The sequence below is a fragment of the Hibiscus syriacus genome, unplaced genomic scaffold, assembly GCF_006381635.1.
Source record: "Hibiscus syriacus cultivar Baekdansim isolate YM2019G1 unplaced genomic scaffold, ASM638163v2 tig00112738_pilon, whole genome shotgun sequence".
NCBI lineage: Eukaryota > Viridiplantae > Streptophyta > Magnoliopsida > Malvales > Malvaceae > Hibiscus > Hibiscus syriacus.
This window is the reverse complement of record NW_024063392.1, coordinates 6,577,957-6,643,901: the sequence shown is the minus strand read 5'-3', so window position 1 is coordinate 6,643,901 and position 65,945 is coordinate 6,577,957. Positions and strand designations below refer to the sequence as shown.

Sequence of the window (65,945 nt, the reverse complement as noted above, 5' to 3'; positions counted from 1 at the left end):
TCATCCCCAACGTTCAGAAGTAATTCAAGGTGTATTAAAGCAAGCTTAGAAGCCATTGATCAAAAACAAGAAACATCAAGCAATTAGAATCAAGATAGAATCAAAGAGAAAGCATCAAACCTCAAGTTTGAGCATTTCAAGCCTATTTTTCATTCAATATTATTTATATATTATTTTTGCTTAGGAGTCTTTAAATTTTGGTTTTAACCGAATTAACCAATCGAATTAACTGAAAATATTAAATATATAATATATATTATACATAATTTTTGGGTAACCAACTGATTAACCGAACTTTATTCGGTTCGATCAAAAATTTTCCAAAAAAAATTGGTTTGATTAACGGTTAAGAGAAAAAATCTATTACCGATTTTTTAATAGTTCAGTTCGATCGATTATCCGAACCGACCTATTGAACAACCCTAGTCATAATGGTCTTTTAGGTGACCAGGACCAAATATTAACTTAAAAGTAAATAGTTTATTTTTTTGGACTTCTATCAATTTTTTTAGATTGGGTAAAATTGGATATATATATATATATATATACTATTTTTTATTGGATCAATGTCTTACTAGAGATTTTCTTGAAATGATTTTAGAGTCGATTACGTATGGAAAAAGATGATCATCCCCACATCACTCTTTCAATAACAACACAATTAAGAAATGTCTCAATAGATAAAATTAAAATGTGACAAAAATTTAAATAAAATATCCAAATTATTTATCTTTAAGAATTGATCATTGTAAAACAAAATAAAATAGTGCTTCTAAAAATTTTAGAAAATAAAATAGTGCTTCTAAAAATTTTAGAAAATAAAACGTAAAATTAAATAAAATTAAAATTAAAATGAGATTTTGGTAATGTATAGAAATAAGTTTTCAAAATAATTAAAAGAGATGACGATGATTGTAATTATCTCCTAATCGTTTGAAAATACATGGATCTCAAAGAGATTCGAGTTGAGTTAATGGATCATTTAATTGAATACAAAAAATATCAATTCATTTTCTCTCTCACATTTTAAATTAAAAAAATAAAATATATTTTCATTTAAGATCTATCATCGATTTTCATCGAGAAACCATAAAGAAGGCTAAATCTACGAAGATACATTGAAAACCCATTTTCCTTATTCATCGAGGTTTTCTCTTCCGGTAGGGTTTTCAAATAAAACAAAACCAAGATTGATCAAAAAAATAAAATAAAATAGAAAAGGAATTATCTTTACATAAAAGTTCTTCTTTATTGCTCTTAATTTTTAAATTAAAACTCTTTAGGTGATTTCTCTTTTTTCATAACAATAGTGCTTATTTATAAGCCTCTGAAAAACCAATACTTTTTTTCATTAATGCCATCATAACCTAATTTTGTTCGGGTATTCAAATCGAATTGAAGACAATCGGAGACCAATTTGAATTTAAAGATTCAAATTGCACGTGCAAAGAATAGTTCGTGACGTGTGAGTAGGGAAAGCTTTTGAAAGGTCATTCATATTCTTCCATTAACCTCGCGTTGATTTGCAGTTTTGGGTTGTTTGCATTCATGCTTGCTTAGAAGAATTACAAATGGCAGTTGTGCGTGGCCAAAATTATAAATGGGAATTTAGATGGTTTCACTCGTGTAGCATTGTGAAGAAATGAAGGTCCAATTTCATTGAACTCAGACCCGTTGTAAACCCACGACCCAAATGTTAAACCTATAATCTGGCAGCCCATTTACAATTCATACAATTTTATTATTCAACTATGACCCATACACCTTAGATCCATTTACGTAAATCAGAAAGCAATAGATTCAATATGAAGCAAATAGATTCAATATGATCAAACAAAAATAGATATCACTACCCAGTTTAGGGATCCTCCTTCATATTCGATACACAGAAGCGTTGTAAACAAAAACCTTCGAAAGAAAATAAGAGAGAAAGGGGAGGAGTGTTCGTTTACCATCGCCAGGGAGTCCGTAGATCATCGGGAAGCAAGTAAACCAAGAATATTTTCTTAGATCTAGGGCGAGGAAGGCTTTTTTAGACTTATCGGAGGTCAAATCCGTGCTCAGGGAGTGGAAAGGCTTCGGTCGGTGTCTCTTTCATCTCCACCGTCGTCGGCGAATGATGGTCGACGACGGTCCACGGCGAAAATCACGGTGGGTGGCAGGCTAGGGGAAGGCTACGAGAAAGTTAAAAAAGGTTTGACAATAAATGAGGGTCTATATAGCCAAAGTGTTTTTAGGATAAATTACAAGTTGGGTAAACTTTATTTCATCTTTTATTCTATTTATTATACTATAAGTATTTTTAATTTTTTATGTAATTAATATACTAAGTTTTTTTTTTGTTACTAGCAACTTTTTCACTAATGATATTATAAATAAGTTTTTATATAGATGAAAAATAACTTCATTTTGATGTAAATTTCATTTTTTTAAGAATAATGTCTTTTTAATGTTGTTAATTATTTAATAGTAGAGTGATAAAAAAATTAATGTATTAAATTTATTGAAAAAATTAAAAACTTCTAAACTTCAATGAATAAAATAGGATAATGTAAAATTTAATGATGAAATTTATAATTTACCCATATAATTATAATAATTTTAGGTATAAAAGGAAGACAAAGGGCTCGTGACTATCAACAAATTCAAATTTTTTATGAATCAAATGACTTTGATGATAAAAGAATTATTGTTATTTTTTTGAAGTATTATGTTCAAACATTATGAATACCAATGGTATGAACGTTAAATGTCAAATAATTGAAAGTTACTTTTAAACATATATTATTTATTACTTGCCCTATATTAATATTATCATTAGACTCACATGAACCTTAAACTCTCAATCCCTAATTTAAATCAAAATTTGCATAAAAAAGAAAATAGGACAAAAACATGAACCAAAAAACAAAAGTAAAAAAATAATGAAAATAAAATCTAACCTTTTCCATTGAAGATGATTCTCAACGATGGAAACCTTTGTTTAGAAATCCCAATAGGGATAAGTAATAAAATCGAGAAAATAAAAAAATTGATTCAAATCGGATTATTTGGTTCAGTTTGGTTTGAATTTTTTAATTTGCTATTTGATTTCGGTTCGGTCTTAAAAAATAAATTTTCAATTCAGTTTCAATTTTTTCATTTGGAAACCATTTGAACATAATTAAAAACATGAAAGAAAATAAGTATTCAAAAAAACATTCATTTTGAATTTATTATAAAACAAATTTAAATAAATAAAATTATTAAAACTAATAATATTTTTTATAAATTTAAATTTATATACTTGTACTCAAATTAAGCTTTATTTTTTTTGAGGTTGAGTTTGAAAAACAGTAAACAGTCAAAAATCGTCGCATCGATACCGTGATTTTTATATCATTAGGTTTCGGTTCCCATTTCTAAAAACCCACAAAGTGTGGTTCAAAAATATTTTTATTGATAAATTGAATCGAACCTAATACACTCCTAGATCCAAACAATGAGAGATGATGAAATGAACAGGAGAGCAACATAATACAAAAGGAGTATAATCTAACGATATGTTTGAGATATCGGGGAAGATATGTTCGGTGATATTTTGTAGATCTACAGCAAATAACAATCGACATAATATTTGAAAATGTGTTCGATTAAGATTGAGTCAATTGTATGTTAATTAGTCAATAATGTTTATAGCAAGTGGTTACAAGCTCTCAGTTGATGCATTATTTCCTCTAAATTGTGGGTTCAATACTAATTAGGAGCAAAATTTCCCTTCTCCCTCCCCTTAGTAGAAATTGTTAAAAAAATTATGTTACGTATTAATTAAATTAGATTAATTTTTAATCAAACTATATACTATAGATAGAATGCAAATTTAACCCTAAACTTTAGATAAAATCTTATTTCGATCTCTAAATTTTTAATATTTATAAATTATAATATTATGTTCACTGTCGGTTGGAATCTCTTGTCGTCAACCGACACTCATCATTATCACTGTCGGCCACCATTGATCACTATCAACCGCCTTCGTCGATGACGGTTGGACTTTAAAATTTTTAGTTCAGTCATTCTAACATCTTGAATGTAAATTTGATATTTGTTTCACTGAAAATTTTCTCAAACTCAATAAATATAGCTTTAAACCATTTGATTTCTTTTAAAATTAAACCTTAATAATAAATTTGTTATTAACATTTTTATAAAATAACGATATCAAACTAGTAAATTTACATGATAGTCGAAGTCATAAAATTTTTGTTTATAATATTATCATGTTATAATATTTCATTATATTTATAATATTGATTTTAAATTTTTAATATTTATAAATTATAATATTATTTTCAATTTTTTAAACTAGCAATAACATTAATATTATTTTGTATATTTAAGTTATATATTTCGTTAGATTCTCTCAATCTTTGTTGTTCCTAAATGTTATAAGTTTGAGCACCAATAGCTACAGTAGGATTATTGACCGTTTATTATTAAATGATTAAGAATATTATTTTGTAATTATCTTAGTTTAATAAAAAAAATAGCTAGGCGGAGGGGGTCTTCTTTTTCATAATAATGCTTACATTTTAATTAATTAATTAATTAATTAAGAAGAAATCAGATTCATCTCAACAAGGTATTTTAGTTATTTCATTTTAATTTTTCACTTTTATAAATATTAAAAATTTATAATTAATATTGTAAAAGTAATACAATATTATAAAATTATGTATTTGATTATGATATATACTTTTTTTTTGATATATTTATTTTTAAAAGAATATTAATAATAAATTTGTTATTATGATTTAGTTTTAGATGAAGTATAAGCCTTTAATATTAGATTTGTTGAGTTCGAAGTATTTTGATGAAATAAATAGGCTTGTAAATGAACCGAACGAACTCAAACGAGAGAGTGTTTATGTTTCGTTTATTTAACTTTAGCCAAACAAATGAATGAACAAAAACAATTAAACGAACGGATTTTTTTGTTCATGTTCTTGTTTGTTCATTAAGGAATGTAGTTTGTTTATGTTCGTTTGTTAAAATGATAAATGAACACAAACGAATGAACATAAATGAACACAAATGAATGAACATAAACATGCATAAATGAACGAATATAAAATTATCGAATTTATATTTGAGAAGAGATTTTTCTTTTCAAATAATTTTAGGGTTTATATTTTCTTTAATTGATTTGAATATTTTTTATTCGAGTTTACAATTAATTAGATTTAAAAATATTAATGGGTTTAAGGTCAAAATTTGTTAGGTCTTAATATTTTAAACATGTTTGGAGATTGAGTTGAAAACAAATGAACAAACATAAACGAATAAATTATCGACGTTCACGAACGCAAATGAAAGAATGAGCCATTTATTTTTGTTCGCTCATTTTATTAAATGAACATTAAATCTTTTTCATTTTCGTTCGTTTAATAAATAAAAGATCATAAAAAAATTTATCGTCGAACGGTTAATTGAATGTTCGATTCGTTTACAAGCCTAGAAATAAACATTAGAGTCACTTTAAAAAGTCAAAAAGGAGTGAACTCAAAATTTTAAGATCCAACAATCATCACCGAGAATGATTGATGGCAACGATGGAGACCAATATGATGTGGTGAAAGACAACCGTTAAAGAGAGACTTTGGTTGAATTCAAATGTTAAATTTATATTTTATCTAATTTTAGAGGTCAAAATAAAATTTTATTTAAAATTCAAAGGTTATATCAATATTCTATCTACAATTTATGAGTTAAATTAAAAATTAATCTCTTTTAACCAATGTCACATCATCAAACTAACTGAAATTAACGATTCAGTGACCAAAATATAACAATTGATAATGTAAATGATCAAAATTTAATAAATCGATAGTATAAATAATCAAAATTTAACTTTTTAAATTTGATGAAGAAAAATGTATAAATATGAAAGAACAGTGATCAATCCAATAATTTATCATAGAAACTATAGCCAAGGAACCGGTTCATGGTTGTCCATAGAAGCCCTGTCAGTGACCTGGAATTGATCCGATCCCAATTCTTACAGTTGATTTTTGTTATGATACTCAAAACTGACCTTCGCGCTCGAAGAAACCCTAGATTTCCCCCCTTTAATCCTTTGAAGGTCTAATTTCCCGATACGAAGCCAACTTTTTCTTCAGAACTTGTCGAGTTTGAATGGATAGCAAAAACCCTAATTAAATTTCTTCGGAGAGTAATAAGAAAAATACAATGGACGCGAAGGACATCCTTGGTCTACCCAAAATTCCTTTGTCAATAACTCCGGAGAAAAAATCACGTTCCCAGAAAGACTCCCAGAGAAAACCCAATGGTATTTCACGCGAGGTAAGAAAAGGAAATTTGAATTGTTTGCTTTTCAAATTTTTTATCTTGCATTGAGTGAAAGAGGGCTACTTCCTTACTTGATTTTGCTTTTGGGTGGAATTTGTAGGTTTATGCCCTCACTGGAGGGGTGGCTCCGCTTATGCCTTCAATTGACGTCTCTCAACTGAAACGACGCCCACCATCCGACGATAAGGTTTTGCCTAGACTTCCATTGCTTGTTAGAGTGCAATTTTTTGTTTGCATTTTCTTTCGAAGAAAATAAGTTGAATTAGAGACATGTATATTTATATATGTGTCTTGATGAATAAAAAGATTAAAATTGAGTTTCATGGAAATAACTTTGTTTGCATCAAACTCTTGGGAAGTGTCTGCAAACAAGAAAAACTAGTGTAAGCAACTGTCAAATGGTGGTTTATGCTATGATTTAAGGCGTGTTTCTTAATGATTTTGAAATTCTCTACAGATCACATGGCAGTGGCTTCCTTTCACGAGCTCTGCCCGAAAAGATAACTTGCAACTTTACCACTGGGTAAGTATCTGTTTCTAGATATAGTTCCCCTTAACTAAGTGGGTATTTTTCAAGGTCTGAGTCTCTCTTATTCCTTTCAGGTGAGAGTCGTAAATTGTGTTCCACCGACAGGGGATTATTCCTTTGCTAAGTATAACAAGGTATGCACAAACCTTTTGTTTATTTATTTGCTCTTTCTATATTTACTGGAAACTAGTTCATGCTATATCTATTTTTCTTTATCGCTGTGTTTTTATGCATTTGTTTGTTCATGCAATTAAACATGTTTGTCTGGTATGGTGCAGTCTGTTGATGTTATCAGATACACAGATGAGGAGTATGAAAAACACTTAACTGATCCTGTACGTATTAACTTGAGGTTGCAGCACTTGTTTATATTTTTTCTGCCAATTGTTATTTCCATTTTTGTCTTTGAAAATTTGAAATTGTCGAAGTAGTTCGTAAAATTGAGGCATATATTTGTTTTTCCAACTTTCCATTAATTCAATTTGCCTGGTTAATTCCCCCCCCCCCCTTGATAATTAGAAATGGACTAAGGAAGAGACAGATCAATTGTTTGATCTGTGCGAACAGTTTGATCTCCTCTTCATCATTATAGCTGATAGGTTCCCAACAACCCGGACTGTTGAGGAACTGAAAGATCGTTATTACAGTGGTACTCTATCTAATTTCTGGACTTTCTATTGGCCATCATTCATATACTTTCTTGATATTCTATTTACAGTTTGGATTTGCATACAGTTTTGTTTTAATCAACCTTTGAGATGTTATATGGTTCTCATGGTGATTATGGCTTTTTCTTTATGTAGTGTCTCGAGCCATACTGGTTGCTAGGGCTCCATCACCTGGCGAAGTTACAGGGCATCCTCTTGTTAAGGTCTGGTATCAATATAAGTGAAACCTTTTAAACTATTTACCTTTTTGTTTTTGTTGCAGTTTCTAGGAAGTACGAACAAAAATAAGCTGTTATTGTATATAATGCTGCTCTGGGAAATTATTTAATTTCAATTGTTATACAGTATCTCTGATATTTTTCTCTGGTATAGGAACCCTACAAGGTTACTCAAGAGATTGAACGCAAGCGTGCTTTATCGATGGTCCTCTCTCAAACAAAGCACCAAGGGCGGAAAGATGCTGAGGTGCACATTTTTTTTCTATGGAACCTTTTTCTTCCATTTATTATGCGATTTTCCCTTCATTTATCTGTGTGTAGGCTTGTTGGTTGAATGTCTAGAGTTCTTCACTGCTCTATGGTTTTATCTGCAGGTTCTTGCTGAAGCAAAAAGAATAGCCGAGTCACGTATGGCTGCATGGGTATGTATAAGCCGAACAAGCTGCTATTGTGGTGGTTGCAATTGCCATTGCTGGACTTTAAATATGATGTCTATTAATGTCACTTGAGTTTTCAATTTAAAGTCAAAAGGCATAAGATTTTCAGCTTGATTTGATAGTCACATATGTTGTATGCGAGAGTTGGAATACAGTTAGGAATCTTATGGGTCTGTGTTTTTTTTGTGTGCTTGCACCTGGATTTATACAGTCTAGAATAATATAGCTTTCTATGTATATACTGTTCAGGCTGCCGAAGAACCTGATATGCCTGCCACTTCAGATATTGGTCCTGAAAGTGCTGTTGGTCCTGGAGAAACTATATCTCCCTCCAATGTTCAAGTTCCTGCTGCAGCTGCTGCACCATCTACCTCAGTAATTGCTGATAATTCCTGTACTCTTGCTTCCTTGCATTTGGTACGTTCAGCATGTGGTCTTCTGTTTTCTCTTCTATCTTTCTCTCTCCATCAAAGAACAAATAAATTCAGAATGGGAAATGGCTCCTCTTATCAGTAAAACATATTTAATTTGATTTGTACTAAATGTTCTCCCTTTTAATAATTCATTTCATTTTGCTTCCAATATTTTTATGGTCTGATTAGTACCTATGGCAATTACTTCTTGGAAGTTTGTATGGAAGAAAGTTTGTGTTTGTTTTCTAAAGTTTGTTATTGGATACCTTTTGGTATTCTAGAGTTCTCTAACTGCTTTGATATAATTTTCAGCTTAGGGTATACTTGAGAACTTATGCACTGGAGCAAATGGTCCAAGCTGCAAGCTCATCTGCTGGACTTCGGACTATCAAGCGAGTTGAGCAAACCTTACAAGATCTTGGGGTTTGTCTCTGATCCCTGAAATTTTAATTATGTGCAGATATGTTCTATCAGTTATGGGTGGATAATGTTGTGCTAAATGTATGATGACCAGACATGAAAACACTTTCTAATGGTTGCTTATTCTACTTGCAACTTCTATACATGAAGATTCCTATGTAGAGAGATAAAGAAAGGGTGTTTCTCACAGGATTTCATATTATGCACCTATTCAATCTTGATTTCGCAAATTGTAAGGTCTCTTTATGTTTTATTGGAGATGGTGTAGAGATTCAGTAAAACAGATACTTCTCTTCAATTCAAGTGTGCTAATCTGTTATTGTTGTCATTGTAAGATGACCCTGCTTTATTACTTTTAATAGTTATTGTCAATTTAGTCTGGAAATATATCCTTTGCTCCTTATTTCTAGCCATTCGATTAGTCATTCAATTCTAAATCTTATAAACATTCTTCATTATTTTAGTTTAATATCATCCTGAGATAAGTTTAAATTATATTAATCTTTTACAGGTTAACTTAAAGCCAAAGGTTCCAACAAAGGCTGTTTGTGCTGAACATCTTGAATTAAGAAAAGAAATTCTAACGCTGCTAAATCTCCAGAAACAGGTATTTTGTTTTCATATCTTAAAATTATTTGTAGAATGGTGGTCTTTTTTTTTTTTTGATAGGAATAGGATGCCTCATTAAAACCTCCCTCTAAGTAGTCCACTGCCCTAAGGCAAGAACCCTCTAGTGGAAGGAGGAAAAGAGTACATTTTATTAATGATAAAACAATTACATAAAATTTAAAAAAACTCCTACAAAAATACATAAGACTTGATACACTCCTGCATGACCTCCCCTCAAAGACATACAAACCAACTAAAAGCAGTACAATCAGCCAATTCCCTCCTTCGCTAGCTTGTCCGCCTCACAATTACAACACCTAGGAATCCACCTGATAATGAACTGATTTAAAGAAACATTAGATGCAATCTCCTTCACAAAATTTGACAGGTAAATAGGGACTGAACTTTGATCTATAATCCATTCCACTGCTGTCTTTGAATCACTTTCAATAATGAGCCTACCCTTCGAAGCCCATACAGATGAAACAAAGATGTCAATGCCTTTCTTGATAGCCTTCATTTCTGCTAGGATGGGAGTATTAGGACCTACATTTACTGAAAATGAAGTCAGTACCACCCGATTCCAGTCCCTTAGAATTCCCCCAATACCAGCCACCATCCCCACACTACTCACCGCCCCGTCCACATTCATCTTAAAGAAGTCCAGTGGAGGAGGAATCTAGCATAACACAATATTGTCTAGAGCCTTAGAGTCTGAAAGGTTGTCAGCCACAGAGGGGTCACCAATTAAGAAATCAACCTGAGTTGAAAATAGGGGATACTTAGCTACAAACCACTTAGCTACTCTGAATCGAACAATGAAAAATAAAGAGATTCTGTCCAACTTTCCTTTGTCGAAGATGATCTCGTTCCTAAACTTCCAAATGGACCCAAAAACTGCCCCTGGAATAAACTTCCATATAGTAGAATATGGCCTCAAATCAGCCCATGAACTGAGCAGTTTAGGAGGGTCTTGCAGAAGAGCAAGCCGAATACCCCAGTACCCTATAATTTTCATCCACAGTTCCCAAGATACTAGACAAGAAATAAATAGATGCTGAACTGATTCAACATCTTGATTACAAAACGGGCAGAGAATGTTCTCCCCTAAATCAACCCCTCTTCTCAACAACTCCACTCTCACAGCTACTTTTTGATGTGACGATTGCCAAAGGAAAGTCTCCACTCGGGAGGAACTAAACCCAGCCAAACAACTTTCTCCCACTGAACTGAGTCATCAAGAGAAACAGAAAGAGCTTTCCTACACGCTTTAACAGAAAATTGCCCATCGTCCGAACCATCCCACAACAAACAGTCCTCCAAAGGCTCCATCAATTTAATATTTTTTAGGCTGTCCAATAACTCAACGAACTGCTCAACTTCCCTATCACAAAGGTTCCTCCTGGTCTTAATATTCCAAACCCATCCAGACAAATCGAAACACCCAAAATCAGCTACCTTACCCAATTTATTTGAAGAAAGGGCATACATTCTAGGAAACATAAGTTTCAAAGGAAAATCCACATTCCACGTATCACTCCAAAAGGAAATAGATTAACCATTACCTATTTGAAGCTTAGCATGAGATCTAAGGCAACCTCCAAAGACATCATCCTTTAAATAGTTATTCACAATTCCCCTCCAAATCCAAGAGTCTTTATGAGAGAGAACTCTATTAATATCCATGGATTGACAGCTCACATTGTGTTTGCTACATAAAAGTTTCTTCCACATCGAATTCTTATCATTGGCAAACTTCCAAATCTACTTGCCCAACAACGCTCGATTTGTAACCTTCAAATCCGCCACTCCCAATCCTCCTCCACTCAACGGCCTACATATATAATCCCAGCGCACCCAGTGCACTCTTCTTGTCCCCCCTACTCCCCCATAAAAAATCCGACATCAATGAATTTAACCTCTGACAAATAGTAGAAGGCATCTTAAACATAGATAGGAAAAAAATAGGTAAGGATGATAATACCGACTTTATTAACACCAATCTACCCGCCATCAATAAAGAAGTAGCTTTCCAACCAGCCAATTTCTTATTAAACTTGGCAATAACCGGATCCCACAACTTCTCCGAATTCGTTCTCGCCCCCTAAAGGAAGGCCTAAGTACTCCGTGGGAAATGAACCAATAGAACAACCAATCTTCGTAGCCCAATCTTCAAGGATGTCACTCTCCACATTAATTTTGTAAAGTTTGCTTTTGGCTAAATTTAAATGGAGCCCCGTCATTAAGCTGAAGATCCTCAAAATTCTTCTAACATTCTTAATCTGCGAAATTGATGCTCGACAAAATATAATTAGGTCATCTGCAAACTGAAGATGGGACAAAGAGAATGAATTTTGATTTTTACCGAAAGAGAAACCTTGAAACAGACCCAAATCCACTGCTTTAGTCAACATCCTATGAAGTAATTCCCCGACCAAATTGAACAGAAGAGGAGAAAGGCTACAACCTTGCCTCAAGCCTTTAGCAATAGAAAACTCCTTAGTAGGAGACCCATTCACTAGAACCGAAATAGAAGCTGTGGAGATACATTGTGAGATCCAAGAACACCACCTCTCTCCAAAACCCATCTCCTTCATTAACCTTTGAAGAATCTGCCATTCTACTGTATCGTATGCTCTACTGAAATCCACCTTAAGAACAACCCCTTTAATTCCTTGCTTCCTCCAATGATCAATTCCTTCATTGGCTAAAAATGCACAGTCCAACAATTGTCTACCCGAAATAAAAGCGAACTGAGACGGGCTAATGATATCCTTGACACAAGAAATAAGTCTTTTTGAGAGAACTTTTGAGAGGATTTTATACAAGATGCCCACAAGACTAATGGGTCTATAATCTTCAATGCTCTTGGGAATACCTTTCTTAGGAATCAAGGTTATAAATGCATGATTAACTCCATGCTCACACATTTTACCTTGATAGAAATCAGAGAAAAACTGCATGATCTGCTCCTTTAGATTTTCACAGTATTTCTTATAGAAACCCATGGTAAAACCATCAGGGCCAGGGGCTTTTGCACTATCCGAAGAAGAGATTACTTGCCACACTTCTTGCTCAGAGAATTCCACCTCCAAAGAAGTACTCTGAATTGCTGATAGTTGCGCAAAATCCAAGTTTAGGCCCTCAACCTCCATTGCTGAATTGGTATTGTAAGCTGTCTTGAAGAAATTGAACAAACTACTTCTAATAATTCCTGAATCCGAGATAAATTCTCCCTTAATTTTCAATGAATGAATAGTGTTAACCCTGTTCCTCGTCAAAGCACTCAAGTGAAATAATCTCGTATTTCTGTCCCCATTCTTAATCCATCTACTCCTGGACTTCTGACACCAGATGCTCTCCTCGGTCCTTAACAACCTCCACAACTCCTTTTTACATTCTACCATCTGATCCCACTCCCCTTGGACAAGGATCCACCTTGCGACTTCCTTTCCCAATTATCTATCTTCCCTTGAAGAACCGAAATGGAGTCTGGCGACTCAAAATTGCTGTTTCCAGGCCAACTTCTGATATGCTTTTTAGCCATCTGTAACATTCTGAAAATTCCCCCATAATTCCTCTTATTCTTCTCAACTGCCACAAGATTTTCCACAAAATCATCAAAGCCTCGCTCCTGTAAAAGATAATTGAAGAATCTAAAAGGTTTTGGGGCCCAATTTATACAAACATCCTCCAGCAAAACCGGTTTATGATCTGACATAGAAATCGAAAGAAGGCTCTGTGAAATCTTAGGAAAACAATTGAGAAAACTGTCACTTATTAAGAACCGATCAAGCCTAACCCATGTTGCATCTTCTCTATTACAACACCATGTGAAAGTCCCTCCTGACATGGGAAGATTAATGAGCTTAGCTCGCTGCACAAATGTTCTAAAAATATTTATTGTATGCCAGTTCTGAGCTTTCCCTAGCTTTTCTTCCGGATCAATATACGCGTTAAAATCACCCCCTATACAAACCGGTAAATTCATCGAAACTACGAAACACAATAGCTCCCCAAAAAATCCTCCTTTTCATCTTCAATAGCAGGGCCGTAGACATTAATAAATACGAACTCCTTTTGATCGTTCAAAAAATTCCCCACCAGCGCCAAAAACCTGCTGTGCACATGCTGATTAGTGACTTTGAACATATTCTCATTCCACATACTAATCAAACCACCCTTAGACCCCTGTGCTGGAGACAACTTCACCCCCTTTAACAGATTCCCTCCTAATCTCCTTAAAATAGACTCCTTACAATGTTCGAGCTTGGATTCTTGAATAAAAACCATTACTGGTTTGACCTTCTTTACAAGCCTAGCGACAAAAGCGGTCTTCTCCCTCCTCCCTAAACCTCTAATGTTCCACGAAAGAATACTTAAATTCTGCATAAAAATGTATCACTCCCAAACACCCAAACCATACCCATCCAACCGCATAACCTAACCATCATATCCATCATCCTTTACAACCTCCGAACCATTCTCAAGGCATAAAATCTTTTCAATAAATGTCTCCTTCCCATCCTTGAAAGAGATGCCTAACATCAGGCATACTTCCCAAGTGGCCATAGCTTCCTCCAACAGCTTAGAAAAAAGAGGAGAGGAGGCAGTGTGAATATTAACCACCTCCAAGGCTTGATTAATTAAAACTCTTTTGTTCTTTCTGCAAACTTTTCTTAACTCTGAGGATGAAAAAGTATCAGTAGCCACACACTCCGAAACTTCTGACGAAGGCTGTTGTATGTTTCTGCGATCTGAACCCTTCTGTTCTTGAATCGTAATAGCCTCTGAACCAATAAAATCTGCTTCTTTACACGAATTCAACCATATTCTTCTGTTCCTCGTTCTTTTATAAACTCTAGCATAATGACTTATTTTCTTTCTTCCATCTTGCGCTGTTCGAAGAGTCATACAAGCAGAAACAGGAAATCCCCTTTTCCACCTTTTAACACTCTTCACACTTACCTCCTTGTTTTCCTCTTGCACCAATTGACTTACAACTTCCATGTCCAGTCTATTTTCTGCCACCACCTGGACACCCTCACCCTCTTGTCCTATTAAATCGCAACTATCCACCTCTATTAATTCATGGAGAGACTGAAACTTGTTATTCTCTCCTACGCCATCCCACCTCAACTTAACAGCCGGCCCAGCAGGAATAATTTTTGTAACTGGTGAAAAAGATTCCCAGTTTGAATCAGATTGGGTTGAGCAGCTCTGATCCACAACATCTCTCAGCCCAAGACCCGCATACTTCTTATTGAAAACTTGCTCCACTTCACATTCCAGATTCTCTGACAACCCATAACTATTGGATTTCGTGTGGGATATCTTTTCAGGAGAATGTTCCCCACCTTACTTATTCCCCCCACTTTCTACATTTTTTTGTCGCCACGTGTCCACCTCTGTCCCCACTACCTCTGCTGACTTTCCCCGAATGTCTACTTCCTTCCCTGAACTACCACCGTCATCTGAAAACTTCTGCAACTCTTCTCCGTTTTTAGCTGGGGATGTATAATAACTTCCTCCCAAAGTAATTTTAACCTTAAAAGATCTTCCATAAGACCCTACAATAATGGATTCTTGTGTGTCATAAGGACTTGCAACCCTCAACAATAGTCTCGCCGATGAGAGGTCCTCTTTATTTCTAGTCTCATCCAGTATACAAACAAGGTCTCCCCACCTTCCTGCTATTTTTTCCAGGAATGGTTCATTCCAACAAAGAAGTGGTAGCCCTACCAACGCTACCAAACCATACGCCATTGGAACACCTTCATCGCTCAACACCGGTGATAACCATTTTTTTTTATAGGAATAGGAGGTCTCATTAAAATCCTCCCTCATAGTTGGCTCTTGTGAAAGAGGCAATTAGCGGAAGGAGGAAAAGAGTACCTCATTATATTAAAACCATGTTTTCATAAGATTACAACTTACTAAATAAACCGTCCGAAATAAAATACAAATCAAAACAACCATAAAGCTCAAACATCAACCAATACCCTCTTTAGCTAGCTTATCAGCCTCCCAATTCCATGTCCTAGGAATCCATCTAACAATAATACCCCTAGCAGAAACTAAGGCCTCAATTTCCCCAACTAAAGTATTGAAAAAAGTAGGGGCAGAAAATGGCAGCAAAATCCAGTCAACTGCTGTTTTACAATCTGTCTCAAGGATTAGTCTTCCCTTCAGAGCCCATTCGGAAGAAATGAATAGATCAATCCCTTGTTTAATAGCTTTTAGCTCAGCTAACATAGGAGGACCAGGTCCCACCGCAAAAGAAAAGGTATATAAAGTAGAACAATCCGAATCTTTCAAGACTCCTCCAATACCTCCCTGCAGCCCATCACCTCTTACCGCACCATCAACATTGAATTTAAAGAAATTCGGAGGAGGCGGAGACCAGTTAAGAACCTTCTCCTTATTGTAGGATTTTATAGGCAAATTGTCTGCAAGCGATGGATCCCCTACTAGTAGGTCAACTTGAATATTAGCATGAGGAAATTTCGCTAAAAACCATTTAGCCAACCTAAACCTGGAAATGAAGAATAGGGATGAATTATCTAATGTCCAGTTTTCAAAAACCACTGCATTCCTAGCTTTCCAAATAGACCATAGAACAACACCTGGAATGAACTTCCAAATATTAGAACACTCCCTTAGATAAGACCAAGAGCAAAGAAAGGAAGGAGGATCTTGGGGCATGACCGAAGAGATGTCCCAAAACCTTAAAAATCTATACCACAACTCCTCTGCAACCGAGCATGAAAAAAACAGATGACGAATTGATTCCTCATATTTGTGGCAAAAAGGGCATAAAACATCTTCTAGATTGACCCCTATTTTCTTCAATTCCACTCTTACTGCCAATTTCTGATGAGTAAACTGCCATAGAAATGTTTCCACTCGAGGAGGAGTTAATCCGGACCACACCCATTTCTTCCATTGAAAATGACCTCCAGTTCTGCTTGAGATAGTCATTCTACAGGATTTTACCGAGAACAAACCATCCCCTTTCCCCGACCACCCCAGAAAATCATCCACTGATTCATTCGGTGTTATGTTGTCAATCAAAAGCATTAAGGAAAGCCACTGATCCAATTCCCAGTCACAAAGATTTCTCCTTTTGTTAGTCGACAGAGCATAGATTCTAGGAAATTGAATCTTAAGAGTAGATCCATTAACCCAAATATCATTCCAAAAATCAATTGACCTACCATTCCCCACTTGGATCTTCGAATTGGATCTCAAACAATCCCCAATCTCGTCCTTTTTCTCATAGTTACTCCGAATTCCTCTCCACACCCATGAATCTTGAAGAGAAACAACCTTGCCTATAGACAGAGAGTCCATACTGACATTATGAATACAACAAATCAGTTTTTTCCATTGAGAATCTTTGTCATTTGCATACTTCCAAACCCATTTCCCTAGCAAAACTCTATTAATCATACTTAAGTCCAATACTCCTAAGCCTCCTTCTTCCAATGGTTGACAAACCGTACTCCAATTCACCCAATTCACCCTCTTCTTGTCAGATTCTTCACCCCAAAGAAATCTTGCCAATACTGAGTTAATTTTCTGATTGACCTTAAACGGAATTTTGAAAATGGAGAGGTAAAAAATAGGTAAGGAGGACAATACCAATTTTATCAACACCAATCTTCTAGCCAACGATAAAGAAGCAGCTTTCCACCCTGCTAATCTGGTGAAAACTTTATGTAAAACTGGTTCCCACAATAACTCTGAATTTTTCTTTGTTCCTATCGGAAGACCTAGATAAGTCATAGGAAAAGATCCCAGTCCACAACCTGCTTCCAGTGCTAAATCTTTTAATCTGTCCTCTGCCACATTAACACCAAACAATTTACTCTTGGATAGATTAAGATGAAGCCCTGAAATTAAACTGAATACCCTCAATACTCTCTTTAAATTCAGAATTTGAGTTGAAGAATCTCTGCAAAATAAGATTAGGTCGTCTGCAAACTGCAGATGAGTCAACTTAAAAAGATTCTCTTCAATACCAATATTGTATCCTTCAAAAAGACCAAGGGTAGCAACCTTACTCAACATTAAGTTCAATAGCTCACCAACAATATTAAACAGAAGAGGAGATAGACTACAACCTTGTCTCAGCCCTTTGCCCATCTGAAATTCTTGAGTAGGGGAACCATTAATTAGGACTGAAATTGAAGCAGAAGAAATACAATAATCCATCCAAGAAATCCATTTGTCTCCAAAACCCATTATCTTCAATAACCTCAAAATAATTGGCCATTCCACTGAGTCAAAGGCTCTGCGAAAATCTACTTTAAAAACAACTCCTTTCCTACCTTTTTTCCTCCAGTAGTCTATAGATTCATTTGCCATAAAAGCGCAATCAATGAGCTGCCTACCCGGAATAAAGGCGAACTGTAATGGGCTGATCAAAACTTTAATAACAGAAACCAATCTCCTCGATAAGATTCTAGAGATAATTTTGTACAAACTTCCAACAAGACTAATTGGTCTGTAATCTTCAATAACTTCAGGGTTGAGTTTTTTAGGAATCAAAGTAATGAAAGCATGGTTGACCCCATGCTCCCAACTCATTCCTCTGTGAAAGTCATCCACAAACTTCATTAAATGATCCTTCAAAACAGGCCAGAATTTTTTAAAGAAACCCATCGTGAAGCCGTCTGGACCCGGGGCTTTGGAGCTGTCCGAGTGAAACACTGCTTCCCTAACTTCATGTTCTGAAAACCGTACCTCAAGTCCATTTTTCTGCTCCTCTGATAATGTCATGAAATTGAGATTAATGTCCTCTACCTCCAGCGTATTTTTAGAGCTGTAGTTCTCCTTAAAATACTCAAAGGCAAATTTTTTCAGCTTCTCCGGATCAGAAATTTCTTCATCAGCCACTCTCAGGGCCAAAATTGAATTCATTCTATTTCTATTTAAAGCTGTTAAATAGAAAAACTTTGTATTCCTATCCCCATCCTTGATCCACTTCAATCTTGATCTTTGTAACCAAATACTCTCTTCCCTCCTATGCAGCTTCCATAATTCATTCCTGGACAGAATCAACAAATCCCTTTCTTGAATGGAAATCCCTCCTTCTTGCAATTTGAATTCCATATCATTAATCAAGTTTTCTAGTTGAGAAATTTTTTCAGAAATCCCCTTTTGAGTCGAAAAAGGCCTATCCCTGATCTTCTGCTTTGTTCCTCGAAGTAGAGAAAATAGACCCCTTCGACCATTCGCCTTCACCGTAGACAATGAATTTTCAATCAACTCAACAAACCCGTCTTCCTCTAACAAATAGTTGTATAATCGAAAAGGTTTTGGTCCCCAATTGTTGCATTCTTCTACTAACACCACAGGATTATGATCCGAAAGGGATTTTGGGAACATTTTTTGGATCATATTAGGAAATTGATTTAGGAAAGAACCACTGATAATAAACCGATCAAGCCTTACCCAAGTAGGAGACTCTCTGTTGTTGCACCAAGTATATCTTCCTCCAACTAATGGTAAATCCATAAGATTAAAATGTTGAACAAAGGATCTAAACAAATCCATGGAATGCCAGTTTTGAGCTACACCGCATTTCTCCCTTGTATCCAAATAAGCATTAAAATCCCCTCCTATGCAGACTGGCAGGTTTAAACACTGCACAAAACACATCAGCTCCCTAAAGAATTCCTCTTTATCCGCTTCTACTGCTGGACCATATACATTTATTAAAACACAATCAAAATTATACAGCTTGAACTTTCCTGATAATGCTATGAATCTGCTATGTTTATGTTCGGCATTGACCACAAAAACACTCTCATTCCACAAACTTATCAGACCTCCTGCAGAACCCTCAACTGGAAGAAAGACATGACCTTTCAATAGATTACCTCCTAACCTCCTCCATAAATTGCTTTTACAAACATTCAGTTTTGACTCCTGTAAGAATAGGATAGACGGCTTCTCTCTAGTAACGAGTCTGGCCACTGCTCTTATTTTTTCTCTTCTCCCAAGACCTCTAATATTCCATGTGATTAATTTTAACTTAGACATAAAATTGACAATCATAAACTTCACATCAAACCAAAGAAACCATCAGGGTCATTGAGAACCCTTCAATTCCATCCTAAAAATCTCCTCCTCTAGTAATTGCTGCCCCCCTTTAAAGGTGATCCCCAACATTTCACAGACCTCCCTAGTAGCAGCAGCTTCAATCCTAGCTTTAACAGAAGATTGGGAAGACTGAGATGCCTCCCTGACTTGCTCCACTGACTCCCTGACCTTACTTCTAAGAACCTTTCTATAAACTCTATCATAGAAGCTGATAGACACTTTAGTATCCGAGCCTGATCGACGAGGGGCTATTCTCAACTTTCGCTTATTAGTAAGGCTTTTAGACCGAGGAATACACTGATCCTGCTGATTAATAGGAACTAGATGACTTTCCTTTGCTTTAAACTGGTCATCTTTCTTGTGGCATGGAGTACTTCCCTCTTGAATCTCATTATTTCTATTCTTTGTACTCGAACTTGAGAAGATTTCCTCATTAGAGTTACATAAATTATCATTCATAACCTTCTCCATCTGCTTACCACCTTCCGATTTATCAACTGTACATTTAAACCCCTCTACATCATTATCAATCTGCAAACTAATAATGTGGTCCCCCTCCAGGCTTTTTGAACCAATGTAGTTATGCTTTCTTATAACATCTCCCTGTTCACTTGGATTCACTTCCTTTCCCCCCTGAAAATTGACTTTCGCCCCCCTATCCTCCCCCTCATCAGCAGCACTCAAGTGAATTGCAGGACTAGCATTGGGCAGTAAGACAAACTTGTCCCCAACCCATTTAAGATTAAATGCTGGCCCACTGGGAATCCATTTTTTATTTCGAAATAATGCAGCCTCATTTTCCTCAGATTGCACTGAGTCTACCGGATCAATTGTATCTCTCAATCCCAAGCCCAAGTGTTTGTCATTCTGACTTGTCTTAATTCCCAAGAAACCTGATAGCCCACAATCAGAATTATCTACTGTTGACTTACTCGATTGGACATGTCCCCCACTGACTCCATTCACTCCACTGTTCTGCCCACAATTTAGCCAAGAAATGAATTTAAGCCTAGCATCCTCTACAGACTCATCCCTGTCTTCAGCCAGAGTAGGATGTCTGCCAGATCCCACCTCTGACACGACATAACCACTGTTCCTCTTTTTTGAAAATTTCTCCATCTTCTTCCTTCCCGCTTCTTCCTCTGGTTTAATCAAAACAGATCCCAGAGTGATCGTAACTTTGAACGATCTACCATACGAACCAATCGTCACTTTATCAGGAATATCATAAGGACTTTCCACCCTGAGCAGGACTTTCCACTTCCTTATAAGCTTTCTTAAGAATGCCTCATTCCAACACAGTAAAGGCAATCCAAATAACTCAATCTGGCAAAGTGCCGACGGAACTCCATCCTCGTTCAAAACTGGGGCTAACCAATCAAAGCATAAGAACAACTTTTCCTTTTTATTCATCCATACCTGTGAGGCCTCCTCCACCGAGTTGAAAGTAATTATGCATGCATTCCATGCATAACCCCATCTAACAACTTGAACTTCCATGCCTTCTAACTCCAGAGCGTCCTTCACTGAGTTATGTTCAAAAGAAGACTTCATTATCCCTGATAGTGAACGTTTAACCCATTCCGAATTATCTGATGGAATATGCATGTCCCAAACGTTTCTCACAGTTAGAACACTCTGATTGTTACCCGGCAAGTTTGCCCCTGATATTGTTTTCCTTCTCAAATCATAATCAGAGTTCACCACATCCTTATACGATCTGTTATCTCTCAAGCTTCTCAACGACACAGCTCTCCTCCCCGATCCTGGTGCATATTTAATCTCAGACCTGATCTCCAACGTTCTCTTCCCCTCCACAGCTTCCCTTCTCTTAACCTTTTGATACTTAGCGATCCCTACTGAGACTCTTCTTCCATCAAGCCACTTCCCATTCACGAATCGGATTGCCTTGTTTCTACTTTCCTCGCGAGCATATTGGACGAAAGCAAAAGTAGAAGATTTGTAATTTGGTTTTTCTAAAAAACGAGGGATGAAAATCCTCAAGATCTGACCATAAGGACTAAAATAATTCCTTAACACCCCTTTGGAAACACTTTTGTTAAGATTATCAATGAACACTGTCCATTCCTCATCAGCATCAATGGAAATTTTTGACTTTTCTCTCACTCTCTCTCTACCTAACGCGCTCATATTATTTCTCAAACCAAGTGGCTCAAGGTTAATGAACGCACACCGGTGATAACCATTGAAACCAGGAAAACATTTTGTCTCGATAATTCGACCACGCCTTAACAAAGTCTTCATTTGACTTGAACATAACAATGACAGCATTCCCTACGAATCCCCAACTTACTATCTTTACCTGAAATCCCTCCTTTGCCAATGCCTTCTTCACCATGTCCGGCTGCAGGGGATATTTGACAACCCCTGTTAATGAATACTTCACCCAGCCATAGTCATCAGTAGGATGAATACTTCACCCAGCCATAGTCATCAGTAGGAATGTGCATATCCCATACATTCCTACCTCCATTTGCTTTCACAAACTGACCTCCTTCACTCTCCACTAGCTCATGCTACAAGTTCTTCGAACTATCCCCCTTCAGCACCTCCTCGTACGATCTGCCATTCCTCAGACTACTCGCTTTTTCGTTTGCATCTGCTGCCTACCTCTGTCCCCTATGACTGACTTGTTACCTTCCGACTGACGCTTATACTCCACTGTACCTCTTCTCCTATTCTTCTTGTACTTTGCCACCCCCACTGACACTCGCTTCCCATCAATCAGCGTTCCATTCACGTTCTGAACTGCTCTACTGCAGCTCTCCTCTAACGCAAATTGCACAAAGGCAAATGTGGATGATTTGTAGTTCGGTTTAAATATAAAATTTGGAATATAGACCCTGACTACTCTACCATACTGGATGAAAATCTCTCTTAGCTCACTTCTAGAAACTCTCTTACCAAGGTTGTCAACAAAGACAGTCCATTCCTCACCGGAGGAGGGACTACCATACACACTCGCTCTGTTTCTCTCTCTACCTTTCTCGCTCATGATTTTAATCACTTAATGTTTGTGAACGTAGAATGGTGGTCTTTGTTTTTATAATATATAATCCTTTAATGCAGTTGGGATTGTACCATGTTGAGATCTATAGTTCAACAATTCCTGCAAAATTATTGTATAACCTCGTCAAAATAGTTCACATCTCCAATTCCACGTACTGAATTTATTATTTAAGAAAAAATAATGAATGTAGTCATGTTATTTCTCATTTTCACGAGTCCTGAATATTATATTTTCCTTTCCAATAGGCAATTCTAAAAAATTATATCATTCATTGTACTTTAACTAATTAAGCTAAGGTGTTAAAACTGTGGGATTTTAGATTTGGAATTATGATATCAGTTGTATACTGAAGTTAAGCTGAGGCTTTAAAAGTGCACAAATCATGATTGATTAGAGTAGTGTACAGGATTGTAAGTGCTGTGCCGCTTCCATAATTTCATGAGTTGTGTCTTTATAACAGTTGCAATACAAGGAGGCAGAGGGTTCATCTTTCCGTGATGGTTCCTATGTTGATATGCCAGGTTCTGCAAAGGTTGAAAATCTGTTTCTCTGATCCCTTTTAATCTCACATAGAATTATATATGTGTGATCATGTCAATGGTTCAAATATTGAAAATTTGGGGGTCTGTCATGAGCAGCGATCACAACATGCTGCAGATCAGGATCGTACATTTGTCTCCGACACCATTAGTTTTGGAGGTAGTATATATCTAATCTAAATTTATTTTTATCTGAGATAGGCGAGTTTAGTGGTTTTGATTACTTTCATATTTGATAGTAATTCCAGGTGATAGAGGAGTAAAAAGAGAGCAAAAGCGAAAGGTATGTCCTAATTATATTTTTAAGTGTAGTATTTTCTTGCCTTTGTGGGTTCCCTAAGTGTGGAACATATGTGGTGTTATGATGTGGTAGGGACCTGGGAGAGCATCTGAGACTCCATCTTCACCAGCAGGAGCTCATAAAAGGCCAAGAAAGATGAAGGATTCTGATCTATAACATAGGGTGAGCAGCCAAATTGTTTGTCGGTGCCTCGTACAGGCAAATGATGATGATATTGCTTTGTCGGATCGGCGAAATTCTCACCTGCCTGGTTATGATTCCTGGCAAAGTTCTCAGGGTCATTGGCAGCCCCCTTTGTTAAATCTAACCAAGGTCGTTAGAAGCAGTTGCAGAAGCTCCATCTTCCCCCCCCCCCTTTGACCAGGCTTCGTAAGTAGGAACAAAGTCCGTATATTTGTGAACGATATGTATAAAGCCTCCGAATCCAACAAACTCATTTGCTTAGTCACTGTCAGTGTTACCGCTCGTGGATAGTCCATAATTTCGAGGAAAAAAACATTTGCTTAACTACTTGATTCTGTAAACGTTTAGACTAATATCTAGGAGGCAGGAGCTGCCCTCATTGTTTTCCTAGGGGTCATCTTTTTCTCCAAGAAGTTTATCATGTTAAGAATATGTAGTTGGCTTAGGGTTTGGTTTTAACCGTTTTAATCATATAACGGGTTAACTGAATATGAATTCAATTGAGAAATGATATTTTTAAAAGATGATGATAAATACTATTTTTATCATGCCTTTTGTCATTCAATATTTTTATAGTTTTTGAAAATAGGGTAGAGTATATAAATGATCTTGACTATACGTGTTAACAAAATGATAGGGTGTTATTTTGTTTAGTTTTCGATTATCAGAAGTTGCAAAATAATCCTTTAACTAAAGGATGTTAATTATTTTTAGTCTTTCAATTATTATTTTATTTTGAAAAAGCCTTCAATTATTAAAAGTTAAAAAATGATCACTTGATTATTTATTATGTTCTAAATTTATTTTTTTCATTAAAAATTGACAACAGTATGAGTTGGATATTAAGATGCTATAAGAGATGTAAAATCTGATCTTAGAATCTTAAATGATTATCTTATGTTAGATAATATGTTAACGTCTAGTTCAAACTGTTATTAATTTTTTAACGGAAAATGATAAGTTTGGAACATAATGAATAGTTGGGTGATCGTTTTGTAACGTTTAATAATCAAGGACTCAATAAAGCAACATCCTACAGTCGGGTGATCTTTTTGTATAATTTAATAGTCAAGAGACTTAATAAATCAATATCCTATAATCGATAAATTATTTTATAACTTTTAATAATCAATGAACTTAACAAAACAGTGTTTTATAGGTGGGAGAGTATTTGTGTTCTTTAACCTGAAAAATAAAAATCCTGACTTAGAGATTGAAGACGTGATTAATTGACTTATACAGAAATTTCATGCTCCATCCATGACGATTCATTAATAAAGTTTTTCATGCTCCATCCATGACGATTCATTAATAAAGTTTATCTAAAACATTTTTTCATTTGTTATGAGTGTTAAATTTTAGTTTATATAAACTCATCAAATCATTTTAGTAGTAAAAAAAGAATGTTGCTCTTAATAAAGATTATGAGTTCGAAAAGTTATGTCTATAGAATGTTTGTCCATTATTAATAGATTAAGAAAGTTTTGAATATATATTAGTTTATAATCAGTTAAACTATTAAAAGTTGATTTATATTAAATAATTAAATTGTTTAAGGAAAAGGATTTGAGGGTTTTTTATAAAAGTATTTGTGTTTACCTTAATTAACAAAATATAAAAATAAAAAGTGGTGATGTTAATTGATAAATAGTAATAGGGTATAAATCAAAGAGTTGAATTATTCATTAAAATTTGAATTTAGGCGGACCAAAGCTCAATCCATCTCTCTTAATGCAAAAAACAAATGGTGCATTGTGTGTAGTTACATTAACAATAAAGTTTGGCCACATTAGTCGTGTTAGTGTATGTTTGCAAAACTCAATCCTTTAATTATTTGTTTGCAAAACTCAATCCTTTAATTATTTTCTTTCTTTCAAGAAAAAGAAATGATACGAAAAAAGAAGCCAATAGCATTTAACTTTACCTGTTTGACAGCAAAAGACCAAAGGAAGACACATTTTCTGCAACAAAGATTTCACACAGCAGCATGGTGAATCCTTCTACTGGTACTGACCCATTCCAACAACAACCCTTCTTCACCAAGGGAGCCCCAGTGGAGGTCAGCAGCGACGACGAAGGCTTTCGAGGCGCTTGGTACTCCGCCACAATTCTCGAAATCCCTCCCAAGTCTGCTTCCAAGAAGCGCAAGAAGGCCTTGGTTAAGTACAAAACTTTGCTCGCCGATGATGGGTCCTCCCCTTTGACCGAACATGTCGACCCCGCTTATATCCGCCCTTTGCCTCCTAATGACAAGGGCACTGCTCACCTCGACGTAAACGACGTCGTCGATGCCAGCTACAGAGATGGTTGGTGGACGGGGGTTGTGAGGAAGGTTTTTAAAAAGTCCAAATACAGGGTTTACTTCGATAATCCACCCGATGTCATTGAATTCGATAGGGAAGCTTTGAGGGTTCATTGGAGCTGGATCGACGGCAGATGGGTTCGCCCTGAAAAGCTGGTATGTTCCAGCATTCCTCTCTTTTTTTCTTTTCATTTTCGGCTCTTTTTTATCTGGAATTTTGGGGTTTTATTTTGGATTTGGGAGGTTGTTTTTTTATGGTGGAAAAGGTTGATTTCTGAGGTTCATTTATTGTAGGAATATATGATTTTCAATATTAAAACTGCTAATGTCCCTGCATGTAGCTTTTTACAGTGATATTTTGCTCTATATATTATGCTTTCATGACTACTGCTAAAGACTCGTATATGTGTTTCACTTTCTATGCTTCCTTTGTTTTAGTTCTACATTTCGTCATATAAATTTAGATTGATCTGCATGAAACTTTGTAATTCCCTCAACAATGCATGCTGCTTTTTCTTTGAAGAAAAAATGTTTCTTTCTCTTCTATGTCCGATTTAACATATGTCAATTTTATGCTTTAGTTTTTCTCTGTATCTGTTGCTTAATTCTCTGCATTTTTTCCTCCCCAAAATGGACCACTATGCCGTCTCTTATTGGTCATTTGTTTTTTTAATTTTTATGTGTTCTAAAGCAATCAACAGGCTCCATTTTTAGCTCAGGAACAACTGTGGAGGTAAACATCGAAAATGAAAACATAGGCTATATTTGGTACCCTGCAATAGTCATAAAAGAAAATGAGGATAATACTTTCCTGGTGAAGTATCAGAACTCAATGAATGATGATGAATCTGGGACAGTAAAAGTTGTTGTAGATTCCCTCCATATCAGGCCTGCTCCTCCTCGATACGCAGATAGAAATTATGAATTGCTGGAAAGAGTGGATGCAACGTATAATTTTGGTTGGCGAAGTGGAGTAATTACCAAAGTTCTTACAGGAAGAAGGTACAATGTCTTTTTTAAGCATGGAAATGAGGACAAAGAATTCTGTCACTCCGATATCAGACCTAACGTTGAATGGATGGATGGCAAATGGATTAGTAAATCCAAGGTATCTCTCCTATTACATTGTGCAAGTCACATATCTTTTAATCATATTAAAAGGCAAAGGAAATAAATATTTGAAATAAGCTCAAGCAATAAGATTTTTGTTTCAGGAAGTCATAATTGTGTCTGACGAGCAAGAGCAGATAGGAATTGCTCCCTGTGGTACCCAAAAGACCAAGGTGGATGGAGAACTTGAAAGTTCCTTATCCACAAAAGAAAACACTCAAGATAAGACTCCTTTGACAAAGATGAACAAGAATGCTGTGGAGAAGTCAACTTCCACTGACGAAAGCAATGCTTTGAAAACAAGCAAGAAAAAGGTCAAGCTGGAAACATCAAATGGTAACACTTCTCTCCCTCGGCCTTCGAAAAAGCTAGCTGAAGGAAATGCAGTGGAGACACCGGTATCAGTCATAGGCAATAAGTTAAAAGATATAGAAGGCAACCCAAGGACTAGTGGTAAAGGTGCTAAATTCTCTAAGAAAACCGTGATTGGTGATGAGCCTTGTGACAAGATTGAGTCCCCGACAACAGGAGCGACAACTGTGAGTTAGATTTATTCTTTGGAGTTTTACTGTTCATGCTAATCATGTTGGATCATTTTCATTTCCTCCATTGTTTTCATTTGGACATTTTAATACATTTCTCTTTAATGATGAGAAATGTATAAATATCACTTTAAAATCTGGTGTACTTTACTATTGTGTGGTATCTGCATTGCGTCTTTGAGTTGCCTTTCCTCACCACACAACTTCTAGAGCTTCACTGTGTTAAGAGTATGTTTTGTTCTAAAATATGCTAGAAAATCATGTATTACTTCAACTGTAACCTTTGAAAGCCATGCTAGCTTGCCTCTTTGAAATCATAATAGCTAAAAACAATCATGCTACATCGTTAAAATTTGGCCTGCTTGACGTAGTTGTTACCGCACAATGGGTTGTTTCAAGGGTTTAGCAAACTTGTTTTTCAACTGGGATATTCAATGTGCTCCACTCGCTTTGCAGCAAATTGCTTCAAATGACTGCCTTTTCTGTCAACATCACCGCTCTAACAGGGTAATGATCATTGAGTATTGTCACTTTGGTTTTGTTGGCTCCATCAGCCACTATTCCTGATCAGCACTGTCTCTACTATCTTCATTTGACCTACATTTCCCCTTACTTATGCAGACAACTAAGAGGCCGAAAGCTGGTTCAGCTGACAGTACGACAAATAACCTTGTGAAAAGGAATGTCAGAGCTAGAAAGTCACCTAGTAAAGGCCCACAGGGTACAACAGCAGCTACATATAGCCATCGGTATGCATGCAACGGTTTGATTATTGTTTAAAAGTAATGCGTATTACATATTTTCAGGCAAGGATGGAGCTGCATGGATTGCTGAAGGAGCTACTGAAGGGACGATTAAAACAAAAGAGTCTGAAATGCCCATCGTCATAGGATTAACAGCGGTCACAAAGACTTTACAGGCCGAACATTCCCTTCAGATTCCTAGTGAGGAACCTCAGAAGCTAATGGGGGATCAAAAGAATAATGTAAATGATTCAGTCAGAAATGAGAACATGGTAGGCAAAGTATTCATATTAGTCTCTGCCAAATTTGAAATGCCTCAAATACGTACTTAATATTGATATATATTTCTTTTCCATTGTCATGATCATAATAGGTAAAAGAGTATACCTAATGTTGTTTTATATATAATGCCTAATGAAGTGATTAACTTTTGGGTGTTGTCAGCTCACGTTTTTAAAATAGAAAATTTTCTTGAGCCTGCTCCCTTGCCTGTGTCTTGTATCTTAAAATGTTATCAAATATGTAATGGGAATCCTCTTTATTGATTTGTGTTCCTATACTATGTTCCTTTATTTGTAATTGTAACTATTGCTCTTACTTGTATAGGAAGGAAAGGAGCATAAAGTTGGAGCCAGCGATCTGAAAAAGAATAGGGGAAGACCTACTAGATCAGTAGTTACAGGTACAAAGGTCTCTGATGCTGGTATATAAAACTTAAGCTTCAGCTTTTTAATGGGTGTATGCAAATCTGTGTCAATACAAACTTTATTATGATTAGTAGGTAAGGAACAAAATGGGGCTGGAGGGATTACCGATGAAAATGCTGTAAAAGATTGTACAAGTAGTGAAGCTGGTTTGTCAAAACATAAAGGGGTGGAGCTGTTGGGTACATGGGGGGTCTAAGTTCTTGGTCTGCCATTGTTACTAATAAGCCTCAAAGAAAATATAGAACTGTTATATAAGGCTCTCTTGGTAGCATTTGGTTAAAGCAATTCCCAATGTTTTAACGCAAGTGTACTTGTACACTATGGGGATGATGAGAAGAAAGATTTTACATTCCAGAGGGGCTATAATTGGACCATTTTTTCTGGTTCAAAAGTTCCTATCGAAATGGGAAGCACCCTATCTTTGAGTGTGGTTTGAACTATTTATTTACGCAATTGAAAGTGACCAGCAGTTTTCATTTTCTTAAACGATTTTTTCAAATAGTATGCTAATTGCTATAAGAGTAGTGTGTAGATGTAATGGGAGAAATTTCCAAGAAAAAAGAATTTGGCTAGTGTAGGAATTATAGAGATGATTTGTTACCATTCCTATAGAGATATGATTTTGTAAATAGATTTCTACAATCCCTTATTTTAAGGGATCATATCCTAGGATTATTTTTTTTTCTTTCTTAGAGTTTTCTACTTTAGAGATATATTTTGTATATAAATATGTAATCTGTCATATTGAAAAGAATAAGAAATTACAGAGAATTGCTCTGATTTCTACATGGTATCAGCTTAGGTTACGGTTTCTTTCCAACCTAGATGATGTCCACAACTTCTTCTCCTACTTCGGAGATCACTTCAAATCCAGAAAATTTTTCTGGTTCTGCTGCTCAATCAAAAGGTAATCTGGTCATGAAAGAACCATAAGGTAAACCTCATGCTACAGTTTTTTTCTCTTCCCAGTCGTCCCCTAATTGGATCCTCGATTCTGGTGCTACGGATCATATGACTAGTAATAAGGATTTGTTTTGCAATTTTTTTCCAAACTTTGGTAAAGCTGTCAAAACGGCTGATGGTTCTTTGTGCAAAATAGAAGGACATGACACTGTTATTCTCAATGACCAGATTATACTTAAAAATGTCCTTCGTACCAAATCTGGCTTGCAATCTCGTTTTCGTTAGTAAACTTTTCATTGACTTGCACTGTTCTTCAATTTTTAATGATATTGATTGTACTTTGCAGGCACTGAACTCGAAGAAGATGATTGGTAAAGCCAGCTTGCAGAATGATCTCTACATTCTTCCTGCCTCTACTAAAACCGAAATCGCGAAATCTTTCACCGTTTTAAAAAAAGTTGATAATGTTATGTTTTGACACTATCGTTTAGGTCATCATAGTTTTCACTATCTTGCAAAAGTTTTTCCTGCTCTATTCATTCATAAAAGGCAAAATTCTTTTTCTTGCAAAGTTTGCTCTCTTGCCAAACATACTAAATCAACTTATTCTCCTTCTACATATAAGCCTTCTCACCTTTTTGCTTTGACCCACAGTGATATTTAGGGTCCTTCTCGGGTGAAGAATGCTGATAATTGTAAGTGGTTTATCACTTTCATTAATGATCACAATAGGATAACTTGGACTTATTTGCTAAAAGATAAATCTGAAATTATAGGTGTTTTTACCCAATTTTATAACATGGTTCTCACTCAATTTGGGTCTAAAATTCAGCTCTTTAAATCTGATAATGGCAGTGAATTTTTTGCTAAGTCTTTGGGTGCGTTTTTCAGGGAAAAGGGTATAGTTCAGATTAGTTCTTGTGTTGACACCCCACAACAAAACGGTATTGTCGAAAGAAAAAATAGACACCTCCTTGAAGTTACTCGTTCTCTTCTATTTACCACTAATGTTCCAAAATATTTGTGAGGGGAAGCCTTATTAACTGTCCTTTATTTAATCAATCGAATGCCTAGTAAGGTTTTACAATTTCAAACACCTCAATCTATATTTTTGCAATACTTTTTCCATTTTAAACGTATCTCCTCCATTCTTCCACTTAAAATATTTGGTTGTACTGTTTTTTTCTAAAACATTGCTCCTAATAAGTCCAAACTAGATCCTAAATCATTAAAGTGTGTACTGGTTGGGTATTCTTCACTTAAGAAAGGTTATAAATGCTATCATCCTCCTTTAAAACGATTTTTTACCACTATGGATACAACATTTTATGAGCAGGATCCCTATTTCACTCAGGCTGAAATTCAGGGAGAGGCATAGAAGGATTTTCAGCCACATCAGGTATCTCCTCCTACTCTTCATTCTCAACCTTCAAAATTGCCATCAATTTTGTCCTTACCTACAGATTTGTCACATGTAATTACTTCCATTGATCCACCGGTAGTACCTATCACTACTTATCCCATATCCACTTTAAATACCCTTCCTGAAAATACACCTACTTCCATTCAAAATATTCCACAAACAACACCAATCAAACAACTCCATTTTTATACAAGGAAAAGAAAACATATTTCTGAGGCTGTTTTGCAAACTGATGCTTGCCGAGAATTGGATTTGGGTCCAGCTGCCGAAATAGAAGAAGAAATCAGTAAGTCCACTTCCTCTACTCTAGATGACTTCCCTATTGCTATTAGAAAAGGGGTTAGACAGTGCACCAAGCATCTTATTGAAAAATTTGCTAGTTATAATTCATTGATGTCGTCTTTTCAAGCATTTACAGCAAACTTGGATAAAGAACAGGTTCCCACAAGCATAGCTGAAGCTCTAAAGGATTCAAAATGGAGAAGGGCTGTCGAAGAAGAAATTTGTGCGCTGGAGAAAAATGCTACTTGGACTGTTACAGACCTTCCTCAAGAAAAAAAGGCTGTTGGTTGTAAATGGATCTTTACTGTAAAGTATAACTCAAATGGTAACATCCAACGATACAAAGTGAGACTAGTGGCCAGAGGCTTTACACAAACATATGAGATAGATTTCACAGAAACTTTTGCACCTGTGGCGAAGCTGAATACTGTTCGAGTACTCCTAAGTTTGGCTGTAAATTGCGATTGGAAATTACACCAACTTGATGTAAAAAACGCTTTTCTTAATGACAAGCTAGAAGAAGAAGTCTATATGAAGTTGTCACCTGGCTTAAAGTCTGTTAAAGGAAGTAACAAGGTGTGCAAACTCAACAAGTCTCTATACGGGTTAAAACAATCATCCAGAGCTTGGTTCGAGAGATTCACTAAAGTCATCCTAAAAAACGGCTACAAGCAATCCCTCGCCGATCACACTCTTTTCATCAAGGTAACTTCTACAAATAAGAAAACTATCTTTATTGTGTACGTGGACAACAAAATTCTTACCGGAGATGATGAAGAAGAGATTTGCAATTTGAAGAAGTTGTTAAATAAGGAATTCGAAACCAAGGACTTGAGATAGCTAAGGTATTTCCTAGGAATGGAGGTGGCAAGGTCAAAAGAAAGACTTGTTGTCAACCAAAGAAAATATGTACTTGATTTACTCAAAGAAACTGGTTTTCTTGGTTGTAAGCTGATTGATACACCAATGGAGGCAAGCTTGAAATTTAACAAAGAAGATGGGTCCTTGGTAGACAAAGAGAAATTTCAAAGATTAGTTGAGAAACTAATTTATTTATCCTTGACAAGGCCAGATATAACATTTCCTGTAAATGTGATAAGTCAACACATGACTAACCCTATTGAAGAGCATATGGCAGTAGCAAATAGAATTCTCAAGTGCTTGAAGAAAACTCCAGGACACGGTTTAATGTTTAAGAAGACACAAGACAGAACTGTTAAGATCTTTACAGATTCTAGTTGGGCCGGAGACCTTACTGAAAGGAGATCTACTAGTGGCTACTGCACCTTTGTTTGGGGAAACCTTACAACTTGGAGAAGTAAGAAACAATCTGTCGTTTCAAGAAGTAGTGCTGAAGCTGAATTTAGAGCACTAGCATTGGGAATATGCGAAAGAATTTGGTTACTTAAACTACTGAAAGAACTTGTCACTAATCAAGAGGATCACTTTGAAGTTTTGTGTGATAATCAATCTGCTATTCAAATTGCCAAGAACCCAGTTCAACATGATCAGACAAAGCATGTTGAGATTGATAGGCATTTTATTGCTGATCAAGTTAACAAAAAGACAACCACACTTTCATATATTCCTTCAGAAGAACAAGTTGCAGACATTCTTACTAAGGCTTTGCCAAAGCCTGTTTTCAATAAATTCCTATTCAAGCTAGGATTATACAATGTATATTCTCCAGCTTGAGGGGGAGTGTAGGAATTATAGAGATGATTTGTTACTATTCCTATAGAGATATGATTTGTAAATAGATTTCTACAATCCCTTATTTTAAGGGATCATATCCTAGGATTATTATTTTTCCTTTCTTAGAGTTTCCTACTTTAGAGAGATATTTTGTATATAAATATGTAATCTGTCATATTGAAAAGAATAAGAAATTACAGAGAATTACTCTGATTTCTACAGCTAGTTATTCATATGAAAGAAGGTGATATTTTTGTTGCACGGGGCCTGGTGGAGGGGAGGGTGATGTCGAGAAGAAAGGTTATGCATGTACCAACAACATTTTCTCGTTTCTTATCCTGTCTTTTGCCTGATGTCAATGTAATTATCTGTTATCTTTTGCAGCTTATGGTTACCTTATATATTGTAAATTAATATCCCATCTGTTAATTATGTAGCCACTGAAGATTCTAGAGGAAGGACTAATGACAATTACAAAACAAAAGAGGTCCACTTGACTGCTCCTGGGATTTCTGATATGGTTGAAGACGATCAACCTCTTTCAACTTGGATAGGAGGAATGCATACTTCAGGTGATGAAGAATCAAGTAAGATGTGTCGTCAGATTTATGAAATTTGTTTCTTTCCTTGATCCGTTCCTCCCACTTGCTTTGTGCGTACATAAATATAGACCATCACTTGAATTTCATATTTATGACATTTTTAGCATCATTTTTTTTCTAGGACTCCACTCTGCTAGGCTTGTCAATGGATGGAATGAGGAAAAAGGATTGGTTGATGTTCCAATTGAATCTCTTACGATTGATGCTAGTGATAGAAGTTCATTGATTAATGATCAGAGTTTGCCTTTTGTAAAGAGATCGCCTGTATGGCGAACAATTGAATCTATGGATATCTTTCTAATTGTGCCTCAAAATCCACATTTTCTACCTTTGGCTGAAAGCAAAGAGGAATTTCGTGAAGGATCAGCAATCGGTATCATGGTAACCTTTGCTAGTTTGTTTGAGAAGATATCTATGTTGCATTTTGATGAACCTAGAGATACATTTGACAGCATTTCGGAAAGTCTTAGTGACTTGGAAAAGCATGGATTCGATGTTACCATGCTTCAGTGCCGCCTGAATAAACTACTTTCAATCAAAGAAAGACATGATCAGCAACTAGAAGAGAGACAAAATGCTGAAAGGGAGATAGTTGAGAGTACAAAGGAGATATCTAAATTTGATGAAGAGATGGAAGTGATCGAAAGGAAGATTACTCAGTTACAAGAACAACATGCGTCCATAAAATCGGAGAAGGAGACTAAGAATCTCAAGGTTGATAATTTGAAATCGCACGTCAGTGTTCTAAACAAACTTACTCAGAATGCATCTCATGAGTTTAAGAAAATAGCTACTGCCTCATGGAAGTTGCTGTAATCGACTGCTGGTGCTACTTATCGGTTTCATCTTCACAGGTGACGGTTGTTGTTAAATATGGATATGGATGTATTAGCTGTTTCATGTACATAAATTATGTTTGGTAAGTAGTATGTCTTGTGAGCTAAAAACTTGAACCCGCTTCCCTATCTAGAATTGGTGAAATTGTGAAAGCTTTTTGACCAATATTGTGTTAATCTATCACTTATTAAATAATATGATAATGGTATGGATACATATACAAAATTAGATGGTTTATGATACATATACGAAATTAGATGGTTTATGATACATCTGTCGATATTTGATATTTATATTAAATTATCGACTATATCGAGGTGAAGCTTGTGATTTAGCTATCTTGAAGTCAGACCCTGGGTCCTGACCAATAATAACCGATGTACGATTATGTTGAGACCACATTCATTATATCTTGAAAAAAAATGTTTGTCACAATTTCACTGAAAATTTCTTTTCGGTATTATGGCCAATTTGGTAGTTGGAAAGGATGAAATTATATGACAAACCACAATCCATATAATCTTCTTGTATTCCAACGAGACAACCATAACATGCAAAAGAAATATATATATTTCCAAACTATAATCTTTTATGCAAATAAATAGCTAATTTTATTAAAAAAATTATTCAAAATCATAATAAAAGTTTACAACCTAAGCATAAACTAAATATATCATTAGGACAGTTCTTATAATCATTAATATAATAAACTGACTAATTGATATAATAAAATGACTACTTGAGATGGACTATACAAGAAATAGTTTAAAACTCTTTCAAAAAACTTAAACAAAATATAAATGCAATAAGATCTAACAATATCGTAAATGAATTACAATAGAGGCTCAAACTATTGAAAGACCACCAATAATTATAAATTAGAGTCGAGTATCATAAGAAAAGTATCTTTGAACATAAATCGCACATTCAAATCTAATATGAGGATCCTAAGTAGTGAATATCAACATGATAGCAAATAAGAGTCATCTTTATCAGTCAAGACAACATCAAATCCAACCATGACAAATTAAATGAAGAGAACAATCGGACTATCAATAAAGAAAACAAAAAACATACCTAAAACAGAAAAAAACATGTCTCAAAGATAGAGAAAAATGTGTCATAGAAACAAAATTATTATAAGAGAAAATAACCTCAGTGACCGAAAATTCTTTATAATATACGATTTTAACCAACTTTTTTACGATTTGCCAAAATGACCAACAAAATCGCAATGCGATCTCTAAATCGCAACGCGATCTCCATTATCGCAATTCAGTTTCCAGATTCGCAACGCGATTTTGACCATTGCATTGTGATTTTCGAAATCAGTGTTGCGATTTTAGATAATCGCAATGCGAATATGTAAATCGCAAGCGATAACATGTGATCGCAACGCGATTCTGACTATCGCAACGCGATTTGGACTATCGCAACGCGATAATACGTGATCGCAACGCGATTCTGACTATCGCAACGAGATTCTGACTATCGCGTTGCGATAATATAAAATCGCAATGCGATTTTCAAAGCGCCATCAGTATCGCAACGTGTCTTTTATTTTCAAATTCCAAACACAAATATTTACCCATAATCGCAACTCTTAACCTAAAACTCTAAATCACAACTCAGTCCCATCTCCATCTCTCACTCTCTACGATGACATCCGTCCCCATCTCCGACGAAATCCGTCCCCATTTCCGGTGAAATCCGTCCCCATCTCCGGCGAAATCCGTCTATCTCCATCTCTCAGAGCCACCCTCACAATCATTCACGATCAGAAATGGAAAATCAACCAAATCAACCACCGAGGGTTATTTTTTTTAATTTTTTTATTTTGAAATTTTTGCATTATTATTAGGTTTTTCATATTGAAATTAATGATAAGTTTACTGGTAATTTCAATAATAGATTGCTGCCAATACTGCTACTGTTTAGTCTTTAACCCTGTGAAGTTAGTATTTGTCTTTGTTTTGTCTTTTGGTTGAAGTAATGCAATTCATTCAAGTTTCAATTTTAGACAATGACCATTTGAAACCGAGAATCGCAACGCGAAATGAAAATCGCAACGACAAAATTCGCGTTGCGATTATCTCGTTGCGATAGCCATTTCGCGTTGCGATTATCTCGTTGTGATAGTCAAATTCGCGTTGCGATAGTCAAATTCGCGTTGCGATAATCATTTTCGTGTTGCGATTTTCATTTTCGTGTTGTGATTTTAAGTTTCAGAAACTATTCTTCTTCTGCAAATTGAAACTTGAATGAATTCCATTACTTCAACCAAAAAACAAAGACAAATACGAAATTCACAGTGTTGCAAAATTAAGTTTGAAGAATAAACTACTACGTTTTTGTGTTTATTATTGTTTTTGGTATGTCTTCACAGTGTAGTTTTCGGTATATCTAACTTGGTATGTTTATTGTTTTTGTAGAACTTTTTTTCGGCTCAATTGACCTTAAGGAATAAAATAAGCCTAGTCACTACAATTGCGTCGAAGCTTTCACCTGTACAAAGACAATTGTTTGAGGATACTTGCTTCGGGCCATGGCTGAAAGTACAACATCCGGGTGGAGTTGCTATGTTGACCCATTTGTGGCTTCAGACCATGACACGCGATCTACCCGAGAGTATAGAACGTGGTAATGAAGAGATATGGTTTCATTTTCCACCGGCGTATACGTGTTTTGGGCGGGAGGAGTTCTGCTTAATCACTGGTCTACGCTTCGGACACGATGATGTAGGTCATACACTAGTCATATTACCCGCCCATCATGGTTATCCTGGGTTTTTTCTGAGCTGTCAATGGAGAAGCCGAATTTACACGTCGACGACTTGACGAGATTATTAAATAAGAAAGATGGTTTTACTCGGATGAATGACATCGATGTTGTCCGAGTATGCCTTTTAGTACTTTTGCATGCCGGCTTTTTAGGCAGAGAGGGCAGACAACCTATTCCTAAGGACCTAATATTATTGGTAGATGACCTAAATGCATGGAACCTATTTCCATGGGGTTCATATCTATAGAAAGCTACCTGGAATAAGTGGTCATCTGCCTTTGATGACCGCAAAAGTTTGCGTGGCGATGGTTCCAAATACACTTTGTCAGGTTTTATTTGGGCCTTTAAGGTAAGAATTTCTATATAATGTTTCCAAAATTATAATTAATTATTTTAACAATTACTAATATTTGTGTATTATATTGTTTGTAGATTTGGATATTTGAGGCTTTTCCCGACATGCAGACATATGCATTCAAAACTTCAAATGATATTCCTAGGGCTATTTCCTGGAAGAGGAAACGACAGCTGTTGATTTGGGAAGACTTATTACGGTATACAACAATAAATGATGTAAGTTAACACAAATACTACCATATATAAAAAAGTTATTACTAGTACACATTTAACTTTATTTGAGCTTTTATATTAATAGGAGGCCAACACTCTATTATAGAGGCTGACACCCACGAAGGCTGAGCTTGCCACTGATTGGTGGCAAGCTAGTAAGCATTTTTTTGATGGCACGGATGATGAGCAACCTCCATTTCGAGAGCCATCACCTCACCCAGAGCCATCACCTGATCGACCACACTATACACCTCTACAACGAGAGCCATCACCTATTCTGTCACATCATCGAGCCTCTTCTCCACCATCACCTCATGATAGGCGACCGACAAAGATGCCATGACATTTATCTCCCTGTTCTCCACCTCCACAGGATGAGTTAGGGGATTTATGTGATGAGGTCAATGCCTTGCGTGAGGAGGTCAGTACTTTGCGCGATGACAATGGTGAATGACGTGAGGAGGTATCTACTTTACGTGGTGAGGTAGTGGCTCTACGTGAGATGGTAGCATCGTTGCAGAATGAGGTTCATACTCTACGCAACGAGGTAAGTTTAAGATTTTTCATTTAACTTGATTTACTCGTAATTTCACTTAGATTAACTATTTCACTTGGATTGCTTAGTAAATTCATTCGGTTGCTTCCAATACTGCTAAACAGTTCTAAAATAACTAGTATTTGTCTTTGTTTTGTCTTTTGGATGAAGTCAGTAAATTCATATTTTTCTTTTGGATTGCTTAGTAAATTCATTCGGTAGTAGTTTATTCTTCAAACTTAAATTTACAACACTGTGAAGTTAGTATTTGTCTTTGTCTTTTGGTTGAAGTAATGCAATCCATTCAAGTTTCAATTTGCAGAAGAAGAATAGTCACAACACGAAAATGATTATCGCAACGCGAATTTGACTATCGCAACACGAATTTGACTATCGCAACGGGATAATCGCAATGCGAAAACGACTATCGTAACGCGGAAATGACTATCGCAACGCGAATTTGACTATCGCAACGGGATAATCGCAATGCGAAAATGACTATCGCAACGCGAATTTAGTTTCGCGTTGCGATTTTGGTTTCGCGTTGCGATTTTCTCGTTGCGATAGTCATTTCGCGTTGCGATTATCTCGTTGCGATAGTCAAATTCGCGTTGCGATAGTCAAATTCGCGTTGTGATAATCATTTTCGTGTTGTGATTTTAAGTTTCGTGTTGCGATTTTAAGTTTCAGAAACTATTCTTCTTCTGTAAATTGAAACTTGAATGGATCACATTACTTCAACCAAAAGACAAAGACAAATACTAACTTCATAGTGTTACAAATTTAAGTTTGAAGAATAAACTACTACCCTTTATGTTGTTATTGAACATGCACTAAACCTATATGTTGTCCTTTTAAATATTTATATAAGTGCTTACTTCCGGAATGTTATCTGATGCATTTTGTTAACTATGATAGAATAATGACTTGGGTGAATACCGTGCAAGCTTGAAACATATTTGTCTTTGTTTTCACTGTTTAATATCATGTCTGTTTATTTACTGATTTTATGTATTAATTTATTTTTAGCGGCCCGATAAGGTGGATGCTTTAAGTCGGGTTTTTCTTGCACGATGGGGTTCACGCATCAGACGGCGTGCACGTGCCATTAAGTCTCCGTTCACCCCAATAGTGCGAAGACTCCGTAAGAAGAAGCCCGACTCACCTGTCATCATTCAAGAGGCCTCTCCTATCGTTCAAGAGGCCCCTATCATCCCTCAAGAGTCCCCTCCCACCGTTCAAGAGGCCCCTGTCATCGTTGAAGAGGTCCCTCCCAACATTTTAGAGCCCGATTCACACGGCATATTATATCAAATTATTGAGAAAGCCCCTCCCGTGCCAGACATGATGGATGGCTGTTGGCTTTCGTATAAGTTACTGGCCAGTACCATTCCGACAGATGAAGTGGAGAGGAAAAAACTACCGGAAATAATTCTGGATAATACCCTTTGGGCTAAGACCGTAGTTGATTTTTACCTACATGAGCGGAGCCAGGGGTATTACGCTGACATATACAAACTCAACGATGATATGCATTTGTTGATTGATCGGTCTTGGTGGGGTGTGTTATTAGGGGTTGAAGACAATGGCTATTTCGATGGGGGGTAAGTCTTATATTTTTCTTCTTATATTTCATTTTGATTAATTTTTTTTAATTTTATGTAATTCACTAATATATGTCTTTTTTTGTAAACAACATATTGATGCATGAGTGTCACGTCTTCTAATAATAAGGAAAATCAAGAAAAATAAAAAAAAAATACGCGATATACAATTATACCGACATCTTTTCACTTAGTTCACATGAAGAATCAACGACAGGAATCATATGTGTTGGCTAATGGACAAGCTAAACTTTATCTTGCATGGTGAGAGGTCGATAAGGTTAGTATTTATTTTTTAAATATTTTAAAGGTGTTTATAAATAAGTGCGCAATTGAATTATTACTTATGATTGTAGGTGTTTATCCCTGTTTTGGAACGTACTCATTGGCTTCTCGTCGAGCTTCAGCTTCCATCCCTGAAGACAATAGTATATGACAGCATGATAAATTACATATCATTGTCTGACTTGAGAGATATTATTAAGGGATGGAGCTCTCATTTGGCTAAATTCTTGGATGCGATTAATTATTGGACTTATTCTGGAAACAAGAAGCCAAAGAAGTTCAATATTACAGTTATCAGAGACGAGATCGTGCCACAACAAACGCAAGAAGCCAGAGGGGATTGTGGTCCTCTCGTATGCATGTGCTTGGAGCGTTTGACGACAGGAAGTACAGAGTTTATACCTCCCACTGACAGAGATAAAGGTGCAGTAGGCTTGTGGTTTCGGCATTTTATGGCTAAAATGATATATGCGAGACTCTGTCTACTTGCTTCCGCGTTATGAAAGTGTCCATAAACAATTGGTAAGTCAAATGCAAGTGTTGTTAAGTACCTAGAATTCAATATAATTTGTTGTTTGTTGGTTTTAGATGTGTAGAAAGTGTTGTTTGAGCAAATGTTTGGTTTCTGCAGGTTAATCATGAAGTGAGCTGCGTGAAATTGATGTGCATAAACAACTGTCTGGGGTACACTTTGTTTTTATTGTAATTGATTCTTAAATGTTTTAATTGTTTAATTGATGAGAAAAATAATATAATAAGAGTTGATTTGTTTAATTGATGTGTAAATAATTCTTATTTGTTTAAACAACTGTCTGGGGTACACTTTTTTTTATTGTAATTGATTCTTAAAAGTTTTAATTGTTTAATTGATGAGAAAAATAATATAATAAGAGTTGATTTGTTTAATTATTTTTTTAATTGATGTGTAAATAATTATTATTTGTGCTTGTTTAATTGATTAAAAATTGATTATTGATGTGTAAATAATTCTTATTTGTGCTTGTTTAATTGATTGAAATGTAAAAGTTGATTTGTTGATTTCAATCTGCATCATATTCGCGTTGCGATAGTCTAATGCACTTTGCGATTTTCTCGTTGCGATAGTCAAATTCCCTTTGCGATAATCAAATTCGCGTTGCGATAGTCATTTCGCGTTGCGATTATCTCGTTGCGATAGTCAAATTCACGTTGCGATAGTTAAATTCGCGTTGCGATAGTTAAATTCGCGTTGCAATAGTCAAATTCGCGTTGCGATAGTCATTTTCGCATTGCGATTATCCCGTTGTGATATTCAAATTCACGTTGCGATAGTTATATTCGCGTTGCAATAGTCAAATGAATGTGTAATAAGTGATAACAACTGAACAAATCATAGCAATGTTCAAACTCAAGTTACTAATATACATGGGCCTAACTGAAAATGTTAAAAGTTTACACATAAAATACACATAATACAACGTTTGCATTTAAAAATCACCTAAGTTAATAGTCCCAAAAGGTGAAGCCGGTTGTGATTGGGATTTTAATTTTGATTGCGATTTTGATTGCCTTTTGCTTGACACCATATGAGCTTTGGATTTTGATGACGATCCATATTTTTGTAGAGGAAAAGATGATTGTGATGGCACTGGTGATCCACATGTCAACCTTGTATGACCACTTTCCTTGCACCGACTACATGTCGATCTCTTCTTCTCTTCACCCTTAGACGGTATACGATCGTGACTTTTTGGTCGGCCAGGTAGCCTTCTTTCCATGGCTGGTGGCAAAACTGTTTGTAAGTCATCTGGTATGTCCCACTCAGAAGGATGTGGAATAGGGTAGATAATCTCGGCATAAGTCTGTCGATATACTTCTGTAGTGTAGCAATCCATAGCATATGCGCTTGAATCATCTTGGTTTAGATGAAGAGCAACTTTTATAACATGGCCACACAGATAACCAGATGTTTTCCATTTCATACAACTACACGTCTTTGCATTTAGATCGACAAGCCCATTTAAGTTATTATCCAGTACTTCAAACAAAGTGTTTGAACATGGTTCAACTCTCCATGACGTTGACTTCACAACACGTTTCGTTATCTTTTTTTCAGTCCATGGTGTAACACGATGTTCCAATGTTCCTGTAAATTTAAATAAATAATACTTAGTAAATTATATGATAAGTTACGAATTTAAAGAAATAATACCTGCATGGTTTCTTTTCTTGTAGTACCACTGTTGAATAGAGGCTCGAAAAAACTCCATTAACATAGTAATGGGTAATTTCCGGGAATGACGACTTAGAGCATTGATTGATTCTGCACTATTAGACATCATGAAACCTATCTTGCTCCAAGTTGGTGTACTCTTGACTATCTTTCAAACCCGATATCTTCTAGTGTTTGAGCACACTGAGGCAAAACACGTCTTAAACAATTTATATGCTTATTAAAATCCACTTCCCGATAAGCTTTTACAGCCTTCCAGTATGTCCATTTATGATTTTTTATACCAGCAGACCTTGATTTTAGATTTCTATATAAATGAACACCACAAAGTCCATGAAAAGCATCTGGGAAACACCTTCTAACAGCGTTGTCAATTGAGTTTGCCCTATCGGATATGATTGTCAGATTGCTAATAGGACCTATGTAATCCCTAAGATGCCCCATAAACCATATCCATGAATCAGAGGTTTCAGATTTGCCAACCCCGTAAGCTATTAGTAGTATCCCATTGTTAGCATCCATGTCTACTGCTAATAAGTTTACTCCAAGGTATCGACCTTTTAAATGTGCTCCGTCAACTATAATAACTGGGCGCATGCAAGTAATAAACGAACGAATCTACAAAATCATATACACAAGAAATATAATCATTTAAATGTGAAATGCATGTAACTAACAAAAATGAGTCAACAAAATTATATTGATTTACTAACCGCAGCACCAATGGAGATAAACAGCAACTCAAAGCGTCCATCTCTATCTGTTTTGATATAAGTTACCGACCTAGGATTTTTCAGCTTTAAATTGTGACAATAAGCCGACAGTTGGGCAAACGATGCTTCTGGCGACCCCCTCAACAATTCAAAGGCATAACATTTGGCTCTCCAAGCTTGAGAATATGAGATACTAATCTTGAACCGAGCATTCATGTCAGTCATAATTTCATGTCCCCGATATACCCTGCCATTCAAAAACATTAACTCAGCCAGAAAACCACCCAACACCTTTTTGTTTTCTTGTCTATGGTGATGAAAAACTTGGGTTCTTGAACATGTATGTTTATCAATAAAAGTCCTAACTTGAAACATTTCGCAATCTTTTATCCTCTTTGCAATCATACGCCACGTACAGTTTTTGTCAATCATACACCTTGTTTCGAAACGATCTTTGCTTGATTTGTTAACTTTTAGTTGATAGCCATCTTCCACACATTTCGTATACAAAGCTATCTTCAAGTCTTCCTTTGTATCAAAACAATCATCTTTCTTGATACGAATAATTTTTGTGTAACAATCAACTGCTATTTTTACCAACTCTTCTTCCGGTATCTGAAGTAATTCTGGCATATTCCAGTTATACTCCCGTGGCGTTTTCTTCGGGGACTTTTCTTCGGGGATTTCTTCTTATTCTTTTTCTTCTTCAGGGTTATATGAATTACAGAATGGATGTTCAACATGTTCATTCACAGTCATAACTTCCTCCTCATTATCATCAACAACATCTTCCTTGACAGCGACTGTTTCATCATCAAAATTCGGGTATTGACCAATATCAAAATCATTACACGTAGGGTCTGTTTCTTCTTCTGAAACATCATCAAAATCCGAGTATTGACCAAGATCAAAGTTCGGGTATTGACCAAGATCAAATTTCGAATACCGACTAGTACTCACAATTTTTTTCTGTTGGCTCATCATCGTCTAACTGGTTAATACGAAAACCGGAATTTGGTGCTGAAAGTTGATTGGGATTTGGATTAGAGAAAGGTTGTGGGTTTTAAGATTGTGTTTGGTATTGGAAATGTGGCGAAACAAAATTTGCTTGGTGATGAAATTGTGGTGGAACCATTAAATTTTGAGCACCATAAACTGGGGTTGAAAAACTTTGTTGATTACTACTCGCTACTGACCCAACTTCACTACTTCTAGGTTCAACAACATACAATGTAACATCATCTTGCGAAACACTAATGTAAGCAATGAATCGTTAAACATCTTCATTGTCGGTTAACAAATAAACTTTACATTTTCTCTGATAAGATAGCCTAAATCCACTTAAGGGCTCTAAATTCAATTTATTTGAAACACGTAACATTAGAGTTTCATAAGTTAACTTTTTTAAAGACAGTTTTAGTTGAAGATTCATGGGTAAAGGCATATATTATAAAACACCATGAACATTCTCCCATGACCCTCCAAAACACAAATCTATCCAAACATGATCAACATTAGATGATTTCATTATTGTAAATTAATTTACTAAATAAACGAGCTGCGAAACTAAAACCTGTTGCTGGATGGGGAAGGATGTCGTTGGATATAGGAACAGATGTCGCCGGAGAGAGTGATAGATGGAGATGAAATAAGTTGCGATTTAGGGATTTAGGTTATGAGTTGATGCTGCTGCGTAGTAGTTATATACCCATTTGTGTTGCGAAACTAAAACCTGTTGCGAATTTGAAATTCAGTGATGCGTTAGTCAGAATCGCGTTGCGATAGTCAGAATTGCGTTGCAATCACATATTATCGCGTTGCGATAGTCAGAATCTCGTTGCGATAGTCAGAATCGCGTTGCGATCACGTATTATCGCGTTGCAATAGTCAGAATCGCGTTGCGATCACGTGTTATCGCGTTGCGATCACGTGTTATCGCGTTGCGATTTACATATTCGCATTACGATTTACATATTCGCATTGCGATTATCTAAAATCGCAACGCGGATTTCAAAAATCGCAATGCGATGGTCAAAATCGCGTTGCGAATCTGGAAACTGAATTGCGATAATGGAGATCGCGTTGCGATTTAGAGATCGCGTTGCGATTTAGAGATCGCATTGCGATTTTGTTGGTCATTTTGGCAAATCGTAAAAAGGTTGGTTAAAATCGTATATTATAAGAAATTTTCGGTCACTGAGGTTATTTTCTCTTATTATAAACTAAAAAAATACTTAAAATAAAAACAATCACCAAATAATAATGAATTTTTTTATAGAGAAATAATACTTCCTCGTAAGTGGCGCAAAATTTAAAAATTGGTAATTTCAAGCTATAATTCATTGTGGAATTAATTGCATTATATGTTCGTAAATTATGATATTTATTTTAAATTAATCTTTAAATTTTTAAATTTTCTAATTTTGTCTTTAAACTATGACTCACATTCTAAATTAGTCCTTATACTTTTGAACATTCTAATTTTATCCCTAAACTATGATCCTCATTCTAAATTAGTCTTCAACTTTTAAATCTTCTAATTTCATCCCTAAATTTATTCAAATATGTAATTAGTTTCGATCATAACTAAAACTATATTTTTTTCAAACATATAATAATATGATTTGGCCTAACAATTTTATTAACAAGAGATATGATTAGTATACACATACACTTTGAGATGAAATTGAAATTTTCAAAAATTCTGGGGACTAATTTAGAATGAAGGTCATAATTTACAAATGAAATAAATTGTTCAAAAGATTAAGAACTAATTTAAATTGATAGTTATGGTGTAAGGATAAAATTGGAACATTTATTAAAATGAGGGTATAATTTGAGGACTTATGATGCAATTAATTCTTCTTTGTGGGCATAATGCTAAAATTAGCCTCCACCATTTATCAAAATGATTGTTTTGATTCATATTCTTTTTTGGAGCATTTTGGCATTCAACATTTTATTTTAGGATAAAAAGTCCATATTTTGGAGTGTTAATCGTTTTGTAACTAATGATTTCCATTCTTTTTATTTTATTAAACTGAGGTAAGAACATGCAATATCTGTTCAAAGATAACTCTCAACTATTTGACATTGAACGATTCCCATTCTTAGAAGTGACTTTTCCCCCATAACGAAACGTTAGGACCAAAGTACTTAAAAAAGAAGAAAATAACTATTTAATCAAACATTAAAACTGTTGTTTTTACATTATGTCTTTTTTATGATGTCCCAAACTCACTGTACTTTCAATTTTTCAATTTACTCATTGAACTTTCGAATTTCTCTTGTTTTGGTCTCTTTATATTATTTTTATTATTATTTTGATATGACATGGCATTTTATTATTATTATTATTATTTATATAAAATTTTTGAAATAAATAGTAATGATAATGCCACATTATACCAAAATAATAATTAAATAATTCAGAGTGCCCAAAATAGGAGCAATTCGAAAGTTCAATGAGTAAATTGAAAAATTGAAAGTACAATGAGTAAAACAGAAGAGAATGTAAGGTTCAGTGAGGAATAGGGTGTGTGTGTGTGTGTATATATGATCCAATTCGAAAGTGAAACGACTAAATTGAAAAAAAAATAAAAGTAAAGTGAGTAAAATAGGAGAGAGAGTAAGTTTAGTGAGGAATTGATTATTTTACCTTATATATATATATATATATATATATATATATATATATATATATATATATTGTAACACCATAAACCGATACAACACATAGTCGACCGAATCGGGTGTCACACGAAACCACCGCAATGGCTGCCCAACTAGTTTCTCGATAATCCTACTTTTAAACATCCATAAACCATGACCATTTGCATAAGTAAATCATTGATAAAATATAATGAAAACACTAACATCAGGAGCTCCCAAAATAAATCATTTACAAATCAAAGTAATAAACATACTACTTAAATTACAATGATGACGCAACTTTACATTAGGGTTTATAAATTTACATGCCCTTCAAAATGTAAAGACGTACTCTGTTTTGATATGGGTATGGACCTTAGTTTCTCTAAAGCTTATCGAACTAATCGATATACTAACCTACCAATGGAAACATCCGAAGGATGAGCTGACTAGCTCAGCACCACACTAACAACTAGGTCATACTAAAAGTGCATCATAGAACTACATCAAGCTTCTTAATAAATAGTGAATATCCTCGTTATAATCACTCTCTACTCTAATGGTAGACATCATAGTATGACTGAGGGATCTCTACATCTTGGAGCTCACACACCCCTCTAGTCTACCGAGGATATGACCCACATAATCTCTGCATCAGACACCATACCCCTGACTAACCCACCCCTCGCGAGTGTTCGGACCTTGCGTCCTAATTAGTCAGTTTTAAGGGCCTCGTGTTCTCCCTAAGGATTTATCCGGACTGCATCTATACTTTCGACCCCACTAGCTTTCTAAAGGAACTCCGATGTCTGAATCATTTCTCAAGCATCAAACAAGGCTAGTTTTATGTCACCCTAATTATTTGGTTTCTAAGTTTGATTTACTATTAATATTGTTACACTTGTAGACTTATTTGATGATACAACAAAGTGTTGGGGTACCTCGTGTCTAAATCCCTAAAACAGTGACCTTTTTACCTAAAACAACTTGAAAGTATCGATACTAGCCCAAGAGTATCGATACTCCTATAAAAGTTTCGATACTTTATATAAGTACCGATACTTTTAAACAATCTGTAATATCCGATTTCGATACTTTCTTGGAGTTTCAAAACTACGACTCAAAGTTTCAAAACTCTTGAAAGATTTTCGATACTCCAACCCAAAAAACATGATTTTACCTAGAAACGAAGAACAAGTACCGATACTATCCCTATAGTATCAATACTATCCCTATAGTATCGATACTCTACTTGTAGAAACCATAAAACAAGTACAAAAAACTATGTTTTAATAACCCAAAAACCCTAAGAGGTCTCCAATCATTCTTAAAGTCATAAGTGATATTAAGGGAGCATAAATAAGGCTCTAAAACATATAATGAACATAAAACATACAATATGCCATGAAAATAAACTCATCATGCTTCAATCATCAATATAAGTTATTTGCATTTCTATTGACCCACTAATGGTATGCGGAGGCATGAGTGTGTTACCTGAATCCTTTGGGTGCTACAACCTCTCTCAATCAACTGAGAATCTACCTTTCCTTTACCCTTGGCTTTTGAACTTTCTTCAATCTCTTTCACTTGGTTTCTTCAATATAAACTTGACGTCTCAAAGATTCTCACCTCGACTTGCTAAGAAGAGAGAAACGAGAGAAGGAAAATGGAGGTATATTTGGGGCTGATTTTTACTTGGAAATCTCTAGAGAATAAAAGGGTTTATTACCTTTAAAACAACTATTGGGAAATTGCTATCTATGCCTCTCTTCTTTTTACCTTAAATTAAAACTACCACTAAACTAAGAACTTGGGCATACCTTAGGCCCAATACTCTTAATAATTTCTCTAAAATGGCTTGGAAAAAATAATAGGCTCTACTAATAGGTTTTAGGTTGATCGAAACTATTGACCCAAATTCAGGGTATTACAACTCTCCTCTCTTAATAGGAAATTTTATCCCTAAAATTTCGACAACCATCTACCACTAATCTAAACTACTAGGACATCTAATTCTAAGAGCTTCTTACTAAGTTAACTATGGTTGTTACTAACATAGGAAATAAGGTAAGGTCACATATCGTCAGCTACATCATCATCCTCCTAAGCTCGAATGATATACTGACAGCCTGCTACTCTCAGCTCCCTACTAGCTATTGAATGAACTACATCCCTATCGGTCTGACCAGAAAAACTCTTTTTTTTTCTTTGAGAATCTCCATCCCTCTGAACTATCGGAGTTGATTGATGGGTCAACTCTAAAACTATATTGAAGCCTCTGAACAATCTCGTACAAAATGATTGAAAGATCTACATCGGTAATAGCCATGAGTCCCTTGTCGGCAAACTCCCAAGTGCCTCTTACCGCCTACTGAAACTGTGACCAATGGTCTCTTGCGTTGATTAGTCCTCTCCTTTGCTCACACTCTGCGTTGGTCGACTAGATTGGACTATTGGGTTCCTCAAAAACCATTGAGTCTCTCTCACCCTCTTGGATGACTGAGATGGTTCAACCGGTTCGATCTCTTCTCTATTCTGATTAGAGCTAGTACTTTCTTCCGCTGTTTTCCTTCCCAAAACTCTCTCCACTTCCTTTACTTAACGAACCAGCTCAAAGAAAATTTGTGGTGGATTCGCAACTAAATGAGTCAGGATATCTAACCAGAGACCTTCTCTGAACTTCATAAGAGATTGTATTCTGACGAAACCAACTCAGGGGCATATTTTCTTAACCAGAGAAACTCTACCTCGTATTCGAATACTGACTAATTCCCTTGGGTTAACTATACAAACTGGTCCCTCATTGCATCCACGTAGGCCTCTCTAATATACTTTTAGCAGAACTTTTCCAAAAATCGATCCCAAGTAGGTCACTCAGGCTCTAGTGACATCTCTACCGCCTCCCACCATTCTATCGCGTCACCTTTAATAGGGAGATGACACACTCCAGCATACCCTTAGAGGTGAGATGCAACTGAAGAAGGGTCCTAAGGGTTTCTCATTGCCATTGGTAAGCTATAACGAGATCATCATCCCCTGAACCATAGAAATCAATGGTCTAGTACCTCCGGAGACTGGGATTTCTTGAAGTGCTACAATGGGAGGAAATGATTGGACTGGTTGAACAAATGTAGTAGCAGAAATATGAGGAATAACTCTAACTATCCACTTTAAGGTAGAGGTTAGATTGATTAAGAACATAGCTTCATATACCCCTGCATCACCAGTCTCCCCATGTTCAGAGTCTGGGATGATCTCATCTCCTGAATCATCAGTTAGGGAAACTCTACTCTTTTGTCTAACCTCTCTACTGTCATATATGCTTTTATATGTCTTATAAAATCTGAAATTAAGATGAAAACAATGGAATTACTACTACATATTCAGATACATAGTACTCTTAACTCTTTAAGGGCATGCATACTCATAAACTCTTTACCAACATTAACCAAAAATGATTCGCATGTCCTAGGAACGCCTAAACCTTTTCTATGATACCATTAAATGTAACACCCTAGACTGGTACAACACACAATCGACCGAATTAGGTGTCACATAGAACCACTAAAGTAATTGACCAACTATTTTCTCAATATTTCTACTTTTAAACATCCATAAACCATGACCATTTGAATGAGTAAATCATTGATAAAATATAATGAAAACTTTAACATCTGGAACTCACAAAATAAGTCATTTACAAATCAAAGTAATAAACATACCACTTAATTACTAATGACGACTTAATCTGGGTTTGGACCTTGGTTTCTCTAAAGCTCTTCGAACTGATTGATTTATTAACTTGCCAACAGAAACATTTGAAGGCTGAGCTGACTTGCTCAGTACCACATTAACAACCAGGTCATACTAAAAGTGCATCATAAAACAACATCAAGCTTCTCAATCAATAGTGAATATCCTCGTGATATTCATTCTCTACTCTAATGGTAGACATCGTGGTGCGGCTGAGGGATCTCTGCATCTCGAAGATCACATCCCTAGTTTACAAAGGATATGGCCCCTAAGATCTCTGTATCGAACACCATACCCCTGACTAACCCACCCCTCGTGGGTGTTTAGACGTTGTGCCCTAGTTAGTCAGCTTTAATGGCCTCACATCCTCCCTAAGGATATATCCAGATTGCATCTATACTTTCGACCCCACTAGCTGTAACACCCCCAACCCGTATCTGACCTGAATCTGAGTATGAGGTGTCACATTGACTTTTCAGAACATTTTTCTTAACAAATTGGTTAAAAATTTAAATTCTCAACTCAAGAAAATGAATATTTTACATTAATTAAAATTAATTGGTTTTACAAAACATATTCGAGCTTATATAATACAAATCTTTAGACTACAAGCCAACTATATTCTATGTAACAAAATGCATATATTCAAATACATTTCTGATCTGATCTTTGCAAAGGAAACATTCACTTGAGACAATCTTACCTTACCAATGGAACCACGAGAAGAGAAAAGGAAGAAAGCCAACCAAGTCTCCAGAGTTTTCTTTCATTTCTCCCCCATCTCCATGTGTTTATCCTATATAAAGGGAAAATAAAAATCCTTCTCTTGGAAAAGACCATTTACCCCTTGCTTCGTTAACTTTTAACTAATAATCCTTCACAAAATATTCCCAAATAAGTCCCTGAACTTTTTAATTTTTAAAATTCAACCTCAAAGTTTCAAAACTTCCATTTTAGTCACTAGTCATGATTTTTGGGATGTTACACTACCTTTATAAAGGAACTCAAGTGTCTGAATCATTTCTCGAGCATCAAACAAGGCTAGTTTTATGTCACCCTAATTATTTGGTTTCTACGATTGATTTACTATTAATATTCTTCCACTTGTAGTCTTATTTGATGATATAACGAAGTGTTGGGGTAACTCATGTCTAAATCCTTAACAAATTGACTCTTTTGCGTAAAACAACTTGAATGTATCGATACTAACCCAATAGTATCGATACTCCTGTAAAAGTTTTGATTATTTATATAATTATCGATACTTTTAAACATTCTGTAATGTCCGGTTTCGATACTTTTTGGGAGTTTCAAAACTGTGACCCAAAGTTTTGAAACTCTTGAAAGAGTTTCTATACTCCTACCCAGAAAACGTGATTTTACCCAGAAACGAAGAACACGTATCGATACTATCCCTATAGTATCGATACTTTACCTACAAAAACAATAAAACAAGTGTGTCTAAAACATATAATGAACAAAAAACATTCAATTTTCCATGAAAATAAAATCATCACGCTTCAATCCTCAACATAAGCTATTTGCATTTCTATTAACCCATTAATGGTATGATGGAATTGTGAGTTTTTTACCTTAATCCTTTGGGTGCTAAAACCTCTCTCAATCAACTAAGAATCTACCTTTCCTTTACCCTTGGCTTTTGAACTTTATTCAATCTCTTTCACTTGGTTTCTTCAATATAAACTTGAAGTCTCAAAGATTATCACCTTGGGTTGCTAAGAAGAGAGAATCGGGATAAGGAAAATGGAGAGATATTTGGGGCTGATTTTTACATGGAAATCTTTAGAGAATAAGGGGGTTTATAACCCTTAAAATAACTATGGGTAAATTACTATCTAGGTCCTCCTTTTTACCTTAAATTAAAACTACCACTAAACTAAGCTCTTGGGCCTACCTTAGGCCCAAGACGAACATAGATATTAATGGTACATGGAAAGGAACAAGTTAATAAATTCCTTAGGGTTTATTAACAATTCCTTCATTACCTGCCAAGATCAAGTACTTGTCTCTTCTAGTAAGCATGGTGCAACCAAAACCAAGTGCTTTCCCAATCTAACTATGAATCTGGTTAGCCATATCGAACCTCGACCTTTCACCATCATCGACATGAGACGTCAGATCGGACACACCAGCTAGGACCTGTACTTTTTAGCTGGGACGTGGGTTCATGGCGAAGAATAATGGGTCCAAGTATTTCAAGCCACCAGCTGTGGTGCCGTATAACATGCTAACGTGGCTGTCCATGGAAACTGGGACTTTATTATCGCTCATCTCAGCAAATAAAGGGTTGAACCTCAAGAGATAAGGCTCCCTACACGTGGTTCCTTCAAGGCACACAACTAGGCCCCCTTGCTTTAATAGCTTTCCCATCATCTTACCATCTCGATCGCGATCCCTGCTCAGTCTCATGATTTTGATCGGCACTAACAGCTCCGACATGTTGCTTAAGCTGTAAGTAACAACGGTGATATCATTTTGTAATAAAAATGAAAGGTAGAGTGGACCAACAGTGTTCTGTGGTTGCAAAAGTAGAGCCGACCGCCTTTGGTTTTCCGATTGACGTTTAAGTTTTCGTGCGATGAATCGGGAGAAAAGGAGAGGTAGAACCCGGTGTAGGCTAATATGGGGACGGAGAGCCTATGAGGGAGGATTAAGGAAGTAATGACTCAAATGATTGAAAGGGTGAAGCCTAATGGTGTAGGGCTGAAAGCCAGTCTTCCATCGTGGAAAATGATTGGTTTGATGTATTCCTCTCTCGGTACGAGTTACCAGCTTCTCTTGTCGGCTCTTCTCACCAGGTAAATTTCTTGTTGCACCAAATGCATTAAACTAGCAACAGGTAACCCAAAATGTACAAGAATGTCAAAAAATGTACTTATTTTGCAATGAGAAGACAAATGATATTGAAGTAATTCCTTGAAACTACTGATGCCAACTAAATGTTCATGGCTTTTAATCATCGTCTCCAAAGCATCATTTCTTATTTTTTTATCTTCCATGACACTGAAGAAGTATCCACCAAACACCTTCATTTCTCTATCGACCACACAATCAATCCCCAAATAATCATTCAAGAAACTCTCGATCATCACTCGAGGAATGTTACTGAAACCCACATTTCTACCTCATTTCTTCAACATCTCCAGCGTTTCCAATACCACATCCTCCATCAAAAACTCGGGCAAAACAACACTTCCCACTCTGAAACTCTTAGTCTTTACCCCAAAGAAGCAAACAAATACCATTATTTCCCCTCATTTTAAGAAAATTCATCCTCGAATTTTCACTGCACTAATAGATGAAGATACTGTCTACACATATCCTATTCATATTCTCATGTTACCTCCTCAATTTAATCTTGAGTGTTTTCACTAACAACTTGGCTTTCATTATTTCAATTCTTCAATCTCCTTTTTCCTTAATATATTCAAATCATGTCACTTATCATGTAGACAGTAACATCAGTTCTTATCACTCAAAATCAAAAATCAATCAAATTCCTCATCAATCTTTAATTTCCTTTTAATAATAACCAAACTTTTATTCCATCATCACTTGACTGCCTTTTAAACTTTCTTAATATATATAAATCATTCTTTATTTCTCTTACCACATATACTTGAACAAGAAACATAACCTTAAATCTTAATTATAGATTATTAAGACATACATTTTACAGAATCAAACAATCTTTCACATCATCTGACGAAAATTTCTTACTTCAAATCAACTTATGATCTATACCTCTCATAACCTTTATTATATCTGATCCTTTAATTTCCATCATTTTCATTTGTTTATCCATTTATCCTTTCATAATCAAGATCTCCTTATACATAACTAAACCATATTTTTTCCTTAATACTTTCATACTCTTTTTATATCACTTATCCTTGATTATCAATTTTTATCACATTTTCATGACTTTGATAGTAAACATACGAATCCTTATCTCCTGTACTACCACACATTTCCATAATCAGAATACACCACCATATCCAAATCAACATCATATTTGGTTAGTTTAACTTGACATCATCTTCTAATCCTTTAACTCTAATACACTTAATATCACATAATTTTGTTAGCCATCATAAGTACTTCCAATCTAGAGCGTAAACTTTCATCGAACCATTCATATACATTCTTTCCAGATGGAATTAACCCACCAATAATTTACTTAACTTATCAAACCCACATTCTTACTTATACACAATACATTTTCCTTAATTCAACTAAACATTCCAACTTCCTTTGTCTTACAAACTGATCACTGATGTACCCATTCTTAAACTCTTCCGAACAATATCTACATCATTTTCATTCAAATTAGCTTAACTACAATTCACTCAACCTATCAAACTGCACACTTATCCATACACATTATGATTCTCCTGTTTCAAACTCATAAACTCTATCTTCATATTTCTGATAAACTTATCACCGAGATAATTATTATCGAACTTTTCTAAACTAATAACCACATCATTGAATCTTCTATCATTCTCATGATAACATCTGTTCACTATACTTCAACTTATCTGCATAATAACTAAACTACTTTATCTAATTTCTCCACTTTAGAATAGTAAAGACCCTTTAACGTTATTCTAACATATTTTCAACTTTTCGAAAATAACCCTCGATCCTACAAGGCATTTCCTGAAGTGTACGCTCTTTATCCTGCCTGGCCAGGGCAGATGAATTGCTACCACCATCAGGTCTATCACCTGTCACTTCGTTTCAAAACTCTCCTTATCATAATTCTATTATAACTTAACAAATTAATTCTATTAGCAAGACAACACACTCCTTACACTATCAAATCAGAAAATTTTCACTTTGTGTTGGTATGTATAATTTTTAAAACTCATTTAACTTCAGTTTAAGCATAGAATCGGCTAAATCTTGAGGTCTGATACCATTAAATTAACACCCCAACCCGTATCCGAGTCCGAGGTATCACATTGACTTATCAAAACGTTTTTCTTAACAAATTAGTTAAAAATTTAAATTCTCAACTCAAGAAAATAAATATTTTACATTAATTAAAATCAATTGGTTTTACAAAACATATCAGAGATTATATAATTCAAATCTTTAGACTACATGCCAACTATATTCTATGTAACAAAATACATGTATTCAAATATATTTCTGATCTGATCTTTGGAAAGGAGAATCTGATCTGTCTTGCTCCTCATAGCTCCATAATCTCATCGAAACCTATGTGTAAAACATTCACACGCTAAGTCTATGACTTAGTGAGGCATACATACATATAATTTAAACTCTAACTCCTATCAATGCATGAAAATTTATTACTATCATATCATACACAAACATATATTCTTTCACCTAACAATTTCACACATGCACATATATCATCATCTTCATTTCATTTCCAATATTATATTCATTCATACCTTTTAGTTATCTATTCTTATACTTAACCTTCTTAATTATCATATATCACACGTATCACTTTACAACGAAACAAACATATTATCATATCAAGTTTATTTATATTATCTCTTTATTAGCCTATTTACACATGTGAGAACTAAAGATATGCGAGTACATAGAAGTTGTGCACATATGTTGTCACCACAGCTCGTATAATTACCACTAGGGGCACGTAGAATTTGTCTCGAAGGACCTATATCCCGAAGGACCACTATGTCCCGAAAGACCACATATTACATATGTCCCGAATGATAACTCCTTAAGAACCATATACATATTCCAATAGACCAAATAAGTGTACCGAAGTACCTCATATATGTTCCAAAGGATTACATATATGTCTCAAAGGACCACGTAGAACCCTCGACTCTTGGCATGCCAACTATACCTCTAACTCTCAGGACACATAACATGGACATTATCTTTTATGTCATTTCACATATTCACATAGACACGTAGTTCACTTACACATAACACATTTCCATATAATTCACATATCACATATCTCATGTCATATTCTCATATGATCATATAACTCATGTTAATTAATCTCTTATGTTCATGTATCACATGTTCAGATCATCCCTTTTGTCAATACATATAACTTATATAATCACATAAGCCACTTATACCGGTTCATATGTCTTCTCACAGTAGCATACATTTATACAAAACATGTAACAGATGTAATAACATATAACACATACACTCATATAAAACATATTCTTACATTCATGAGTTTATGCATTCTAATATAGGAAATAGACTCGTCGCAAGTCTTATTTCCCTTAAACATCATATACTAACTAATATGCACTCACCTGGCCTCACTAGTCAATTCGAGCACTTATAACTCTTTCCTGATCGATCCTATCTCGTTGACTCATCTTGTACTTGCTTTCGATTGATATATACACAATCATACATTCATATACATATCAACAATCTAAACATCATTATTCGATTCTAATAATCTTCAATCGAAAAAAGGCTTTATAAAATTTTACACTTGAGTAGTATCGATACCCTCCTTAATGGTACCGATACTTCCCTAAATATGGTATCGATACCAATCCGGGTATCGATACCCATTTTGCATTCGAAGTCATTGTCTCAAAAATGATACTGATACTATCCTTATGGTATATGTACCCTTGGTATCGATACTACCTTTCAGGTATCGATACCCCATGAATGACTTTTTTCAAATTCAAGCTTATGGTATCGATATTGTTCAACCAGTATCGATACCCCTATACCAATTACCACTCTTTTACTCTTGAAATATCGGAATTGGAAGAAGCAGTACCGATACTCAAAGCCCATATTTTACTTTTTAAACCCGAAAAATCTTACCAAACTTACTTAATTCTTCTACCATAACCTCATTTTAACCCCTTAAGCTTAACTACACTTATTCAAATAAACTTATATCACTTTAATTCATCCTACTATCCAATATCCTACATACACACTTGAATTCAATAATCATATCAATTTATCAACATGTTCCAAATTCATTTCTTACACTTTAAATTTCTTAATCTGACTAATGACAAGTCAAATTTAACCTCCAACTTCAATTACTAACTCTTTACAATAATTCACTTAAAAACTTCTTAGGCCATCTCTAGCCATCATCTCTACTCTACAGCATCTCTATCTCTACTCTAAAGATGAAACAATAATTCATCTTCAACACTATCTCTACCTTACCATAAACTCTACTTTATTCACAATATTTAACTATTATAATATTGATTTTGCAAATATGAAATAAAACATATATATTTCTAATAAATATCAAGATAAAAAGCATAAATAAAACATTCATAAATAACAGTACAAAAATACAAATAAATAAGAAAATTATAATTCATAATAATGATGCAAAAAAATATAAGTTACATAATTATATATTTTAATTCTCGGAATTAGAATATTCATTCCACAAGTGCTCAATTAGTTCATTTTGTAGAGCAAAATGAGTAGTTGCATCTTTGATTTGTCTAAATCGGGCAAGGAATTCTTGAAATTGAGTCTCCTCATCTTCAACAAATTCGACATTCAGAGGCGGCGCACTCTTCCTTATACAATTGGAGAATTAAGACCTCGTTCATCCTCGATTATCATATTATGCATTATTATGCAAGCAGTCATAATATTTTTCAAATCATTTTTCTCAAAAAATGTGCTGGATTTTCCACAATTGCAAATTGACTTTGAAGAACTCCAAATGCATGTTTGACATCCTTTCGACATGCTTCTTGTTTTGTCGCAAAATATTTCTCTTTGGGACCAATTGGCTCATGGATAGTTTTTGGCAATGTGTTGAAGCAAAACACAATGGCGAATCAAAACCTTCTCACATTCTCGATCGTAATTATAGATCGATACAATGTCGTATGTCTACCATTCTCAAAGATAGCTGCAAATTCAACAGTTGTATATAACAAGTTGAACATAGTCATCCAAGAGGTGCAAATCAACAAATAATCGTAAGTAGTAATTTATATTATTTTCATTTTTTTATTTTACATGAACAATAAATAATTTTATTTTCTATAATGAAGCTACAACGTGCAAGTGAACTTTTCGTGCAAGAAAGGGGTTGTACATTTAAGTTTGATCATGTGTTCGATTTGGTAAAAGATATTTTGCAACTTGAAAAAACAAGTGCAGTTTTTTCACTGCCTCTAGAAAATATTTCAGATTCCGTTAACCCTTCGTTGTCTTCATTTGAAATCAATTTAAGCAGCGATGAAAATATTAATACACGTGGTTCTAGCGATAGATCCAGATACGATTCCTGACCCCGAACGATGCCATTATTTTCTAAATGAACAACAAAAAATTCTTCGAAAACGAAAAGAAGAAGAACAATCAACCTCTACTACTTTAATGTGTTTGGAATGAACTTTGATGATCTTGGAGGGAGTGGAGGGGGTCTGACTGATTATTAGTTAAACTGTTGTGTTTGGGCTGTTGGTTAAAATGTTGTTTGAGTTTTTTTAGTATTTTCTATGTTTTTATGTTTGTTGTAGTTTTTATGTTTCAAAAAATTAGTATGTTTATTTATCTAATTTCAATGTATTTTTATCTATCTTGCAATTTAATCTACTTGAATTAAAAAAACCAGAAAAATTAAAAACAATTAGTATGATTATTTATTTAATTCTAATGTATTTTTATCTATCTTGTAATTTAATCTACTTGAATTTAAATAAAAAATCAGAAAAATTACAAAAAAATAGAAAAATTACAAAAAAATAGTATGTTTATTTATCTAATTTCAATATATTTTTATATATCTTGCAATTTAATCTAATTGAATTTAAAAAAAATAAGAAAAATTACAAAAAAAAAATTGTAGCGCAGCTACAGTGCAACGCCAGATGTGGCGTGCACTGTAACAGATCGCCACAATGAAGATGCACATTGGCGATAGGCTAGAGAAAAATACTATCTCCAAAGTGGAGATATTCTCCAAACTGAAGCAGCATTGGAGATGCCCTTATATTCAATCTCTCATAACTTACCAATCTTTAAGTTTTAAGCAACCTTAAGCTTTCCTTAAGCTTTTCTACCACTCCAAGAATTAAAACCAACTTAAAAATGAAAGAAAACATTCACTTGAGACCATCTTACCTTACCAATCGAGCCACAGGAAGAGAAGAGGAAGAAAGCCAACCAAGTCTCCAAAGTTTTCTTTCATTTCTCCCCCCTCCACGTGTTTATCCTATATAAAGGGAAAATAAAAATCTTTCCCTTGGAAAAGACCAGTTTACCCCTTACTTTATTAACTATTTAGTAACAATCGTTCACAAAATATTCCTAAATAAGTCCTTGCAATTTTTAATTTTTCAAAATTTGACCTCAAAGTTTCAAAACTTCCATTTTAGTCACTAGTCCAGATTTTTGGGATGTTACACTATCTTTATAAAGGAACTCAAGTGTCTAAATCATTTCTCGAGCATCAAATAAGGCTAGTTTTATGTCACCCTAATTATTTGGTTTCTACGTTTGATTTACTATTAATAGTCTTTCACTTGTAGTCTTATTTGATGATATAATGAAGTGTTGGGGTACCTCATGTCTAAATCCCTAAAAAATCGACTCTTTTCCGTAAAATTACTTGAAAGTATCGATACTAGCCCAATAGTATCGATACTCATGTAAAAGTTTTGATACTTTATATAATTACGGATACTTTTAAACAATCTGTAATGTCCGGTTTCGATACTTTCTGGGAGTTTCGAAACTACGACCCAAAGTTTTGAAACTCTTAAAAGAGTTTATATACTCCTACCCAGAAAACATGATTTACCCAGAAACGGAGAACACGTATCGATACTATCCCTATAGTATCGATACTCTACCTACAGAAATAATAAAACAAGTACGAAAAACTTTATTTTTCATAACCAAAGACCCTAAGAGGTCCTCAATCATTCTTAAAGTCTTAGGTGATATTAAGGGAGCATAAATAAGGCTCTAAAACATATAATGAACATAAAACATACAATTTGCCATGAAAATAAACTCATCACGCTTCAATCCTCAACATAAGCTATTTGCATTTCTATTAACCCATTAATGGTATGATGGAATTGTGAGTGTGTTACCTTAATCCTTTGGGTGCTAAAACCTCTCTCAATCAACTAAGAATCTACCTTTCCTTTACCCTTGGTTTTTGAACTTTCTTCAATCTCTTTCACTTGGTTTCTTCAATATAAACTTGAAGTCTCAAAGATTCTCACCTTGAGTTGCTAAGAAGAGGGAAACGAGATAAGGAAAATGGATAGATATTTGGGGTTGATTTTTACATGGAAATCTCTAGAGAATAAGGGGGTTTATAACCCTTAAAACGACTATGGGTAAATTACTATCTAGGTCTTTCTCCTTTTTACCTTAAATTAAAACTACCACTAAACTAAGCTCTTGGGCCTACCTTAAGCCCAATACTCTTAATAATTGGTTTAAAATGGCTTGGAAAACCCAATGGGCTCTACTGACAGGTTTCGGGTTGACCGAAACTACTGACTTGGAATTCGGAGTATTACATATATATATATATATATATATATATATATATATATATATATATAATCCAATTACAACCGAGTAAAATTAAGAGTTTTACACCTTCCTAAGACCGTTGGATGAGGGAAATCAAACGCTGAGATTAACAGTAGAAAATGAGAAGATATTTATTGGAAAAATAAGGAGTTAATTTCATAATTTTATTTTCCTCATCCAACGGTCCTGAAAAGGTGTAAAACTCTTAATTTTATTGTAGGTGTAAGTAGATCTAACCTACATACACGAAAAACAAGTAGTTGTTATATATATATATATATATATATTGGCATGATCCGCTTACAAATATATTTTAACTTATAGTAAAATAATATCTCTTTTTACCCCAATCCTAACCCCAAACCCTAACCCCAAACCCAAATATATTTTAACAAATATATTTTTAACTTATAGTAAAATAATCTCTTTTTACCCCAATCCTAACCCCAAACCCAAAAATCCCAAACCTTAAAACCCTACATTCAACCTTAAATTTTAAACCTTAAACCTCAAATTCCAAACCTTAAACATCAACCCTAAAGCTTAAATCTTAAATCTTAAATCATAAATGTTAACCCTAAAAAATATTGTTTTACTATGTGTTATTTTAATTTATGGAAAAATAGAAAATAAAGTGATTTAATAAAAGTGTAAATCAAATGTACAATCTTATAGAGCCAAAAATATTATGTTTATTTTTTTGGTAAATATAAAAAATGTTTATGCTACAACTTACAATGAAATATAAAGTAGGTCCAAGACGAACATAGATATTAATGGTACATGGCAAGGAACAAGTTAATAAATTCCTTAGGGTTTATTAACAATTCCTTCATTACCCGCCAAGATCAAGTACTTGTCTCTTCTGGCAAGCCTGGTGCAACCAAAACCAAGTGCTTTCCCAATCTCACTATGAACCTGGTTAGCCACATCGAACCTCGACCTTTCACCATCATCGACACGAGACGTCAGACCGGACACACCAGCTAGGACCTGTTCTTTGTAGCTGGGACATGGGTTCATGGCGAAGAACAGTGGGTCCAAGCATTTCAAGCCACCAGCTGTGGTGCCGTAGAACATGCTAACGTGCTGTCCATGGCAACCGGGACTATATTATCGCTCATCTCAGCAAACAGAGGGCTGAACCTCAAGGGATAAGGCTCCCTACACGTGGTTCCTTCAGGGCACACAACTAGGTCCCCTTGCTTTAATAGCTTTCCCATCATCTTACCATCTCGATCACGATCCCTGCTCAGTCTCACGGTTTTGATCGGCGCTAACAGCTCCGACACTCTGCTTAAGCTGTAAGTAACGGCAGTGAGATCCTTCTGTAATGAAAACGAAAGGTAGAGTGGATCCAGCAGTGTTCTGTGGTTGCAAAAGTAGAGCCGGCCGCCTTTGGTTTTCCGATTGACGTTTAAGTTTTCGAGTGACGAATCGGAAGAAAAGGAGAGGCGGAACCCGGTGTAGGCTAATATGGGGACGGAGAGCCTATGAGGGATCATTAAGGCAGTAATGACTCGGATGATTGAAAGGGTGAAGCCGAAGGGGAGCCACATGAACATGGCGAGTGTGGCTAATGGAGTAGGGCTGAAAGCCAGTCTTCCATCGTGGAAAATGAGTGGTTTCATGTATTCCTCTCTTGGTACGAGTTGCCAGCTTCTCTTGTCGGCTCTTCTCACCAGGTAAATTTTCTGTTGAACCAAATGCATTAAACTAGCAACAGGTAACCCAAAATGTAAAAGAATGTCAAAAGAACGTACTTACAATGCAATGAGAAGACAAATGATATTGAAGTGATTCCTTGAAGCTACTGATGCCAACCAGATGTTCATGGATTCTAATCATCGTCTCCAAAGCATCATTGCTTCTTTTCTTGTCTTTCATGACGCCCAAGAAGTATCCACCAAACACCTTCATTTCTCTACCGACCACACAATCAATCCCCAGATAATCCTTCAAGAAACTCTCGATCATCACTCGAGGAATGTTGCTGAAACCCACATTTTTACCTCCTTTCTTCAACATTTCAAGCGTTTCCAACACCACATCCTCCAACAAAAACTTGGGAAAAACAGCACTTCCCATTCTGAAACTCTTAGTCTTTACCCCAAAGAAGCAAACAAATACCATTATCTCCAACCCCGTCTCTTCACTAACGAGGCGTAGAAATGGGTATAAGGCCAAGAGAAGAAAAGCCCTAAACAACCCACCGGCTTCAAAGGCCACGAGCATGAAGGGAACAATGATGAGGATTTCAACAAAGCTTCTTCTACACTAAACACTACCATAGTTTGGTTTGATATGTGATCAACCTTAGTTTGCGTGAATATTGCTCGCATTTCTGTGGAGAGCTTTGGGGTGGGGGGGGAGGGGTTAGCTTGTCTGCTGACGAGTCGAGAGAGGGAGAAGAAGGAAAAATAGTTCACGAAAAACTTGGCCATTTTTGAGGTCCAATAAAAGGTGTGGTTTAGTGAAGATGCACGTACTTATTTTTACTACTACATAGAGAGAGTTCAAATATCTATATGCCATGGGATCAACGGCTTTTTTTTTTTATTTTTATTTTTTGATATAATAGAGGCTCAGATCAAGAGCTTTATAGGCAATAGTCAGCCTATAGGAACCAAAGGTATCATTGTCAACAAGACTATGAACTAGTAAAGAATTAAAGGAACGTCATTATAAAAAAATCTGTCGAGACGTTTCTCTGTCCTGACGACGGAGAGTGAAAATAGTACACATCAGACAGTGTAATTAGTCTCGAAAAAGTTAGTGTTTATCCTCCATGAATCAAATAAAACACTAAATTGTAGAGTCGCCACCAATCTTTTATATAGTGAGATTGGTCACCAAAATGTCATATTATTTTAATAAAAAATACTAAGAATATTATTAAAATAATACAACTCGAGCCTGCTTACCATAAAAATGAGTTCGGGAGTCGGTTACGTATGGGAAAGAATTAGCATCCCCACAAAGCCCAAAATTAGTACCAATATTTATTAATTATATGTCTTTGCAGTAAATAATAAATTTTTTCTTCAATTAAATAACTTAATATAAATAATTATTAAATAATGTTTAACATATGTATTATTAATTTTATTATGACATTTAATATTAAAACTATATTATAAAACTATCCTAATATTAAAAAATATATTAATACTATAATTAATATTATAATAATAATTAAGGACTAAAATATAAAGTAGTAACATTAATTAACCTATTTCAAAATGATATTAAAGATGTATACTAATTATATATTTTAACCTAAATTAATTCGATACTAAAATATAGATTTTTAGTAATTAATGGACTAAATACATAATTTTACCAATAATATATATACATAATAGTGACTAAAATATAAATATTAAAAATATAAAAACAAAATTAAAATATACGAAAAAACCTGATTTCAGGACCAAAATGGAATATTTACAAAGCTGGAGGGACCACAGACATGATTTCCCCATTCATGAAATTATGCAGATACCCCTCCCCAAAATGACACAGTTTGGGAAGAGGTATAAATACCCGAATTATGGCCTTTAATGCTTAAGCTCTCTCATTTCCTCTCTCTCTAGAGGAGAGATGCTCTGGCATCTCTCTAAAAACCTCGCCTGAGAGAGGCCGATCACCGGTCGGCAGCCTTGCACCGCCTTACTCCACCACCGCCGGCTACCACCCACTGTGGTCGGAAAATACCAAACTACCCTAAAACGTAGATCCGAACACCCTCGTCTCGAATCTAAGCCCATTTTTTTGCTAAAAATCCTTCAATAAGCCTAAATCTGGGATTTTTACCTTCGGTAAAATCAACTTTCCGACGACTCTTGGGCTTCGGTAATGGTAAGTGCTCTTTTTGTCTTCTCTTTTCTCTTTCGTTGCTTGTTTGGCTGTTGCTGGGATACTTGCTATTGTCTGTCTCTGTTTCTCTCTTGCTGTCTCTTTTTTACTATTGTTTACCTCTGTCTCTCTTGATGTCTCTTTTGTTGTCTCTTGCCTTTGTTTGTTTGCAGTAAAAGGCTATTTATAGCCCTCGATCACCGTCCATAATGATGGCTCTACCCGGTGAGTCACCGGACCTACGGTGGTCACTCACCATAGAGTGTTGCATTGTGCGGTCCTTGTTGATCTTCTGGATTCTTTGGGATAGCTCTACTGGGTTTAGAAGTGCTCTGGTGAGATCTGGAGAGGAAGCAACCTTCTTGGTAGTCTTCGGTTAGAGTGATGGAGGCGGTGGCCGTAATAGACCCAAGGGTTGTAATGATACCCTATGGTTTCTGGAATCATCTGAAGCAATATGGT

The 65,945-nt window shown here is 35.3% G+C and overlaps 2 protein-coding genes and 2 pseudogenes across 2 annotated transcripts; 2 read left to right on the top strand and 2 right to left on the bottom strand.

Moving 5' to 3' along the window:
* Nucleotides 1–5,980: 5,980 nt before the first annotated feature.
* On the top strand, nucleotides 5,981–24,192 carry LOC120182853 (SWR1-complex protein 4-like). Its single transcript, XM_039187704.1, has 17 exons — nucleotides 5,981–6,342; nucleotides 6,449–6,535; nucleotides 6,806–6,871; nucleotides 6,952–7,011; nucleotides 7,156–7,212; nucleotides 7,397–7,526; nucleotides 7,681–7,748; nucleotides 7,918–8,010; nucleotides 8,138–8,185; nucleotides 8,450–8,617; nucleotides 8,926–9,036; nucleotides 9,545–9,640; nucleotides 23,244–23,315; nucleotides 23,422–23,482; nucleotides 23,571–23,605; nucleotides 23,696–23,780; nucleotides 23,857–24,192. The coding sequence occupies exons 1-16, from the start codon at nucleotides 6,229–6,231 to the stop codon at nucleotides 23,777–23,779; spliced, it is 1,350 nt and encodes a 449-aa protein (XP_039043635.1). The 5' UTR covers nucleotides 5,981–6,228; the 3' UTR covers nucleotide 23,780; nucleotides 23,857–24,192.
* A 1,562-nt stretch (nucleotides 24,193–25,754) lies between these two features.
* On the top strand, nucleotides 25,755–35,070 carry LOC120182745 (DUF724 domain-containing protein 2-like). Its single transcript, XM_039187619.1, has 9 exons — nucleotides 25,755–26,264; nucleotides 26,800–27,216; nucleotides 27,323–27,757; nucleotides 28,217–28,267; nucleotides 28,382–28,490; nucleotides 28,564–28,775; nucleotides 29,110–29,185; nucleotides 33,951–34,100; nucleotides 34,237–35,070. The coding sequence occupies exons 1-9, from the start codon at nucleotides 25,794–25,796 to the stop codon at nucleotides 34,929–34,931; spliced, it is 2,616 nt and encodes an 871-aa protein (XP_039043550.1). The 5' UTR covers nucleotides 25,755–25,793; the 3' UTR covers nucleotides 34,932–35,070.
* Nucleotides 35,071–53,019: 17,949 nt separating this feature from the next.
* On the bottom strand, nucleotides 53,020–54,864 carry LOC120183084 (annotated as a pseudogene).
* A 7,552-nt stretch (nucleotides 54,865–62,416) lies between these two features.
* On the bottom strand, nucleotides 62,417–63,920 carry LOC120182926 (annotated as a pseudogene).
* Nucleotides 63,921–65,945: the final 2,025 nt, after the last annotated feature.

Bases quoted from the DNA above. Each gene is read 5' to 3' on its own strand.
- LOC120182853 (XM_039187704.1), top strand. From the start codon at position 6,229: ATGGACGCGAAGGACATCCTTGGTCTACCCAAAATTCCTTTGTCAATA. The intron at 6,536-6,805 runs GTTTTGCCTAGA...AATTCTCTACAG, and splicing joins GCCCACCATCCGACGATAAG to ATCACATGGCAGTGGCTTCC. The intron at 8,186-8,449 runs GTATGTATAAGC...TATACTGTTCAG, and splicing joins AGTCACGTATGGCTGCATGG to GCTGCCGAAGAACCTGATAT.
- LOC120182745 (XM_039187619.1), top strand. From the start codon at position 25,794: ATGGTGAATCCTTCTACTGGTACTGACCCATTCCAACAACAACCCTTC. The intron at 28,268-28,381 runs GTAATGATCATT...TTACTTATGCAG, and splicing joins AACATCACCGCTCTAACAGG to ACAACTAAGAGGCCGAAAGC. The intron at 28,776-29,109 runs GTAGGCAAAGTA...TTACTTGTATAG, and splicing joins CAGTCAGAAATGAGAACATG to GAAGGAAAGGAGCATAAAGT.